Source organism: Myodes glareolus, chromosome 3 (genome assembly GCF_982192425.1).
Source record: "Myodes glareolus chromosome 3, mMyoGla1.1, whole genome shotgun sequence".
NCBI classification, from domain to species: domain Eukaryota; kingdom Metazoa; phylum Chordata; class Mammalia; order Rodentia; family Cricetidae; genus Myodes; species Myodes glareolus.
In genome coordinates this window covers 95,210,504-95,282,592 of record NC_142028.1, presented here as the reverse complement: position 1 = coordinate 95,282,592, position 72,089 = coordinate 95,210,504, and the positions used below count along the sequence as shown (strand labels likewise).

General features: G+C 38.7%; 2 protein-coding genes across 5 annotated transcripts in view; both read right to left on the bottom strand.

Annotated features, from left to right (window-relative positions):
- LOC125412385 (cytochrome P450 2J4-like) overlaps positions 1-504 on the bottom strand; it is a 16,935-nt gene extending 16,431 nt beyond the window's left edge. Inside the window, exon 1 of one of the 2 annotated variants that reach the window (XM_087904831.1) lies at positions 105-504. In XM_087904831.1, the coding sequence (XP_087760957.1) occupies positions 105-314 (210 nt within the window). In that variant the 5' untranslated portion in view covers positions 315-504. The remainder of the gene's footprint in view (positions 1-104) is intronic. The other variant, XM_085686268.2, reaches the window with a different exon arrangement.
- Positions 505-16,351: 15,847 nt separating this feature from the next.
- Positions 16,352-67,894, bottom strand: LOC125412381 (cytochrome P450 2J4-like). 3 transcript variants are annotated; one of them, XR_015737559.1, is made up of 10 exons: positions 67,615-67,894; positions 57,645-57,807; positions 54,870-55,019; positions 54,169-54,329; positions 47,378-47,554; positions 41,239-41,380; positions 27,243-27,430; positions 25,462-25,600; positions 24,269-24,389; positions 16,687-16,819 (listed from the first exon to the last, which is right to left on the bottom strand). XR_015737559.1 is itself a non-coding variant. In XM_087904829.1 (9 exons), the coding sequence occupies exons 1-9, from the start codon at positions 67,822-67,824 to the stop codon at positions 16,641-16,643; spliced, it is 1,509 nt and encodes a 502-aa protein (XP_087760955.1). In that variant the 5' UTR covers positions 67,825-67,892; the 3' UTR covers positions 16,352-16,640. The 3 variants fall into 3 exon arrangements, 2 of the variants coding, with proteins under 2 accessions (XP_087760955.1, XP_087760956.1); XM_087904829.1 differs by lacking the exon at positions 24,269-24,389 and having other exon boundaries at positions 16,352-16,819; positions 67,615-67,892; XM_087904830.1 differs by lacking the exons at positions 24,269-24,389; positions 47,378-47,554 and having other exon boundaries at positions 16,352-16,819.
- Between the last annotated feature and the right edge of the window lie 4,195 nt (positions 67,895-72,089).

The following is a 72,089-nucleotide window of genomic DNA, read 5'->3' as shown; positions in this document are numbered from 1 at the left end:
CCTGCCCACCCCTGCCCCCCCCCCCGGCCCAGTTCCCGGAAGTCGCAGATCCACCAGCTCAGGATTAGTTCAGCTCACTGCTGGACCATCTTGCACCTTCCTACCTGCTGGACCACCAGGTGCGGCTGCTCCATGCCCTTGTGCAGTAAATTGCCCAAGAAGGGCAGGCGTTGCGGCCCTGGCGGAAAGTTCTTGGGGTGCCGTCTTTTGAGGTAGTCAGCCAGGAACAAGAAGGTGATCACAGCCAACAGTAGAGTCCGGATATGGAGCCCTGCCCAGATGGAGGTCACCAGAGAGCCGGCAGCAGCTAGCATGGTTGGTATTCAAGTGAACTCTTCAGAGGAATGAGGTCTGAGCTGAAACTCAGGGCTCCTAATTTTATAGAGCTCTCAAATAATCTATTCCAGTCCTCTTCTGATCACACCCCTCCACATTCCTTGGAGGTTCTAAGACCCAGAGAGCACAGATACCCTGCCCTTATAGGCCCTACCTTCCCTCTGTAAGCAGAGGTCTTAGCCACTCCTTCCAGTTGGATCAGGTCCTACTCCTAATGGTCGGAGTTCTCTGCCCTGCTCTGTTGCCAGCTTAACTAGATAGACCTTTGGAATTGTGTCTTTTTCCTTCAAATGGCAGTTATAATAGGAGGTGAAAAGAATTTGGGATTAATTTGATAATTACAATTTGCACTCACTTATGAACTACTTTGGTACTATGTCCAGGATATAAGAACCCACGAAGCTGTAGACAGTCCATAAATGCACACAGCAGTAACTGAAGGTGAATTCTTTCTTGTAAAATCTGATTTTGTAGCTTTTATTTAGATATGTAAGGTGTCATTTTTAAAGTTACACCATTTGGTTTTATTTTCGAAGCTCTCAGCAATTGCTAAAGCTCTTAAAGGTTTGAACTAATATTAAGCAGAAAACTTGACTTTGAGACACACAGAACTTTGCCTGAAAAGTGATGAGACTTTAGGCAGGTTGAGCAGTCATTGACAGCCTGGTTTTAAAATAATGGTTTTCCTTTAGATTAAATTGAAAGAGATAAGAACTTTGAAATCTATAGGTTTTGAATGTGACTGTTTATTGGGATTCTGTCTCCCTCCCAAAATCATAATCAAGGAAAGAAAATTTAAAATAAGATCTTTGGAATATGTCCTCTTTATGTGTATTATATCTCAGTAAGAGCATTTGTTAGAATTTTTACTTATATGTTAAGAATATCTTTGAAGATAATTTATTTTAATATTTCTAAGATATTGCTAAGAGGTGTCTTGATTAACATAAAGCACTGTATGACATATAATTCTTATAATTTCCTTGACAATTAATTAATTGAAATAAATTTTAATCAATTTTTTTCATTATAGCCTGTTTTGGAAGAACATCCTTATCAAAATCTATGTGCATTAATATTAAATTTTATAGTTCTTAGTTCTTCATTCCAATGAATGGGGTCTTATATAAATAGATGACAGGTTAAGGTTTTTATAAAAAACATAATTGAACCCAAATACTGTTTTAATAAGTTTTAAGATCATTAGCCTACCTGTATAAGGCAGTTCACATTCATCAAGTCTTTAAAAATAATTCAAAACCTCGCATTTATAAATACGCACTTGTGCAGTTTAATTGAGCATCTAACATATATGCGTATATACAGGCTTATAAGTATATGTGTGTGTTTGTGTGTGTGTGAATGTGTGCGTGTGTATCAGTATTAAATTCAAATAAATAAAAAACTGAAATGATCACAGGACTTATCAGTTTTTATGTGGGACAAAAAAATGTGGAAATATTTATTGTAGACTAGACACAATTACATGCAACATCCTTTTCAATTTTTTAGCTAATCATCTGAGGATGACGTGTTATTACAGAAAAAATGGTAGAGTAACCTCAGCATTACTTTAGATTAAACAAATAAGCAAAAAGAACATTTATTTGTTTAATTTGTAGTCAGTTGAACTCCATTTCCCATGCCTGCTTGCATATATATGAAAGAAGTGGAACTAAACAGAAAATAGCATCATAGACCAGCTATCAGCTACATGTTTAGTACCAATCTCACATGTATTTTGTCATCGTCTACATAAAGATGATGTGTCCCATATTTACCTGGTATTGGCTCATCACCAATGCTTAGGTGGCTACTTTTCTGTCTAGATGTCCTGAGTGTTCCCATAGATCAGAAATGATTCCATCCACTGATATTCTGAAGAACATATGCTAGGTTCCCCACCATGATAGCATCCTAATGTTCATCTAGTACAAAGTCTATAGACAGCTAAAGTTTGAACCTCTTAAGAAATCAAAATGCATTGAATCTGATTTCTCCTATCTTGAGTTTAAACGTTCCAAGTCAGCCCCTTCTCAGGAAATCGTGGAGGTGGGGAAGCTGGCATCTCCTTTGTCTAAGCAATTAACCATCCTTAAGACAGAGAAGACATGAAGGGAAGAAAAGGAGCAGAAGTCCCTTGAATAATTTAGGGAAGGCATAATCATTCTAGTGTGATTTAAATTCAGAATGTACTGCATTCTCAAGCAGCCTCCATTGTGTCTCAGGATGCTCTCTTGTAGGAAAGAGAGTTGCATGGGACATTTGGGAGCACAACTTTTCTGAAGATGTCCCCCAGAAAATTCACATATTATTTAATCTACTAAGAATAGGGTTTAGATAATTCTAATTTCTACTTTTAGTTCCAGTGGTATATTTTCAACACTATGTGGAATCCTCAGGTAACTTGTAAGCCATGCTTAGCAAGGCAGATAAGCTGAGTGATGAACAGGCAAACTCATCAACTATCCTTCAAGTTGGAGTCTGGCATGAGCCCCTACAAACCTTAGTTGGGACAGAGACATGGCTGTGCATTGTCATCCACAGCAGCCTGGAGAGTTCCCCTAGACTTTTCAGGACACAGTTCATGGCAAATTAGGATTTTTGGCTTGTGGTATAGTTTAAAAGTCTTTTAATGAAAACTTAATCATAAGAGTTAAGAGAAAGAAAGCTCCTCAAAGAGAGAGTAAGAAATGGAGGCAATAGAGCTTCCCAGTGAGAAGTGATTTTTAAGCATAGCTTGGGATGTCCTCTATTTTGTTTTGATCTTAAACTAGGCCGTAAATGTCACCTTTTATTGGAACAGTGATCTAGCTCCTATTGGAGATAAAGAGTGAAGAGGCCAGGTCAGAGTATGATAGGCAAAATACGAAGCTGAAAATAGCCACATTTCTTTACTGCTGAACAAATCAAGGGAATTTAGAGACAAGGAAAACTTTCACCAAAATCCACATAAGGAAATAATACTGGCAGTTTGGATAGAGGGGATCCATATTGGTGTCTGTCTCATTCAGTAAAAAGTGGATTTTTTTGGGGGGTTTCCACATCTAGGCACCATAACTGCTGGCACAAAACAGAAATTTCACCACAAAAGGTAGGATACAGTTTATTCAAAATATGAGTAACCATGGCCCAGAAACACAAATTCAGTTAACAATAAATTTCATGTTCCCATGTGGTAACAATTTCATGAAGTGTTATGGCAACAAAGGAAGTCAAAAACCATGGGACTCTTAAAACACAATGGGGGACCCTCTCAGAAATATCTGGTAGATATCCAGAGGCTGTTGCTATGTGATGATCAGCGTTTTGGTTGGTTACTAGACTGTTCAATTAATATATCCTCAAATTTTCACTTTGCGTTATATACAAAGGTAGGTTATTAGTGACTATGAAGGGCAGTAAAGTTCATCTGTATCTGGCCCTGGGCCTGAAGCACTTTAACCTCTCCACAATCATTGCACTTCTAATCAGTTAATCAGTCTTGCAGAAGAGTCATAGAGGAAAGTTCTTTACAAAGACACCCATTCACTAGCACATTGAGGAAATCTCTATTGACATTTGTGCAACCATAGAAAGTATGTTTTTCCCTGTCTTGGCACTCCAGAGTTACAGAAGATAAAATCTTGTAAACTCAGTATCAAATTCCTAAAATTGTTTTGGTGAAAACAATCTTCTCCCAGAGTTCCTGAATATCAGACAACACTCTAGCCACCTCATTTCTTTCATTTCTGCATTTATTTTTGAAAATATTGTTAAAATTGCTAATCTTTGCATACCTGATTGAAAGTCAATCTCTCTCTCTCTGTCTCTCTCTCTCTGTCTGTCTCTCTCTCTCTCTCTCTCTCTCTCTCTCTCTCTCTCTCTCTCTGTGTGTGTGTGTGTATGAGTGTGTCTGTGTCTGTATATGAATGCTTTGGAGTCCTTCAGGAGTCCTTTAAGAGACACACCCTTCCTTGACCCTACTTCACGTTTTCTCTCTCAGCTTCCTGTGTGAACATGACATATTGTCTGGTGGCCTTCCCATTCCCAGTGGGTGAGTCTCATTCTCCTGGTGCAATGCCTTCACCATTATAACAAACTCTATCCCCTGGAAGTATCAGGCAAAACAAACCCTTTCCTTCTCTAAGTCAGTGCTTCAGAGGACCAAAATTTTATATCTCAGGAAAATAAATGGAAGGAATGTAATTACTAAAATGCTTTCTGTTTGGCAATCTTAAGTGGTGAATTTGAAAGGTTAATTGTAGAATCAGCCTGTGTGTAGAGCTTTCTTTTTATGAATTTTGCCCTTTTGTCTATATATAGTCATATATCTTGTCTGTATTGACACGTATTTCATCTGTGTTGACATGCGTTTCATCTGTATTACATGAGGTAATTGTGTAATTAATAATATATACTGTCTTTTAAATAAAGTTATGAGTCGATATTTTAACATCTAGCTTGGTGTACCTATCATAATATTACCAAGATAAAACTAGTATCACAAAAGTGCAGTGCTAGGTTTTAGGGTTTCTGTTTCATTGTATCATTAAAAAGAATATTTGTGTTTGCAATAGAAGATGTTCTTATAATATCTGTAGAATTGTATGTGTATATAAACATATAAAATAATCTGTGCAAAATGACAGATGTAGCATGACAAAATTTTGGAAGTTTGTTTACTTTTCAGGTTTCAGATAAGCTTCTACTGAATGCACAATGTCTGTATCTATAAATGCCATTGACTAGTTGTCTGGAATATAGAAAGAATTGATAAGGCTTATAAACAGTAATTCTTCAAAGAAGAGACTTATATATAATTAGGTTGACCAAGCAAAAGTACTGTTTATAAGGAATTTTCTCTGCTTTATATTTAAAACAATTAAACTTAGAATATTGGTTTCCTGTTAATTAGATGGGAAAAGGGTTATCTTTAAAACAGAATTTATACATTAAAAAGTTTGTTCCATGGTAAAGGCAGTTGATGTGGTATTCCCTCTCTATGCTGTGAATATCATTAGTTAATATAGAAACTGTCTTGAGTCCGTAATAGGGAAGAATAGTGCTAGGTGGCGAAAATTAAACTGAATGCTGGAAGAAAGAAGGCAGAGTCAGAGAAAAACCATGGAGCCCTGCTGCAGACTGATATCTGAACTTTATCCTGTAAGCCTCAGCCTCGTGGCAATACACAGATTAATAGGTTTGGTTATATAAATATGTAAGAACTGGCAGATCAGAAGTTAGAGCTAATAGACCAAGCAGCGATTTAATTGATATAGTTTCTGCGTGGTTATTACTGCTCTGAGAAGCCAGGAAGAGCAAGCAGCCTTCCTACAACACTTGCTTCCAACTTTAACAACTTGAATTGGATCCCTGAGACTAAGTGGTAGAAATTATTCATATACATGGCTACACCCCTCGCCCCCCACAAACATAAACACATATTATTCAACAAATTATAAATAAGAAAACTATTGAATTCTCTATGTGTACTATTAGTTTTGTTAGACATTGGACTTATCTAAGTATTAACATATATTAAATTATTGTAAATGACCAGGATTTTAGGTGTTTGAAGAAATATATGAGACATGAAGTAAACCCTCTTAAGCACTTAGAGGATACATTTCAATAATTTGAAATACATTTACATGTTTTATATTGAAAATTCACACAATACACTCTGGTGGTAATTTCCTCTCTCCATCTCTTCCTTGATCCTCCCTACCTCCCACCCATCTGAATCCATGTCTTTTTAAATCCAGGCAAATATAAAAAGAAAAAAGCCAGAACCTTTTTGAAAAATTGAAAAAAACTGAAGAAATACACACAGACTGCATAAAAGCACAAAATCAGAAACCAATATACAAGCAAAACACAAGTAATACAAAAATACCTCAAAAAAGTTTTCTGAGACAAAAAGTTCCAGAAGAACACCCTTGAGCCTATTTTTGTGGTGGCCATCTATTACTGGGTATGGAGCCTGGCCTTAAGAATGATTTATATACCCAGTGAGGCTACATTGAAGAATTGACTTTCCCTTTACAAGTGGTTGAAAAGATGATTAAAAAGCAAGTATTTTTAAGTGATTTGAGGGATGGAGGGTGACTCAGTGGTTAAGAGCACTGATAATTTTTACAAAGGGCCAAACTTTGATTCTGATAGCCCATATCAGGTGGCTCAACCACCTGTACCTCCAGCTGCAAGAGATATTGATGCCTTGGCCTCTGCAGTTCCCTGAAATCATATGAACATGCCAATATACAGATGCATACACATGATTAAAAATAAAAGTTTTAAAAATTGATTCAGTACATTTTATTATCTATGTATCTTCAAATCTCTATAGAAATACGTAGAGCTGTGTGTCTAGGCTTTACATATGATGTAAAAATTACCAGTATAAAGGGCATGTAAGTTTAATATATAAAGCTCAAAAACTAACTGAATATGCTCTAACCATGTTCTTGTTCGTGTTATTTGCAACATTTGTTGGTGAGGTATATTTCACAAGGCTGAATTGTAGAAACCAAGAGTAGGGAAATGGAACTATCCTGCCAGAATGAAGAAATTAAAGAGACATTTGTGACTCTCCATTCATTATTAATCCACTGAGATAATGAATTCTAAGGAATTGAACCTTCTCCAGGAAGGAAAAGAGTAGATGCTAAATGCAAACAGAGAAGGAGTTTGTCTCCCGGGAAGGGATTTCATTTGGTATTGACAACTTTTCAAGCCACCTTAGATAGAGACTGAAGTTAAGACAAATACTATGAGTAGGATCCCATCATTACCTAGCTATGCACATCTCTGGGCCAATATTTAATTCGAACCTAACCCGAAACAAAGATTTGGAGATGGGAACACTGGACCTTTTTGATCCTCCACTCAATGTGTCTACACGGAATAGACCTTTTCTTTCTTTTCCTGGAGTCTTGTTTATATAGTCAACTGAGGAAGAGGGTAGACAAGGTCTTGTTTGGAGTTGCTGGGTACCATCTTATGACTACCACAACTCTGGGACCATTCTGAGCTTTGATTCAGATGGATCATCGAATGTTAAGTTCCATATATTGACTGTCTAGCAGAGATCAGTGTGACCAACCTGACAAGGAACGGTGGCTGAGACAACCTGAATTGAGGGTTGTAAGATGGTATTGACACCTGGATGGTTCATGGGCAAGGCAGAGCCCACTCCCCAGCTTTCTTGACTCCCTTACTACTCAATTCTTGGACTACATGGAGATCAGGAATCGCCAGGGATACTCTGTGTCACCTAATATCTGAAGAAACATGCAGGGCAGAAATATTATCAGAGGATGGCAGGCTGAGAATACTTGGGCATTACTGGTATCTGTGGTGCTTTAGATGAGAACTGTCCCTCATAGGCTTACATAATTGAATACTGCTTGATGGTGGTGATTGGGAAAGTAATGAAATCCTTAGGAGGTAGAAGCTTGCTGAGTGAAGAATGTCTCTGGGAGTGGACTTTGAGTAACTTTTAGCCTTGTCCCAACTTAGTTTGCTCTCTTTGCTTCCTTCATGGTGATGAAACTGTTACTTCTCCATTCCTTGCCCTGGTCCCGGCTGCCATCTCTTTCCTGCAATATTGGAGACTCCCTCTAGAATCATAGCCAAACTAGACTATTTAATGAGTAATTTGTCTTTTGCCACAGAGTTCTGTTACAAGAAGGGAAAGTAACTAATATTGATACTGGAATTGAACTTTTTGATAAGAAGAACATTCATTTCTTTTTGGAGACTTGTGGAAGACATTGGGCCTTGTAACAAGGAAAATGATTCATTTCTATAATTAGAGCTTGAGAAACCATTCTTGTATGAGCCTAGAGGACTGCAGTAGTTGAGTATAATATTGTGTAGGAAGTTCTTCTGTTCATGTGTTGCTTTCATTGGTTAATGGATAAAGGAACTGCTTTGGGTCTGATAGGGCAGAACTTAGGTAGGTGGAGAAGACAGAAGTGAATGCTAGGAAGAATGGATCTTCGGCATGAGATGGATGCTAGTTAGAATCTTGCCAGTAAGCCACAGTCACGTGCCGATACACAGATTAATAGAAATGGGCTAAATTAAGATGTAAGAATGAGCCAATAAGAAACTAGAGCTAATGGGCCAAGAAGTATTTGATTGAATACAGTTTCTGTGTGATGATTACATGTTTAAGCTTGTCTGGTGGCTGGAACAAACAAAGGGCCTCCCCCCACTCTCCCTTGCAACAATGAATTATAGTGGTGGTTTAGCTCATGAGTTCCAAAGGAAAGCAAAGTCTGTAACCTCTACTGGGGTGGAGACCATTTGTCTATTTTGTCAGAGTCTGGCTGCCATCTGTTCGTGTCATAAGAACTTGTGTGAAGCTAAATTTAAAATCAATGGATTCATTACTCTGAAAGAAAAGATTTCAAAACAGTACAATTTTGAGTCTGTGATTATTACTGGTAACTCTTACATAGATCTACCATGAAAAGGATAATGTAGCTCAGAAACAAGTAAAAATCGTATTTTGGAGAGCAAAGAACATTAGGAAGCTTAATGGTAGATTCAATACCTGTACTGATGGAGAGAGAGAGAGAGAGAGAGAGAGAGAGAGAGAGAGAGAGAGAGAAAGAGAGAGAGAGGCTGCAATGGATAAGAAGGTTAGTACTCTTACAGAGAGCCTTGTTGTTCTATAGTTAAATAATGGGAAGTGTGTTAAAGAGCAAGAGACCACCTAGTAAGTGGTCAACCTATGTAAGTAGAAAGCCTAAGAGGTTGTCTGTCCCCGAAAGGAAAATTTTTAACAAGGAATGCTGGAGCTAATTTCGGAAGATAACTCCAACCACACTAACAGAGAAGCAATCAGACATGCCCTTTGGAATAACACAGTCACGGAATGGAGTGAAGTAACTACAAAGGCAGGAAGAAAGAAATTAGAGAAAATACTAGACAGTGGAAAGATCCTTCATGTTCATGAGCTAGAATAGTAAGTGTTTTGAAATTGGTTATATCATAAAAATCAATTTGTGTGATCTCCTTGAAAAATCCAATACCCATATGGATATGTGGAGAAAAAAAATCATAAAATTCTGTCGAAGCAAAAAAAAAAATCTCCAGTAATTCAAACCAATGTCGAATAGAAGAGCACTTGATGAAGGTATCATAGTACAATTATACTACTGAGTCATAGTACCAAAATAAACACGGTATTGCCCCCAAAACCTACATGTAGAACATAGAATAGAATAGAAGACCCAGAACAAAATCTACATTGCTAAAGACAAATGATGACATGTGCACCAACAATGCTAGGGCTGGCTTCATGTCCTGGATAACCAATTAAACAAAGCAATTGACAGTAAAAAGCAAGGTGGGAGTAGTGGCTCATGCTTTTAGTTCCAGCACTTGGGAGGCAGAGGTAGGTTGATCTCTGTGTATTTGATGCCAACCTGGTCTTAAAAGAGAGTTCTAGGACAGTCAAGGCTGTCTAACAGAGAAACTATGTCTGTAAAAATTCAAACCAAAAGCAAATAAAGAATAAAAGCAAAGCAATCAGAAAAAAAGTAAAAATCAGAAAATAGATTTATTTAATTTGATCACAAGTGAGAGACCAGAGTAAAATGATCAAAAGTTCAAGTTTATTATGTGAACTTAAGGCAGCATTCTTTTCAATTTTAGAGCTAATCATCTGAGGATGACGTGTTATTACAGAAAAATCTACCATCCTCAGCATTACTTTAGGTTAAACAAATAAGCAAAAAGAACATTTATTCATTTAATTTGTAGTCAGTTGAACTCCATTTTCCATGCCTGCTTGCATATATATGAAAGAAGTGGAACTAAACAGAAGAGTAGCACCATAGACCAGCTATCAGCTACATGTTTAGTACCAATCTCACATGTATTTTGTCCTTGTCTACATAAAGATGATGAGTCCCATATTTACCTGGTATTGGCTCATCACCAATGCATAGGTGGCTATTTTTCTGTCTAGACGTCCTGAGTGTTCCCATAGATCAGAAATGATTCCATCCACTGATATTCTGAAGAACATATGCTAGGTTCCCCACCATCATAGCATCCTAATGTTCATCTAGTACAAAGTCTATAGACAGCTAAAGTTTGAACCTCTTAAGAAATCAAAATGCATTGAATCTGATTTCTCCTATCTTGAGTTTAAACGTTCCAAGTCAGCCCCTTCTCAGGAAATCGTGGAGGTGGGGAAGCAGGCATCTTTCTTGTCTAAGCAATTAACCTTCCTTAAGACAGAGAAGACATGAAGGAAAGAGAAGGAGCAGAAGTCCCTTGAATAATTTAGGGAAGGCATAACCAATCTAGTGTGATTTAAATTCAGAATGCACTGCTTTCTCAATCAGCCTCCATTGTGTCTCAGGATGCTCTCTTGTAGGGAAGAGAGTTGCGTGGGACATTTGGGAGCACAACCTTTCTGAAGATGTCCCCCAGAAAATTCACATATTATTTAATCTACTAAGAATAGGGTTTAGATAAGTCTAATTTCTACTTTTAGTTCCAGTGGTATATTTTCAACACTATGTGGAAACCTCAGGTAACTTGTAAGCCATGCTTAGCAAGGCAGATAAGCTGAGTGATTAACAGGCAAACTCATCAACTATCCTTCAAGTTGGAGTCTGGCATGAGCCCCTACAAACCTTAGTTGGGACAGAGACATGGCTGTGCATTGTCATCTACAGCAGCCTGGAGAGCTCCCCCTAGACTTTCCAGGACACAGCTCATGGCAAATTAGGATTTTTGGCTTGTGGTATAGTTTAAAAGTCTTTTAATGAAAACTTAATCATAAGAGTTAAGAGAAAGAGAGTTCCTCAAAGAGAGAGTAAGAAATGGAGGCAATAGAGCTTCCCAGTGAGAAGTGATTTTTAAGCATAGCTTGGAATGTCTTCTATTTTATTTTGATTTTAAACTAGGCCGTAAACATCACCTTTTATTGGAACAGTGATCTAGCTCCTATTGGAGATAAAGAGTGAAGAGGCCAGGTCAGAGGGTGATACGCAAAATTCGAAGCTGAAAATTACCACTATTCTTTACTGCTGAACAAATCAAGGGAATTTAGAGACAAGGAAAACTTTCACCAAAATCCACATGAGGAAATAATACTGGCAGTTTGGATAGAGGGGATCCATATTGGTGTCTGTCTCATTCAGTAAAAAGTAGATTTTTGGGGGGGTTTCCACATCTATGCACCATAACTGCTGGCACAAAACAGAAATTTCACCACAAAAGGTAGGGTACAGCTTATTCAAAATATGAATAGCCATGGCCCAGAAACACAAATTCAGTTAACAATAAATTTCATGTTCCTATGTGGTAACAATTTTATGAAGTGTTATGGTAACAAAGGAAGTCATAAACCATGGGATTCTTAAAACACATTGGTGGACCTCCTCAGAAATATCTGGTAGATATCCAGAGGCTGTTGCTATGTGATGATCAGCGTTTTGGTTGGTGTAAGTTACTAGTCTGTTCAATTAATATATCCTCAAATTTTCACTTTACATCATAAACAAAGGTAGGTTATTAGTGACTATGAAGGGCAGTAAAGTTCATCTGTATCTGGCCCTGGGCCGGAAGCACTTTAACCTCTCCGCAATCATTGCAGTTCTAATCAGTTAATCAGCCTTGCAGAAGAGTCATAGAGGAAAGTTCTTTACAAAGACACCCATTCACTAGCACATTGAGGAAATCTCTATTGACATTTGTGCAACCATAGAAAGTATGTTTTTCCCTGTCTTGGCACTCCAGAGTTACAGCAGATAAAATCTTGTAAACTCAGTATAATTCCTAAAATTGTTTTGGTGAAAACAATCTTCTCCCAGAGTTCCTGAATATCAGACAACTCTCTAACCACCTCATTTCTCTCATTTCTGCATTTATTTTTGAAAATATTGTTAAAATTGCTAATCTTTGCATACCTGATTGAAAGTCAATCTCTCTCTCTCTCTCTCTCTCTCTCTCTCTCTCTCTCTCTGTCTCTCTGTCTCTCTCTCTCTCTTTCTCTCTCTGTGTGTGTGTGTGTGTGTGTGTGTGTGTGTTTGTGTGTATGTCTATGAGTGTGTCTGTGTCTGTATATGAATTCTTTGGAATCCTGCAGGAGTCTTTAAGAGACACACCCTTCCTCGACCCTACTTCCTGTTTTCTCTCTCAGCTTTCTGTGTGAACATGACATATGGTCTGGTGGCCTTCCCATTCCCAGTGGGTGAGTCTCATTCTCCTAGTGCAATGCCTTCACCATTATAACAAACTCTGTCCCCTGGAAGTATCAGGCAAAACAAACCCTTTCCTTCTCTAAGTCAGTGCTTCAGAGGACCAAAATTTTATATCTCAGGAAAAAATGGAAGTAAAAATCAGAAAATAGATTTATTTAATTTGGTCTCAGGTGAGAGACAGAGACATCTTTGTAACTCCTACTTTTCATCCATTACTGAGATACTAAACCGAAGCTAATGTTTAAATACAAGGCAAGAGATATGGCTATCTAAGTGTCTAGACCAGATGTGGCTCCACCCATCATTGTCTCTGATTAAAGTTTCTCAGTAAGTTCAACTGACAAGTAGTAAATCTTTCTCCAGGAGATGAGATCATTTTCTGGAAGCTACATTCCTCAGTGGGCCAGATTCTAAAGTTTCAGATTTGTCTTTTCTAGTAGGCAATTCTTGGGTTAATTCTAATGTCTTGGGTTCCGTGGTTTCAATAATATGATATCCAATGACAGAGGCACGAGTGTTTCTTTTGAATATATTTATCCCTGTCAGAAACATTGGTAGAATGTGCAACAAAGAGATAAGTAACCAGTGAAGGAACAGTGTAAGGAAAAAAAAAACATTTGTGTGCTATTCATTTAACAGGGTATTAATGACCAGACTATACAAAGTATTAATAAATAAACAAATGACCCAATAAACTGGACAAATAAACTGAACAGATGTGTCCAAAAGAAGAAATATAAATACTTAATAAATATATGGAAAAGTTTTCAACATGTTTATCCCTAGAAAATACAAATGACAGCTCCACTGAGATTCCATCTTGCCCAAGTCAGAATGTCTACCATCTCTAATATGAAAGCAGCCTATGCTGGTGATGAGCTGTCAGTGGATTTGTTAGCACTGGAATTCTGTCAATTTTAAGGCAAAAGCAGCCTATGCTGGTAATGAACTATTACTAGATTTGTGAGCATTGGAGGCCCAGGCTCTGGTGACGTTAAGACTCTAGCCTTGGTCACCTGTCTTTTATAGGACAATTAAACAGTTATGCAGACAAAGGAGATTCATTCAATATGGGTATACTGGGAAGAATGGTAAACCGGTCTAGTGCTCATCTTTATTCCTAACATCATGTTAAGTTTTAAGGAGAAGACAAGAAGTGATCACTACTAAACAGACCTGGACAAGGTTTAATAAAGATATTATACTATATTTTCCTGAGAAAATGTAGACAAAGACATTACATAATTTTTTATCATGAGATCTAGATGTATACTAAAGATATTATATTATTTTTTCCTGAGAAGATGTAGGCATCTCAGAAAGGACAGCAAAGAATAAACAAAGGATTGCTTTACCGATGCCCAACTTGTCAAATCAGTGTGTTTATTGGGTTTTAAACATTGTAAGGTCAAGAGTATGTGATAGCTGGCACTCTCAATCAAGGAGGAACAAAATGATAGAAGTTGCTTTTATCCAGGTCTAACCCAAGATCATCTCTGACAAGTGTGGGGCTGAGGACCGACTTTTGAAAGTCTAAACCCATAGTCAGCCTATCTGCAAGTAGAGGCACACAATCTGAAACCTTAATGAGTGAGTGTCTTCCCTGATATTTTTTATTAGAGGGCACTGTTTTTCCCCAAGTCTGAGATTAGTCTAGATTCCAGTGCAGAAAAACAGCATGCATTTCCATTTTAAGTTTTGGGTCAAGCTGATACAATCTAGGGGTGTCTTCCTTCCTGTCTCTGTGACTAAGGGAAGATATATTGGAACATTTTCCAAATCTCCTTCTATAATAGACCCGCAAAAATGAAGATAGAGGGTTTTGCCACACTTTGGCTTGGATCGCTTGCATTTGCACATACTTGGCTCCCTAGCTAAACTTTAATCTCCCCACCGGACTCTGAGGATGACTCAGGTAAACTTCTGGATCTTTTTGTTCATCTTTCCAATATGGTCACATTGAGTAAATACCCTTTTTATGTTTCGCACGTTTTATTTAATACATTTTATTGGCTTCTTCTATAGGTAGGGTGCTCAGACCTGACGTGGAGCACAGGTTGTGACCACAAGTTCAATAACACATTGTCTTCCACTCCAGAGAAACCATTGAAGACTTTCAGTCATCCATCCTCCCCTCATGAACAATGGAAAGAAGGCTTTTGGACTAATCCCTCTTATTGATGGAGAACTGAATTCCTTTTTGTTTTTAGACCTCCCTCAGTAGGGAACTTTTCATCTCCAAATTCATGTGTAGAGTAGGGTAGGCATAGAGTAGGTGTATGGACCTTGTCACCAGGTGACAGCCATCCATGTGCTTTGCCACGTCTCCTGAATGCCAAGATTAGGAGCACATAGGGAATTAAAGTTGCATGTTGGAAGAAGTCTGTGAAGTCTGAGAGTAGTGGCTACAGTACTGTTTCCAGAAGTTACTGCACTGTTTTTGGTTGTTTAACAAAGGTCTGAGATGCTTTGAGCATACCATGATAAGATTGTTGTTGGATAATCAGTGTTAATCAGAGCATACAGTGGGGAATTCCACATCACAAGACCTTCTATTTTCATGCACAGTTCATAGGTTGACCCTTCAGGCATGAATGAACTCAAGGAGACAAAGGTTGGCTCCCAGAAAAAGACTTTTCAGCTTCTTAGTTACAGAGTTACCAGATAAGTTGCCTCAAACCTGTGATATCCTAAACCTATGCCTTGTACAACCCACCCATCCATATCCAGGCAGACATATGCTCTTCTTTATTTTAAGACTTTAAGGCCTTGCCTTATTTAAATGTTCACTGTAGCATGGTTGGTCTATGGCACCTTGTATGAGGGTGGTAGTGAGAAGATTCACTTTTGAGACAACATTGAACACTAGAGATCAGGTGGAAGAGAAGATATTGAGTAACTCCAGTATTCAAAAATAAATGAGGAATGATGGTTATATATTATGTTCACAAAATGTTTGTGTAATTGTTGAATGGGAAAGAGAATCTTTATAACAGCCAATGGACTTAGAAAAAGGAAGTGATAATTTATGGGTGGAAATTTCCATCATGAGTCACAGTGAATGTCGTCCCAAAGGTTTTGCATGAAACTTGATCTTGAGTTTCACTGATTTCCTGGGTCATGCTGAGGCCCCCAACATTTTTATATCTATCATATGTAGTGTGTTGTGATTAGGTCGTATTCTGATCTGATACTTCATACCTTGTAAAACAATAATTTTGTTGTTATTTTTGTTGCCTAGAAAGACTTCATTTCACAAGGAGGTTTCACTCAAAACGGATCCAGAATAAACCAATTATTATTTACTTTAAGGGAGCCCTGAAATTTGTACCCAGATCAACAACATCAATGGCCAACACAGAGAGAGAACTCCTAAAAATCCCAATGGCTCAAGTATCTGAAGATAGAAAATATTTACTACTTTCCATTCAAACTTGCTTGTAGGGTTTGCTTCTTGGTAACTATGTATTACCTGGTGCTGGGTCAGAGGTCAAGATCCATCTATTATATATAAGTCATAGAAATTGCCTCTATCCTGCTTATCTCGTTTGTGTGTCTAGTGAGCCATCCCTTTTCACCTGACTTCCAAGAGGACCACTTAGAGGTAGGGCAAGATAAGGTAGCTATAGACCTTCCAAACAGGAGAGTCTTTAAGTCCTATTTGTGTGTGGCTGCCCCATTAGCCCAGTTCTAAATCTTATGCTCTCTTATTACTAATTCCAAATGTCCATTTCTACAGTCCATTAATACTTCCATGTCTACAACAGGAGGAAGGAAGAAACTTGAAGGCACATACACCCTTGTGGTGTGAATTATGACTTAAAGAGCATTTTAATAAATTATTTCATTTCATATATAATTAAAAAATAGAAATAGTCATTATTCCTTCAGAAACCTTTATGAACTCATAAGTACCATAACCCCAACATCAATTTGGGGGTCCAGCAGTTTAGGAATTTAATTTAGTTTCCTTACTCCAACTCTTCCCCTCTTTTCTCAGTTGCTTCAGCCTATCTCCTCTGCTGTGTGGAGTGAGTTTGAGGTGCATTTCGCCCCTTCTTCTTTTCTTTACACTTTCCTTCTCCAGCATCACAATCTGGGGACAGCACAGAGGCGGTGACTGACTGGGGACAGCGTGAGGCCCATTCTGAACTTCAGGCTCAGCTTCTCATTGACTGGGGGCTTGAAGGTAAAGTTTTGCATAAGAACAGTGAAGAAAATGAACAGCTCAGACCTGGCCAATTGTTCTCCTAGGCAGGCTCTCTTTCCTGTGAGACAAAAAGAGAAGTCAGCTGGCTTTGGTGCACCTAAGGACAGGTGTTCCCAGAAATCTACTGTAAATACCGAGCTGACCTTGGGCTTTGTGTCAAGCTTATTCTGTCTAACACCTTCCTGATTTGCCCACTAGAGCCCCATTCAAGGTGGTATTTCCTGACCTTGGCCCAACTATATGTACCAGACTTCTGCTTTAGCTTCCTCAGCCCAGGAAATGTCTATTTTCTCAGGTGTCCTGGTCCCTTGCATTGAATAATTTGTTGACGGTAAGTCCTGAGTTGGTGGCATTCTCAAAACTCTGTAAGCCATTGCTTTAGGTCACCTCACATCACACACATGTCACATGGTGTATATATCTAGGTGTGTGTATGGATATATACATTTCTGTCTACTTATCTACAATCTGTATCTCTCTTGAATATCTGACTTCACATGCCTAATCTCTGTGGATGATCTCTGATGATCCAAGACAACCCTCGCCTACCAAAAAAATTCTCAGAACAGCATTCCGACAAAACTACAATTATTATTTGGACATGTTTTCCACTGCTCTCATGGGGTTTCTAACAAGGACATCATCGCAGAAGTGATAACATATGACACTCTCTGCAGGAGAATGTATAAGGAACTGCGTTGGTTTTTATTGACATTAATAATTCAGAAATTTCTGATGGTCACCTGGTTCCACTGTTACCTGCCTAATACAGGTTGTTGAGGAACTCAAACAAAAGCAGAATTCAAAAGTTGCATAGCAAACATAAATGTGTTATGATGATGTCTTTATCTTATGCAACATCTCTGTTTTTTGCCAACATGTCTCATTCATCTGTGTTCTCCACATGCTCCTCCTGTTGCCTGCCATGAATATCATGGTCAACTGCTCATTAAATCCTCAAGACTCTCCTGTAAGAATCCACATACCATGACATGCAAAACTTCAGACTCAGGGTTACTAACCTGACCTGTCTGCACTTCCCTATGTGACTATGATGAAACCACTCCTTGTCAAGAAGCTAAGCCTTCCTCATGTGGCAGTTTTGTGAAACAGTCTCTTTTTTTCCATCTGTAAATGACTGGGCAGGTGTGAATTAGTTGTTCATCATGGTGCATGTGATTTAAAGCTTGGCGTATGTGATAGATAATCTTGATTACTGTGATGGTTGATTGAGAATGCCCCACATAGACCCATGCATTCGAAAGCTTAGTCACCAGGGAAGGAAACTCTTTTGGGAAGAATTAGGAGGTGTGGTCTTGATGGAGGAGGTGTGTCACTGGAAGTGGGCCTTTAGCTACATCAGTCCAATCTCTTTCTCTCTCTCTCTTTCTCTCTCTCTCTCTCTCTCTCTCTCTCTCTCTCTCTCTCTCTCTCTCTCTCTTCCTGCAGATCAGGACGTAAAGCTCTCAGATACTCCCCCAGGGCCATGCCTGTGTGCTTTTTGCCATGCTGAATATGGACTAATTCTCTAAAACTGTAAGCAAGCTTGTAATTAAGTGCTTTCTTTTGTAAGAGTTGCCTTACTCTGTAGATTAGCTCATGGAAAATCATGAACTCTACACCAGCAGCTGTGGAGCCTACATGGGACCCAAAAAGGTCCTCCGCATGTGGCATACAGTTGTGTAGCTTGGTCTATTTGAGGGTATCCTGGCAGTCAGACCAGAATCTATCCCTGGTACACAAGTCAGCCTCTTGGATCCTATTCACTATGGAGGTATGTCTTGCCCCGCCTTGATGCAGTGGGATGTGGCTTGGTCCTGCCTCAACTTAATGTGCCTGGCTTTTTGACTGTCCATGGGAGCCTTACCCTTAGGGAAGAGTGGATGAAGGGTGGTACTGGGGGAGGTGATGTGGGGAGGAAGAGGTGGAAGGTGTGGGAGGGAGAACTGTGGTTGAAATGTAACATGAATGATAAACAAATAAATAAATATGTGTTGCCTTGATCATGGTGTGTCTTCACAGCAATAGAACAGTAGTAAAGTCAGTGACCATTTTGAATGAGAGATGCCTAGAAAATCCAAGTTTGTCTGTCCTTTCAGAGATGCCTAACATGAGGGTTATTGAAGTGAGAAGAAAGACCTGTCCTGAGCAAGGCTGACAGCATCCAGTTGGTCTGCCTTTGATGCTTGGTAAGTCTGACTCTACCTGAGCCCCTGTGACCGTCTTGCTGTATCTACTCATGACCTTCACACTCCAGTTTTCTCCAGCTCCGCAGGAGACTTTCAGGTTAATCCTTCTTATCTTTAGACTTTCAGGTTTTTTAGACTTGGAAGCCACAAGGTAACGTATTTCTCTTCCTCTCCAAGTTGCCAAGGGCCATTTTGTTATCCTGTACCTGTCACTGTGTAAATAAAGCTAGTAATATTAATACACAGTTGGCAGAGTCTTTCCATGTTGATATTAGAGCTCATGATACTGAAAAAAAAAATCTTCTTCCATTTTTTTTTTTTACCGCTCTCTCTCAATCCTTATTTATCTCTACTAATGGTCTGTAAACTATGGGAAGTTCTACCCTTGAGTACATTATTCTGGTGTGTTATAATAATGCACACTGTGTAAGCCATGGGAACATACCAGTAAGCCTAACCCCTACATGGCCTGTGCTTCAGTTTCTGTCTCCAGGTTTCTGCCTTGAGTTTCTACTTTGTTTTCCTTCAGTGGTGGACTGTGATAAGAAACCCAAGAAAAATAATCCCTTTCCTCCACAAGTTACTTTCAGTTGTGATTTTTATCACTGCAGTAGACAACAGACTAAGACAGGGGATTTCAATGACTGAGGAAGATTGGAATTTTGGAACAATTGGTTGGGAAAACCTACCCCTTTACAGTAACCACCCCAACCTGGGGAGGTTCATAAGCTGAAGCCTTCACTAACAGGTCTCGCATAGTGTCAGCGAAGCATATATCTCTTCAAAGATGCACTGTTCACGCTGATATCTGCCCTTACCCTGGAGATGACATTTAAGCAGCTGGAAAATGTGAATAGTATGACAGCATTCATCTAGGCCATGTAAATTGAATGTATGGAGTTTAGCTTTTGTTCATTTGTTGACAAGGACTTCATCAGCAAGTTTGGTTCCCACCCAAGGCACTATTGGGAAGTGGTAGATAGTTAAGTAGGTGTCTGCCTAAGGTAGGCCATCTGAGCCATGCCCTGAAGGGATATTTGAAATTTGGTTGCTTCCTTTCCTTGCTTCCTGGCCACCATGAGGCAGTCACTTTCTGCAGACACACACTTCCAAAAGATGCTCTGTCACAACTTGGGTGCAGGTCAATTGGCCACCGACTGAGACCTTTGAAACTGTGAGTCAAACCAAGCTTCCTCTTAAGAAGTTGTTCATCTTAGATACTGCTTCAGTGAGGGCAGACTGACAGTCTGAGCTAAAGGCTACTGATACACTTTCCCTTTCACCAAAAAAAAGAAAAACCCAAACAAAAAAATGACCTATTAAGTGAAAAAAGAGGGTTGACCTTGAGTATCACAAGTGGACTTCATTAACCCTGCCTTTATGTTCTATGACACCCCTTCTAAATTACTAATTTAATAGTATAAACTTGTAAATACTATATTAATATTACTTATATCAATATAATTATATAAATTGACATTAATTATATTAATGAATAAAAGATATCTATTAATCTGTTGACTCTAACAGAGGAGAGCATAAATCAGGAGAATATGGGAATGTATGAAATAATTTTCTATCATTTGTTATAACAGTAATAATTGTACAATTGATTATGTTTTCCAAAAGAAGAGAATCTAATATCTACAGGGGTGTTGTCTTTGATTTCTAGAGATTCTGAAGAAAAGCAGTTACATGCCAAAAATAGGTTTGTGGTAGACAATCCAGACTGTTGTTTTGTCAATCCAGAGGGTGCTTCAGATCTACCTCTTCTGGTCCTTAGATGGCATCTCCAGGTTACTGAATTTCATTCACCTCTATCAGAAACATTGAAAGCAAAACATTTGGCTTTCTTCTTTCCTTAGATTCTTGTTATTTTTAGTGGGACCTCACAGCTATTCCAAAGACTGTAGGACTTTTACCACTCTTCTAAATGGGGCTTGTCTATTGGTTTTAGAGTTCACTAGAGTCATGTGGCAACAGTCCTAGCGCATCGTGCCAATTTCATGTGCTTCAATTCTGTTTCTTGGGATCTTAAGCAACACCCAGGTTAATGTGTATGGCAGGTTAAGAAAGATTAGTTAAGTCACTGATCTGACCTAGGAAACTTCTGAGGACAATATGCTTCTTTTTTATTTATTTTTATTGATATTTATTGAGCTCTACATTTTTCTCTGCTTCCCTCCCTGCCTCTCCCCTCTCCCCTTCAATCATCACCCAAGGTCCTCATGCTTCCAATTTACCCAAGAGATGTCGTCTTTTTATTCTTTCTACTTCCCATGTAGATTATATCTATGTAAGTCTCTCTTAGTGTCTGCATTGTTGTCTAAGTTCTCTGCGATTGTGAGCTTAGGCTGTCTTTCTTTGCCTTATGTTTAAAAACCACCTATGAGTAAATACATGTGATAATTGTTTCTCTGTGTCTGGGTTACCTCACTCAAAATAATGCTTTTTTGCCTCCATCCATTTTCCTGCAAAATTCAAGCTGTTGTTATTTTTCTGCTATGTAGTACTCCATTGTGTAAATTACCACATTTTTCTTATCCATTCTTCTATCAAGGGGAATTTAGGTTGTTTCCAGATACTGGTTGTGACAAACAAAGCTGTGATGAACATAGTTGAGTTCATGTCCTTGTGGCATGATTGGGCATCCTTTGGATATATACCCAAAAGTGGTATTATTGAGTCTTTCTTGAGGAAAGTTGTTTTTCTTTTTTTTTTTTTTAGAAATCGCCACACTTACATCCAAAGGGGTTGTACCAGCTTGCATTCCCACCAGCAATGCAGAAGTGTTCCCTTTTCCCCACAATCTCTGCAGCATAAGTTGTCATCAGTGTTTTTGATCTTGGCCATTCTGACAGGTGTAAGATGGAATCTCAGAGTTTGATTTGCATTTCTCTGATGACTAAGGATGTTAAACATTTTCTTAAGTGTCTTTCAGCCATCTTAGATTCCTCTGTTGAGAGTTCTCTGTTTAGGTCTGTACTCAATTTCCTTTTTATTGTATTATATGATCTTTTGTTGTCCAATTTCTTGAGTTCTTTGTATATTTTGTAGATCAGACCTCTGTCTGATGTGGGGTTAGTGAAGTTATTTTTCCATTCTGTAGACTGTCATTTTGTGTTTAATAATGATATGATAGTTTACATAAGAGATCCCAAAAATTCTACCAAGAAACTCCTACAACTCATAAACACTTTCAGCAATGTAGCATGATACAAAATTAACTCAAAAAATCAGTAGCCCTCCTGTACACAGATGATAAAAGGGCTGGGGAAGAAATCCGAGAATCAACACTCTTCACAATAGCCATAAATAGCATAAAATATCTCAGAGTAACTCTAACCAAACAAGTGGAAAACTTGTATGTCAAGAACTTTAAATCCTTGAAGAAAGAAACTGAAGAAGACACCGGAAAGCAGAAAGACCTCTTATGCTCTTGGGTAGGCAGAACTAATATAGCAAAAATGGCAACCTTAGCGACAGCAATCTACAGATTCAATTCAATGCCCATCAAAATCCCAGCAAAAGTCTTCAAAGACCTTGAAAGAATGATTCTCAACTTCATTTGAAAAAGCAAAAACCCAGGATAGCCAAAATAATCCTGTGTAATAAAAGAACTTCTGGAGGCATCACAATCCCTAATTTCAAGCACTACTACAGAGCTACAGTACTGAAAACAACCTCATATTGGCATAAAAACAGACAGGAGGACCATTGGAACCAAATAGAAGACCCAGATATTAATCCACACATCTTTGAACACCTGATCTTTGATATCAAAGATCAAAGAAAAAAAATCAAATGGAAAAAAGAAAGCATATTTAACAAGTGATGCTGGTGTAAGTGGAGATTAGCATGTAGAAAAATGAAAATAAACCTATATCTATCTCCATACACAAACTCAAGTCCAAATGGATCAAAGACCTCAACGTAAAGCCAGCCACACTGAACCTTATAGAAGAGTGTAGAAGGAGCAGGCGGCCATTTCCCACCGCCCACCCGGCCAGCTTTACCGGAAATAATTACAAGGAAACTGTATTTATTTAAACACTGCTTGGCCCATTAGTTTCAGCCTCTTATTGGCTAACTCGAACATCTTGATTATTCTATTTCTAATAATCTATGTAGCACCACGAGGTGGTGGCTTACCGGGAGGATTCTAACCTGCCGCTGTCTCGGAGAGGAGAGTCATGGTGACTGCCTTCTTCTGCTTTCTTTCTCCCACAATTCTGTTCTGTCTACTCCACCCACCTAAGGGCTGGCCTGTCAAAATGCCAAAGCAGTTTCTTTATCAACCAATGAAAGTAACACAGAAAGTTAACCCTCCTCCATCAGAAGAGAAAATGGGAAGTACACTTGAATGTATTGGCACAGGGAACCACTTCCTAAATAGAACCCCAGCAGCACAGACACTGAGAGAAACAATTAATAAATGGGACCTCCTGAATCTGTAAAGCTTCTATAAAGCAAAGATAATGTTTTGTATTAGTAATATAGTTTTGGATGTTTATTTTACAGCAAGATTCTCACTAATACATAGGCCATGAACTCAGGGAATCCTAAAGTGGAAGGGCCTATAACTGGGAGGTCAGTTACCATGAGTATGTGATAGGGAAAGAACTAAAATAGGAGTGACAACTTAAACCTGACCTCTTCTGCCAGTTCCTTGTGCACAGGTTAAATAAGAAAAAGCTCTCCTCTTCATTGAAGTTTGCTTATCTGATTAAATAGACGCTAATGTCCTTTTCCTATTGGATTACTAACAACCATGCTACCTTGGTGATTGTCTGTGATAATTTGTCTGCTAATGAACCCTTTAATAAGTAAAACAATTTTTAATACAGAGTCTCTGTGTGTTTCTGTTTTTATTTCACAGCTGCTGTGGACTAGAGAATATTTTTGATGTTGTTGTTGTTTTGGTTTTTGTTTTTTGAGACAGGGTTTCTCTGTAGCTTTGGAGGCTGTCCTAGAACTAGCTCTTTTAGACCAGGTTAGCCTCAAACTCACAGAGATCTGCCTGTTTCTGCCTCCCAAGTGCTGGGATTAAAGGCGTGTGCCACCAACATTTTAAACTGAATATAAACTGACATATGGGGGAAAGATTTTGCAATACAAAGAGAATGCATATATGCAGCCTTCATTTGGCCTAGTGGATCATCTCCCTATGAAATTGTGGGGATCGACCAACAATCCTTTCACTTTAGTCCTACGAATCAGCACATAACGCACTTACATAGACTGTATAAAGAGTTTTTTCCAGGCTTTCAGGACCTGATTTAATAACTAAGAATAAGCAGAATATATAAAACACATACTTGAGATGTTGAGCCGTAATTCATATCTTTGTAATGTTTGGTGATCAGGAAGACAGGACAGATTTCCGCTATTTTGTCAGCTTCCCTACTACAGCAAAATGTGAAGGTCAACAAAGCTGACCTAGAAGCACAGGGAAAAGGAAAGAGAACAAGCTGGACACCATCAGTGAAGTTCACAATTCCGTAGTGTGACTTCGGTGAGGCATTTATCACCTTCTGCAGACAATGTTAGGAAAACAATAGGTTCCATGTAAGGAAACCTGGTGGACACTGAGCTCTAGGAGGATCACATTCGTCTAGGTCTGCGTCCTTTTCTCTGCAGGGCTCAAGGATTCCAGCTTGAAGGCTGCAGTGGGACGCATGCTCCAAGGGGCAGCTCTGTTTCATCTTCCCCACTACTTTCATGATCTTAGGTATGTGTTGGAAAAAGTACTATATACTTGGTACATATTTTTGGAACTAAGAAACTGCAGAATTATTTGAAAATGCATGTGCAATGCATAGAAACCAACAACTGTAATATACTAGGGCATTTTGTTGTAGATTCAACAACTGTAAGGCTACAACATTCATTCATAATTGGCTGGGTAGAAAACACAAGAGAGGATCATCATTACATCCTTTCCCTGATCATCATGTTGAACAACATAAATATATCTAACTAGAATTTTAAAGTATGCTTAATATCTTAAAAGACTAAAGATTTACTTGTTTAAGGAGTTCTTCTTTTGGTTAGAACCTAATCCATTTATGTAAATGACAGTTAAAATTGTTTGATATTTTCATTGTCGTGAGTAGGTAGCCACCCTCCGTGCCTCCTCCTCTTCTCATTACAAGTCTGATATATTAACCTTTGAGAGCCTATCACTTAAAAATAATATGGACATTAAACTTTGAAAAGACATCATATATTAGCTTTCTTTGTGAAGAGAAAGCAGGGTTTGGGTCTCTAGTGCTATGGAAAACCAACCAAGAGAAGTCAAAATTTTAGTCAGAGGCAAGGGTGAGTTTGAGTGACAGGAGTGGCCAGAAGCTGTGCTGTCTGAGAACACTGGCCTGCAAGCAACAGCACCTTACAGCTGATCTGAGTGTGACTTATGGAGATATTCAAATGACAGTGGAGGTCTCTTGGGAGAAGAGAAAGGAAGGAATGAGGTAGGATTCTGACCTGTTTCCTCCCCATTATCACTCACCCATTGAGAAAGGCAGAAAGGATTCTCTCTTCTTAAATTCTCCATTCTCCAAAAAATGCTCTGGGTTGAAGGTGTCTGGGGTAGCCCACTCTTTGGGGTCCATGTGCAGAGCAGTCAAATTGGTCAGGACCATGTTCCCCTAAAGAAGACAGCAAACAGTCAAGACTTGATTCGTGGAAGAGACCCAGACAAGGGATGGGATTCCCAAGCTCCCATTACTTTTCACACTGACAGTTCCATGAAAAATTCTGTCTTTAGTCCATATTCATGATGGGTTGTGTGTCCTTCGGCTGTTCCAGGCCTATCAGTCTGTTCTTTATTATAGAATACAGAACCGTGGGAACAGGTTAGCATGTGCCTAGGGAGACAGCATGTACCATTCATGGAAGGATAACTGGACATGGTCTGAACAATCATCAACCTCGCTCCTTCCTACAGGGACATGTAAAGAGGTAACCTGTCTCTGGGGTTAAATGAATGAATTGTATCTGTGTTTACAGATTAGACTGTTCTTGATCCAGCTCTGAAAACTTTTCAGGGGAACAATCCTTTCTGAGGCACTAAGACAAAGTGTTACAGATCCACAGAGGCCTTCTCTGGCAGACATTCTTGATTCCGGATCCTGGCAATTAATAATTGTCTAGGCGATTACAAAAGATTACCACTGAGACCAGCCAGCCATGAGGCCATTTCTAGAGATCATTAACTAATGGCAGGGACTTTCCCTGACTATGTGTTACTATCCCCCATGCTCAAGTATTGCGTGGAATAAACGGGGTAGGGGTTAGCTTCTTGCAGGTTTTTTTTTTCTTTTCCTGACTCTCATCATGAGGACTGATCTGCTGAGCCACTTCCTTGTTGTCATGCTGAACTGAAACCTTGGGCATTTATTTTGTCACTGCCAAGAAGTGTCTGACCTTAGTTCATTAAACAGTGAGCAGAAAAAATATAAAGGATTGTGCCTTGAATAGAAGGAGTGTAATAATCAGGAACGCAAGAGGGATCCATGGAGAAAAGTATAAGAGAGATCTTTTAATGACTAAGGTAGCAAGTCCTGGGCAGTGCAAATAATCGAAGTAGTTCTGGATCTAAGATCTTCTGAGGTTGGATATTTTACTGGAGAGATCTAGGTAATCTTAATTCCCAGAGTCTCAACCATCTAGTGTTCAGAGTAGGGACCAAATCGCTATGAAAAGGGGATAATAAGCACCCTCAGCTCATGTATGTTTGGCAAACATCTGTTCTTATCTCTTCCTTTCTTATAGTTAATGCTTCTTTTTTGACTGCTCAACAATGGGAGAGTATGCAAAAGCTGGAAAACACCTGTGAGCACAGATGTGGCAAAGAATTACCACATTCTTGTGAGGTCACATTAGCGTTGGAGTATGTTAGGATAGCCTTCAGCTACTAAAGCCAACTTTATGTTATTTGCTAAAATCTAAGTAGATTCCACCAAGAAACCTTCCTTTCTCTGCTCTTTATGCACACAAACAGCATTTAGACACATTAGAGGGATGCTTCTTCTTCTCTTCTTCTTCTTCTTCTTCTTCTTCTTCTTCTTCTTCTTCTTCTTCTTCTTCTTCTTCTTCTTCTTCTTCTTCTTCTTCTCCTTCTCCTTCTCCTTCTCCTTCTCCTTCTCCTTCTTCTTCTTCATCTTCTTCTTCTTAAAGGAACAATATCATTCTCTGTTTAATTGTTTTTTGGGTGCAGAAATACATGTTTATGTTTTAGATAATGTGAAGGACGGACAGGAGCATTGGAACCCAGGAGTGTAAAGTTACCTTACACAGATGAAAACCAGCCAGTGTGCTATCAGCTGTCACTTCCCTGGGAACATTTAAGGGGATGATGTTGCCCATCCTCTGAACCTCATGGATGACAGCATTGGTGTAGGGCATGGACTCTCGGTCAGTTGTGCTTGGCTGCCTCCCATGGCCAATCACTCTGTCAATCTCAGTGTGTACTTTTTCTGGAAAACAAAACAAAACAACAACAACAACAACAAAAAAAGCAGGGTGTGAGTGTGGTGGGGGGGGCTCTGCTGTTTTCAAAGTTTAATGCTTTCTTCTGAAGGCAGAGTATTTGTCTCTAAGCTGTTATCTCCTGACATTTCACCTAGTGTTTTGTCTACAAAGAGACACCATGTTCCCCAACTTCTCAAAGGACTGTGTTGGAAAACTGTCAACTCTAACTTTCCTTGTTCTTACAACATAGCCATAGCTTTCCAGTGACCTTCAACTGAATAGCTGTTATCATTGTGGCTAAGCTCACAACAATATCCATGCAGACAGGTTTCTGAAAATTGTTTTCTTTCACCTAGTGGTTTATAAAAAATAAAACCTTAGTTTTCAGAGTTGGATAGTATGGAAACTCACAATTAAGGCATCAGGATATTTCCTGTCTAAAAAGAATGAAGTTTCTGTCTCATGGACTGCAAAGCTTTACTGGATTCTAGTATCATAAAGAGGAGGGAATCTCTTTGGTGCTCATTTTACAAAGTAAAATTAGAAAGTATTCTATGATTTTTATTTGTGTGTGCCTGCACGTTTCCAAGTGCAAGAGTGAAGTCCATAGCAAAGCTTATAGGAGTCGATTCTCTTCTGTGCTCTCTGCATGCTGGGGATTAAACTCAGATAGTCAGGCTTGCAAAAAATACTTTTAGCAGATGAACCATCTCTCTGGCCTGTCTGGTATCTTTTTTAAAGGCACTAATGCAGTTCACCTCCTAACCCCACTCCACTAGTAATTAAGTTTCAAGAAAAACTTTGTAGTTGATACAAGCTTTCACTCACTGAATATCTGTAGACTGTATTTTCTTAAGGAAGTGTATCAGAGTGGAAGGTACATTGCAAGCTATTATGACCTTTGTTGCTGCTGTAGCTTCACACATTCTTCCAGGTTCAGTTTCCTTATCTGTCTACTAAGAATAAACAGGCTTTAGTTTAAGAATGTTTTGATAATTACTTGAAATTATATTAACATCAGAAATAATTGAACCTGCTAGCTGTCCCCATATAGTTTCCTATATTTGTAATAATAGTGATTGCAAATAGTGATATCCAGGAAAAATTTAATTTCCTGGATTCCTTTTGGAATAAATGTGAGAATGCGAGTATGTTCTGGCCAGGAAAATGCAAATAGACATGATATTTTACTTGGGAACAAGGTCTGTACAGATAGCTCTCCTCTTCCTTCTGCTTCTTTCCTGAGGATACAAAGGTTGTCCTCAAGGGAGCCACTTAGACAGTGTTGTTCCTTACTCCAGTTCAGCTCAGGAACACGTTAAAAGGAATTTGGAATGGAATAATATGCCTGTTCCAGGGTCTAGCATAGACTTTTCTTCTTTAAGACATACAAATGTCTGTCTCTGCAGTACCATTTGTAAATACTTCATTCAGCATATGCATGAAACAAAATTTTCATAGCAGGCAGCTTTTGTTTTTGAGATATGATCTTCCCTGTAGCCAAATAACCCCAACCCTGTACTTCTCCTGACTCAGACACTAAAACATTATGAGTAATTTTGTGTTCCATCAGCCTCAAACCTTCATAACAACTTTTAGGTGTGTAAAGCAATAACTATTAAGTATGATCTCTTCATATTGTTGTAGATGTAATTGCTGAGGGATTTTCTTCTGACACTGAAACTGAATGTCTGTCAAATTCACTCAGGCTCCCATCCCCAATTCAACATTTTGTTTCTAAGAAATTTACTATTCAAGATAACTAATTTGCATTGCATACATTAATTTGTGAATTTTTTCAATTAGTTATTTAACTTAGCACTGTGTCCAGAAACCTCATCTATGCTAGGGTAGTTATCAAAACTTCTTTTCCTCATGACAAAATTGCCTCTCTAGCTCATTTGTGTCAAGCTTTATCTATTCATGGTCCATCAATTCTCTGATTAGTTTTATCTCTTGACTACTATTTAGACTTAAATGAAAATATGTGTAACAACTTTCATGTAAGTCTATTGTTATTCAGAAGCTTCTGCTGCAGAAATCAAAGGATATGAGATTCCCCTCTGTATGTTTTAAATGTGTTTTATTACCATTAGTTATTAAAGAAGCTGCTTTGACCTGTGGCAGGGCAGAATAAAAGTAGGCAGGGAAACTAACCTGAATACAGAGAGAAAGAAGGCAGGGTAAGGGAGACACCTTGTAGCTGTTAAAGGAGAAAGATGCTGGAACCTCATGGTAGGTCACAGCCTCATGGGGATAAATAGATTAATAGAAATGAGTTAATTTGAGATGTAGGAGCTAGCTAGAAGTATGCCTGACCCATTAGCCAAATGTTGTTGTAATTAATATAGTCTCTGTGTAATTATTCAGATCTGGGTGCCAGAAAATGAAAGAACAGTCTCTGCTTACAGATGGTGCCCACTGTTTGGCATGAATTCACATGAGATCTAAAATAGTTTTTTTTTTAAAAGATGGTTTCTAGACCCACAAAAATGGGAGCCAAGCACAGCCTCTTAGTAGCCACATATTTTTTTTTTTCAGATAGGCTCTGTTCACTGGTTGCAAACAGAGTTGAGCATTCTTTAAGAGAAGGCTTCTTGGTTCCTGCTGGCATCAGGAATGGCTCTGGCTCTTTGCCGAGGTCCCTTCACAGCACATTTCAATGGGGATTGTGAGCAGCATGTTACAAATTGCTAAATGGCGACAAAGACCTGCTGTGTCTCTAGTGCTGAGGTAGTGAGCATGGCTTGCAGAGGCAATGAACATTCTTCTGCCATATTGGACTGGGTGGAGTCAACAGGCAAAACCTCAGTGTTAATCCTAGCCAACCTGCTTAGCATTTCAAAAATATAAGTACTCTCCTGGTCAGAAAATGATTACATATGCACACTAAGGCAGACTGATTTGAAAAAGATGTCTGAATATGTCACAGTATTGGATAAATGTACATGTGCTTTAAAGAAAAAAAAGAAAAATTAAGACAGTCATAGATTAAAGTAGTAAAGATAATAAAAAATTAAAAAGTAATAGAATGAAAAGATTCCTTGTAAAGATGGAAAATACACAAAGAGACTGGATAATATATGTTATTGTGTTTTTTGTTAGTTTTTTGACTGTAAATGAGCTAAGTACAGAGAGACATTTCAGTGAATTGACTGCTAAACTAAACCAACATGTATATTTTAAGAGTATCTTGACTTCAAAATTTGGGTCTAAGGAAATGATATTTTGGAAAAGAAATTCTGCTTCTGTTTTCACAGAAGATGAGAAACTGTGGATCCTTCCAGGCTAATGTGGTTTGATGGACCAAGACCCCACAAAAAGTCTTCATGGACCTTAAAAATAGTCCATTCAAGAAAGAACAGGAAAGAGTTTGGAGAAAACAATGCCCAAATTCCCAAAATGATTATTTATATATGTTTGTTTTAATTTATAGAGGGGCATAATATAAAGATGAATACTTTGCACTGGTATGGATCTTGGTCTATTGATACAAAGTTAAGGTCTATTGATACAAATATTTTGTACCTTAATTTGATACAAAATATATATACACAGTATATATATATTTCTGCTCTTGTTTAAGGTATTGTGTTTGTGTAGGTCATTTGAAAATGTAATATATAATCAAAATTACAGATTAATATATAATCATCTATAATAATCAAACTGTAGTCATGTTAGTTAGGTTTCCAAGATTTACAGAGATATATTTCAGATGGATAGGTATTCTTCAAATTTCTTCAAAGACTTACAGAATATGGCATTTAAAATGTTTTAAGAACTCAATCTTTTCTTGACAGTAAGACATATCTGCTTCTGGTAGCACAAATTACTTCAGAGAAGTTGATGGGTATTGAAGAAACTCATTATGGAATTTGCCTTCAAGGTAACAAAGGTAGCCATTTCTCTCTGCTTCCTTTATGTACTTTATATGTGATTTTTTTCTTCTTCTTTTTAGTTCTTTACTCTGTATATCTGTTGCCATGCCTCCCTGAGACTTACGGAATCTCTTCTTGGAATTATAAACCAAAGAAACTCTTCCTTCTATAAGTTGCCTTTGATCATGGAATTTGATCTAGTCATAGAAGAATAACTAATACACAGATTGGTACAAAAAAATGGGGCTGCTGCTGGGATGAATCTGAGCATAATAGACTTTATTTTATTTGTTTTTGAATGTGACAGATACTGCAACACTAGCTTATAGTGATTCTCTGCTGTTAGCAGAGCTTAAGGGGCCATTATATTAGCAGCCTGAAGCATAGTAGTGTAGACAAAAATCATGAGGCTTCAGAAGAAAGTAAGGACTTCATTAGCAACTGAGTTGTAGGCCACTCATGTGACATTTTAATGTAGAATCTGGTGTCCTTCTGCCCTTCCTCTAAGAATTTTCAGAAGGCTGAATTGAAAAGCAATGGACTAATATCTTTGGCAGAGAAAATTTTTAAAAAGCATAAGATCTCCCGCCTCCCATCACAGCTCTCATCCAGGTAAACCTTCCTCTATTCTTCCCTTCCACCTACGGCCAAAAAATTTCCCCAACTCAGCTGCCTTGCATGCTGGGCCTGGGCGGTAAGCGCAACCTGGCAGGAGGCAGTTCCTGTGTTTCAATAGCCTGCCTGAGGAAAGGTAGGCCTTCTGTCACTGAAGTCCCTGCCCAAAAAGGGAACCTGACCCGAAATCAGAAGATCCAATAGAGAATATTTGAAGGAAGAGATGTGCAGATGCAAAGGCAAGAACTCCTCCAACTATCTGAAAAACAACATGAAAACAACTTAATCCAGAAGAAGTGGAAAAAAGTGCCATTATGAAAGCAATTGAGTCCCTTAAAAAGGATATGAATAACTCCCTCAAAGATTTGGATGAGAAGTATAACAAAAAGTTTAAAGAAATGAGTAAGGAAATGGATGAGAATACAAGAGATAGAAGAACGAATCTCAGATTCTGAAGACACCATAGAGAAAATAAACGCTCTGATCAAAGAAAATGGCAAATCCAACAAATTCTCATCACAAAACATTCAAGAAATCTGGGACACAATAAAAAAATCTAAGAATAATAGGGATTGAAGAAGGAGAAGAATTGCAGATCAATGGCCCAGAAAATATAGTCAACAAAATTATAGAAGAAAACTTTCCCAACGTAAAGTACGATATTCCTATGAAGGTTCAAGAAGCATACAGAACACCGAATAGACTTGATCAAAAAAAAAAAAAATCCCCTCGCCATATAAAAATCAAAACACAAAATGTTCAGATTAAAGAAAGAATATTAAGAACTGCAAAGAAAAAAGGTCAAGTAACTTATAAAGGTAAACCTATCAGACTTACACCGGACTTCTCTATGGAAACATTGAAAGCCAGAAGGTCCTGGATAGAGGTACTGCAGAAACTAAGAGACCATGGATGCAAACCCATACTACTATCCCCAGCCAAGCTATTGTTCACTATCAATGGAGAAAACAAAATATTCCAGGATAAAAATAAATTTAAACTATTCGTAGCCACAAATCCAGCCTTACAAAAAGTAATAGAAGGAAAATCGCAACCCAAGGAATCCAACATTGCCAACACTGCCTACAATAACTCAGACATATAGCGACCCTTCACAGCCACAACTCAAAGAAGGGAAATACACAAACTCTACTACACACAAAAAATAAAAAATAAAAAAAATAATAACTGGAGTCAATAACCACTGGTCATTAATATCACTTATTATTAATGGACTCAACTCACCTATAAAAAGGCACAGACTAAGAGAATGGATACGAAAACAGTATCCAACATTCTGCTGTTTACAAGAAACACACCTCAACCACAAAGATAGACATCTACTCAGAGTAAAGGGCTGGGAAAAGGTTTTCCAAGCAAACGGACCAAAGAAACAAGCTGGTGTGGCCATTCTAATTTCCACCAAAATTGACTTCAAACTAAAATCAGTCAGAAGAGATGGAGATGGACATTTTATACTCATAACAGGAACAATTCATCAGGATGAAGTCTCAATCCTGAATATCTATGCCCCTAATATAAAAGCACCCACTTATGTAAAAGAAAAACTTTTAGAACTCAAGGCAGTCATCAAACCACACACACCAATAGTAGGAGGCTTCAACACACCTCTCTCATCAATGGACAGGACAATCAGACAGAAACACAACAGAGAAATAGAGAATTACTAGAGGTAATGAATCAAATGGACTTAACAGATATCTATAGAACATTCCACCCAAATAGGAAAGAATATATATTCTTCTCTGCAGCTCATGGAACGTTCTCGAAAATTGACCACATACTCGGTAACAAAGCAAACTTCCACAGATACAAAAAAATATTAGTAACCACCTGTGTCTTGTCGGATCACCACGGAATAAAGTTAGAATTCAATAACAATTCTAACACCAGAAAGCCTACAAACTCATGGAAACTGAACAGTCAACTACTGAATCACCCCAGGTCAAGGAAGAAATAAAGAAAGAAAGTAAAGTCTTCCTTGAATTTAACGAAAATAAAGACACAGCATACTCAATCCTATGGGACACAATGAAAGCAGTGCTAAGAGGAAAGTTTATAGCACTAATTGCCCAATTAAAGAAAATGGAGAAAGCACACATTGGAGACATAATGGAGACACATGAAAGCTCTAGAAAAAAAAGAAGCAGACTCGCCAAGGTAGGGGTAGAAGACTGGAAGTAATCAAACTGAGGGCTGAAATCAACAAAATAGAAATACAGAAAACAATCCAAAGAATCAACGAAACAAAAAGTTAGTTCTTGGAGAAAATCAACAAGATTGACAGACCCCTAGCCAAACTAATCAAATAGCAGAGAGAGAACACTCAAATTAATAAGACCAGAAATGAAAAGGGGGACATAACAACAGGCACAGAGGAAATTCAGAGAATCATTAGATCTTACAACGAAAGTTTATATGCCACAAAGTTGGAAAATGTAGAAGAAATGGACAGGTTTTTCGATAAGTACCATTTACCAAAGTTAAATCAAGACCAGGTGAACAATCTAAATAGACCTGTTAGTCACGAAGAATTAGAAGCTGTTATCAAAAACCTCCTGACCAAAAAAAGCCCAGGACCAGATAGTTTCAATGCAGAATTCTACCAGAACTTCCAAGAAGTGCTAATACCTATACTCCTTAATGTATTCCACAATATAGAAACAGAAGAGTCATTGCCAAATTCTTTTTATGAAGCTACAGTTACCCTGATACCAAAACCACATAAAGACACAATCAAGAAAGAGAATTACAGGCCAATCTCACTCATGAACATTGACACAAAAATTCTCAAGAAAATCCTGGCAAACCAAATCCAAGAACACATTAGAAAAATTATCCATTATATTCAAGTAGGCTTCATCCCAGAGATGCAGGGCTGGTTCAACATACGCAAATCTATCAATGTAATTCATCATATAAATAAACTGAAAGAAAAAAACCATATGATCATTTCATTAGATGCTGAAAAAGCATTTGACAAAATCCAACATCCTTTTATGATAAAGGTGTTGAAGGGATTGGGGATACAAGGATCATACCTAAATATAATAAAAGCTATTTACAGCAAACCGACAGCTAACATCAAACTGAATGGACAGAAACTCAAAGCCATTCCATTGAAATCAGGAACACGACAAGGTTGTCCACTCTCCCCCTACCTCTTCAATATAGTGCTTGAAGTTCTAGCAATAGCAATAAGACAACATAAGGGGATCAAGAGGAATCGAACTGGAAAGGAAGAAGTTAAACTCTCGTTATTTGCAGATGATATGATAGTGTACATAAGCGACCCCAAAAACTCTACCAAAGAACACCTACAGCTGATAAACACCTTTAGTAATATGGCAGGGTACAAGATCAACTCCAAAAAATCAGTTGCCCTCCTATACACAAAGGATAAAGAAGCAGGGATGGAAATCAGAGAAACGTCACCTTTCATGATAGCCACAAATAGCATAAAATATCTTGGGATAACTCTAACCAAGGAAGTGAAATACCTATTTGACAAGAACTTTAAGTCTTTGAAGAAAGAAATTGAAGAGGATACCAGAAAATGGAAAGATCTCCCTTGCTCTTGGATTGGGAGGAACAACATAGTTAAAATGGCAATTCTTCCAAAAGCAATCTATAGATTCAATGCAATCCCCATCAAAATCCCATCATACTTCTTCACAGACCTTGAGAAAACAATAATCAAGTTTATATGGAAAAACAAAAAAACCAAGGATAGCCAAAACAATCTTATATAATAAAGGAACTTCTGGAGGTATAACCATCCCTGACTTCAAACTCTATTACATAGCTACAGTATTGAAAACAGCTTGGTATTGTAATAAAAACAGAGAAGTCGACCTATGGAATCGAATAGAAGACCCAGATATTAACCCACAAACTTATGAACACTTGATTTTCGACAAGGGAGCTAAAGGTATGCAATGGAAGAAGGAAAGCATCTTTAACAAATGGTGCTGGCATAACTGGATGTCAAGCTGTAGAAGAATGAAAGTAGATCCATATCTATCACCATGCACAAAACTCAAGTCCAATGGATTAAAGACATCAACATTAATCTGACCACTTTGAGCCTGATAGAAGAGAAAGTGGGAAGTAGTCTACAAGACATAGGCACAGGAGACCACTTCCTAGGTAGAACCCCAGTAGCACAGACAATAAGAGAATCAATGAATAAATGGGACCTCCTGAAACTGAGAAGCTTCTATAAAGCAAAGGACACTGTTAGTAAGACAAAAAGGCTACCTTCCGACTGGGAGAAGATCTTCACTAACCCCTCATCACACAAAGGTCTGATCTTCAAAATATACAAAGAACTCAAGAAACTAGATACTAAAACTCTAATTAACCCAATTAAAAATGGGGAACTGATCTGAACAGAGAATTCCAAACAGAAGAACTTCGAATGGCCAAAAGACACTTAAGGTCATGCTCAACATCCTTAGCGATCAGGGAAATACAAATCAAAACAACTATGAGATATCATTTTACACCGGTCAGATTAGCTAAAGTCAAAAACACCAATGATAGCCTATCCTGGGAGGATGCGGAGTGAGGGGAACACTCATCCATTGTGGGTGGGAATGTAAACTTGTGCAGTCACTGTGGAAATCAGTGTGGTGGTTTCTCAGGAAACTGGGAGTCAACCTCCCTCAGAACCCAGCAATTCCAGTCCTGGGAATATACCCAAGAGATGCCCTATCATACTACAAAAGCATTTGTTCAACTATGTTCATAGCTGCGCTATTTGTAATAGCCAGAACCTGGAAACAACCTAGGTGCCCTTCAATAGAAGAATGGTTAAAGAAGGTGTGGAACATATACACATTAGTGTTTTACTCAGCGGTAAAAACCAATGACATCTTGAATTTTGCATGCAAATGGATGGTCATAGAAAACGCTTTACTGAGTGAGGTAACCCAGACCCAAAAAGAGGAATATGGTATGTGTTCACTCATAAGTGGATTCTAGCCTTAATTAAAGGTCTTTGAGCCTATTATTCGTGATCCTAGAGAAGCTAAATAAGAAGGTGAACCTGAAGAAAGTTATGTAGTTATTCTCCTGGATATTGGAAGTAGACAAGAGTTCCAGGCAACCTTGGGTGCACGGGGGGGGGGGGGGTGGACGGAAGGGGATAGGGTTAGAGAGAAGGGAGTATGGGAGGATTGGGGAAAGCTTGGGGGATTTCAATGAGGGGGAGGGAAGAAAGGGGGAGGGAAGAAGGATGGATATGTGAGCAGGGAAGTATATATCTCAACTAAGGGAGCCATTTTAAGGTTTACAAGAGACTTGATTCTAGAGGGGTTCCCAGGTCCAAGGAGAGATCCCCAGATTGTTCCCTGGACAGCAGAGGAGAGGTTGCCTGAACTGGCCTTGGCCCATAATCATACTGATGAATATTTTGCATATCACCTTAGAACCTTCATCTGGCGATGGATGGAGATAGAGAAAGAGACCCATGTTGGAACACTGGATTAACTCCCTAGATCCAAATGAGAAGCAGAAGGAGGGAGAACGTGAGCAAGGAAGGCAGGATCAGAGGGAACCCTTATGCGACGATAGACGGAGATTGAGACAGAGACCCACATTGGAGCACTGGACTGAGCCCCCAAGGTCCAAATGAGGAGCAAAAGGAGGGAGAACATGAACACGAAAGACAGGACCATGAGGAGTGCGTTCACCCACTGATACAAGGGGACTGATCTAATAAGAGTTCACTCAGGCCAGCTGGACTGGGACTGAACGAGCAAGTCATCCAACCAGATTCTCTGAATGTGACCGGATTCTCTGAATGTGGCTGGCACGGGGACTGTCTGAGAAGCCATTGATAATGGCACTGGGACTCTTTTCCCTCTGCATGTACTGAATTTTTGGGATCCTAGTCTGTTTGGATGCTCACCTTACTAGACCTGGAGGGAGGGGGGAGGAACTTGAACTTCCCACAGGGCAGGAAACCCTGAGTACTCTTAGGGCTGGAGAGGGAGGAGGAGAGGGAGTGGAGGGAGTGGGAGGGTGTTGGGAGGAGGGGCGGAAGTGGAAACTTTTATAAATTAATAAAAAAGAAAAGAAAAAAAAGCATAACATTGACGCTGTGGCATGGCAATTACTCCTTACCATTACTTCTAAAACTAAAAATATCAAATATGTAGAATAAAATTAAAAACATATACTTTGGAAAGAAAAAGAGAAATAAAAAGCTTACTGTTTTCCCCTAAGCCCATAGTGGACAAATGCCAGTCATGGTTAAAGCATTTACTGAAATTAAGGAGAGGCCTATTGTTCTCTGAAAAATGGAAAAGATCCCCTAACATGAAGACCCCACCCAGATAAGCTTCTAATTTGTGGAAAGAGAAGGTCCACAGAGACAAATCTCCTGCCTTTGAAAAACAAAAGCCATTGCATATGTGATTGAAAGGGGCCAAAGGTCATCACAATATGGTAGCTGAACTTTCCAGTGCCATCCTCATGCTCTGGGGATATGGGAGATGCAACAGTGAAAGGGGGCGTGATGATTCTTTCTTTGGAGATTCAAAGAGCTACTGAGCCAAGGTAAATTCTAGCCGTAGAGTTTTCATTAGAAGGCTATAAAACCCATTGCAGAAATTTTTTGAAGTGGAGACTGGGTTGAAATAGAATACCCAAGACGTTGGAGAAGGAGACCCCTGCAAAGGAGGCTGCATATAAAAAGTCCTAGGGAAAGATTTATGTTGCAGGCAGCAAAGGTACAGGGTTGGAACCCTTTTAGTCCATGAAAATAAATTTCTAGACATGAGCCAAAGGCTTACAGGATTTGGTATTTGATTTTTTAGGTTTCAGCCTTTCTTTGCTTCTATTTCCTTGCTATACCTCCATTCTTCACTGCTGGAATAAATGGGAATATATATTATCTGCCACTGTATGCTAGACCTATATAAATTTGGGGGGATCTTAGTGAGCCAAAGTTAAGAGATTGCCTGGAACCTCAGAAGACACTGGATTTTTGAACAGTATTGAGACTGCTGAAGACTCTAGGGACTTCCAAACTTATACCAAATGTATTTTGCATCATAGCATAGCCATGCACCTAAAGGAGCTAAAGGTGCAAATGAGGAAGATTAAATGTGCTGCAAAAGCTCTAGGTTTTAAACACTTATTCCTAGATGGTGGTGTAATTTAGGAAGTCATTGAACTTTTCTGAGACAGAGCCTCACTGGAGGAAGAATGTCACAGGGGATGAATTTGAGGGTTTTTCTCATGGCTCTGCGTCTGGTTTTCCTTTGCTTTCGTTTGCAGTTGAGATGTGATGTCTCAGTTCCTGCTCAGGCTTCCCACTGCCATACTTCCTGCATAGTCATAGACACTATTGGTCAAAATAAACTCTACCATATATAAGAGTAGAAATGTAGGAAATATACCTATGAATAAATATAGAAAAATAATCTACATTTTGTATATGAAAAAATTTGATTAGGAAGAAGTCTCAGTGAATTGATAGCCATACTAACATAAGGGTCTGAGTTTGATTCTCAGAATTCAGGAAAAATATTTGGATATAGTGACATGCACTTCTAATCCTAGAGTATGGAGGTGGCAGAGACAGATTGATTTCTGTGCCTACTGACCTGACAGTCTTGTATACATGGTGAGTTCAAGGACAGAGAATGATCCCATCTAAAAGAAGTGTAGGGAGCCCAAGAAATGACCAATTTTTCTTCACTACATGAAAACAATTTTATCACTACCCTTCACCTTTGGCCAAAAATAGTTGTCTTGAATGTGCTACAGTGACTGCATTTTTCACCCATAAACTCTTATCACATTTTAAAAATGTTTCATGACGTGAAAACATTCTTTTTTTAAGGGAAAAAATATTTATTTCAGCTCGAGTTCAGAAGTTTCAGGATTTTGGTACTTCTGTGTCTGGCCTATGACAAGGCAGAACATTACTCAGGGAGAGCAACACTGGAGTGCAGCCAGGACCCAGATGGAAAATAAACTGGGGACAAGTATATTCTTCAAAGACACTTCAGTGACCTACCTCTTCCAACTTGAACCCACCCTCCAATAAAATCCATCCATGGACTAACCTCCTGCTAATGTTAGAGGTTTTTTGTTGTTGATTTTTATTGCGCTCTACATTTTTCTCTGCTCCCCTCCCTGCTTCTCCCCTCCCCTTTCAACCCTCTCCCAAGGTCCCCATATCTTAATTTACTCAGGAGATCTTGTCTTTTTGTACTTCCCATGTAGATTAGATTTATATATGTCTCTTTTAGAGTCCTCATAAATGCTGAAAATGGATAAGGAAAAATGGCTAAAGAAAATGTGGTACATTTACACAATGGAGTGCTACACAGCAGAAAAAAATAACAGCATCTTGAAATTTGTAGGCAAACGAATGGAACTAGAAGACATCATTTTGAGTGAGATAACCCAGACCCAGAAAGAAAATTATCATATGTACTCATTCATAAGTGGTTTTTTAAACATAAAGCAAGGAAATCAGTCCACAAATCACAATCCTAGAGAACCTACACAATAATGAAGACATTCTTATATCATACCTGATGAACTAACTCTTCTATAATCTGGAGGAATAAAAATGATGGGATGGGCCACTATTTCTGAAGGGATGAACATCTTTGGTGAGTTATAAACATGCAAAACCCTTTAATGGGGGCATAGTCATCTCTTAATGGAGTGAAAGGTGGCAATTTGCCAGGCAGTCAATTCTTAGTAGAATATAAACAATTTAAAGAGGTATTGTCTGAGAACATTCTTCTGAAAGCTCAAAAACTGAGATAGTTCACTTTTGTTAGGGAGAAAGTCCATCACCCTGCTTATAGGCAAAAACAAGAACAATGCCAATGGAGAAAATGTAATGCAGAGAGACACCATGCAGTGTGTGTGGTTCAGTCTGGACAGACAGAGATAACATCAACAGGACATCAGGTATCCGACATCTAGATGGTATTCAGGACAAAATAGGAAGACACTGCTGAAAAGGAAGGAGGAACTAAGTGGATTTTTATCAGACAGTGTTGCTTCTTGCTGAAACCTACCTCATTGACTGATCACTTATCTATTTTCAACTAGAACTGAAGAGTCTTCAAGGCATAGACTCTAAAGTCTATCCCTGTGAATTATCATAATCCTGAAAAATGTATAAAGATCCTTTCCCAAGAACACCTCTCTTCACAGCTGTTCCATGTGTTCATTCCAGGATTCTAGCTTCCTGCCTAGCTAAGCAACAGCTTCCAGAAGCAACATTGTGCCTTGCCCAGGTACATTGAGTGTATGCTCACCTTGCACAACTGAGTCTACAGCCATGTAGAGCAGAGCCCAGCGCAGGGTCGTGGATGTTGTCTCTGTTCCAGCAAAGAAGAGGTCCAGAGTGCTGCAGATGAGGTTTTCTTCATTGAAACTTGTAGTAGTCTTGTCTTGGCACTAGAAAAATCAGTGTGTATCTTTTTTTTAGTTAGGGGATTTGTGATTATCTGAAGAACAGAGTCATGAAACTAGGAAACAAATTTGAAAGGAATCTTTCAGAATGATATTCCCTTACACCTCATTGGGTTGTACTGTTGTCCTTCCAATGAGAACAGTCTATCAAAAACATTTGAGTGGATAAAAACCAAGACAATAGTTTTTTAATGACTACCCTTTTGAAAAAAAACTTTTAGTAAAATGTTAGATAGTTGGAAATAAAGGAGCATTTGGATTCATGTATCAGGTACATGACCAAGTCATGACATGGACGAGAATGTTCTTTATATTACTTTACATTTCTCTGCTTCAGTTTCATGACATGAGACTAACACTTGTGATGGTTATTCTTGGGGTCAGCCTGACTACATCTGGAATTAGCTAAAACCCAAGTGACTGGGTGCCCCTGTGAGGAATCTATAATTCAATCTTTTAAAGTGGAAAGACCCCCATTTAGCCAGCTATTTTGAGGTGGGAAGGTCCACCTTAAATCAGCAACCCGTTCTGGTGGCAGCCTATATAGAGGGCAAAGAAAAAGGAAGTGTTTCCCGTTCACTTGCTTGTCCTTAAACTCGCTGGAAAGTCAATGCTTTCACTGGCCTTAGAGCCTTCTTCTTTGGGATTCTGGCATATCCTGATGATCCGCTGAGAATCCAGTCTTGTGAACAGAACTACTGTAAGAAACTCATACTTTCTGTTGGTAAACAGCCATTGTTGGACTTGCTAGACCACACACTTTAAGTCACTCTAATAAGTCACACACACACACACACACACACACACACACACACACACACACGCATACACACATAAACATACATATATATGTGTGTGTATATATATATGTATATATGTGTGTGTGTGTGCATGCATGTGATAACACACACACATATTTGAATATCTTACAGGCTGTGGTATACTTACTTAAACAATGTCTGTATATTAAGAGAAAACTGCCTACCGGTTTTTTTCCTTTAGAAAATCCTGAATAATGCAAAACACATTTTAATCATGATAAAGTATGGGAAATGAAATGGGAATATAGCAACAAATACTTTTAATCACTGCAGAAATAATAAAATAAACTCTCCATGTTCATTGGTTGTGCTTTTCCTCCTTTAATCTTTCATTGTCAAAATCTCTCAGGTCCTATCAGTTGTCCTTCAGAATGCCATATTTTCTATACTAACTTTCTCTGGAAGCTTCAGTTTGTTAATATTGTTCTTAATGCTGATGGTCTCACACCTGCACTCCATATGGTAAATAATTTTTCTCCTTATCTAGGGTTATATTGTTGTTTCTATTGATATTATGCCAGGAAGATGAATTAAAAGAGAAGGTAGGAAGCCATTTACCATTGTACACTTGGTCAGAGGAAGAAACTGGAATCCATTGAGTCAAAGATTCTATGGCGTATGCAGTGATTTGTACTAGCCAGAGGCCTACTGAGATTATAGCTGTACAGTTAATGTTATGGTCTGAATGTAAATCATCCCCTAAGGGCTCATGCTTTGAATGCTTGGTTCCTAGTTGTTATGATTAATTTTGAGGTTCAAGGGAATTAAGAGGTAGGGTCCATCACTGGGGACAGAATCAAGGTTTTAACAAGGCCCTGCACTCTGCCCTTGTTTCTGCTTCCTGGTAGATAATGATGTGCAGACTCCCCCACACTCCTTTGCCACCATGAGCTAAGTTGCTCTGGCATTCCTTCTTTGTAATAATGGTCAAAAGCCTTTGAAATTGTAAAACTGAATAAATCTTTACTCTCTTAAGTTGTTTCTGTATTTTCACAGTGATGCAGAAGCAACTCATACATGCAAGCAGCTGCTTTCTAGATTTCTGTGTGATTGGAGTCTTGAAATGGGATCAGAAGAAGATAGAGGCCCCACCCAGACTTTGAAGTTGAACTCTGGTATTCAGTTAAACTTTGCCTGTGTTCTGCAGTGGAGACTGAGATGGAGTGGATGACTGGCTGTAGACCAGCTCATCAAAAACTGGAGCTATGAAGTTTAATTGAAACTTTTATTATTTATTATCTAAGGGCAAAGGCCAAGGAGGTGCATAAAGGGCCAATATCTGCCATTTTCAGGGTTTCATGCCAAACAGCAGTGGATTCCTTATTTGCTTTTTATTAAAATTTTATTTCTTCTTCTTCCATATATTATATCCCGACTGAAGTTTCTGCTCCCTTCTTCCTTTCCAGAAACTCTCCCACGTCCTATCCTATTCACCCCTCTTCCTCCCCCTAAAGGAGTGGACAGGCCTCAAAGGGATATCAGCCAAAAATGGCATATAAAGTTGTTAACAAGGGTATGCACCTCTCTTCATATTAAAACTGCACAAGGCAACCCAGTAAGAGGAAAGGGTTCAACAAGTAGGCAAAAAGTCAGAGACAGTTCCTGCTCCCACTGCTAGGTGTCCCACAAGAAGACTGAGCTACATGAAACATAACATATATGCAGAGGACCTGGTCACACCCCAATAGGCTCCCTGTTATTTGGTCTCTCTGGGGTCTTCTGAGGCCACATTAGTTGATTATGTGGGTTCTCTTTTGGTGTCTTTAGGTCCTTTGGAAGCTTCCTCTACATCTCCAACAAGATTTCCTGAGCTCCACCTAATCTTTGCATGTGAGTCCTGCATCTATTTCCATCAGTTGCTGGATGAAGCCTCTCTGATGATGATTTTGCTAGGCTCTTATCTTCGAATATAGCAGAAGACCATTAGAAATCACTTCATTGATATTTTTTCTGGTTTTGATTTTTTTTGGTGTTTGATTCTATTCTGTGTTTTTGATTTATCCAGCCTCTTGTCCCTGGCCCTCCAGGCAGTGTCATGTGTGGGTTCCGTCTCTGACCAGTCACTGGTTAGTCACACCCACAATTTTTGTACCACTTTTACTCAGCACATCTTGCAGGTAGGACAAATTGTAGGTCTAGGATTTTGTGTTGAGGGTTGGTGTCTCAATCCAACCACTGGAAGTCTTGTCTGGTTACATGAGATGGCCCATTCAAGATACTTATCTCTCATTGCTAGGAGTCTTTGGTATGGCACCCTCAAAAATTCCTGGAAGTTTCCATTGTAGTAGGTTTCTATCTCATCCCTGAAATGCCTCCCAGTTCCAGTTGTCTTTCCCAGCACTCTCTCCATCCTCCCCACACCAATCCCTCTTTTTCCCATCCCCACCTGTCACCAGTCTACCTGTGACACATATTCTATTTCCCCTCCTCAGAAAGATCCATGCTTCCCCTTGGGCTCTCCTTATTGCTTAACCTCTCAGGGTCTGTGGATTGCAAAATTCTTTACAGTGAATATCCACTTATGAGTGAATACATACCATGTTTCTCTTTTTGGGTCTAGGTTTCCTCACTCAGAATGAGTTTTTCTAGTTCCATCCATTTATCTTCAGATTTCATGATGTTATTTATTTTAATAACTGAGTAATACTTCATTGTGTAAATGTACCACATTTTCTTTCTCCATTCTTTGGTTGAAGGGTATCTTGTTGTTTCCAGTTTCTGGCTTTTACAAATAAAACTGCTATGCTATGAACATAGTTGAACAAGTGTCCTTTTGATAGGATAGAGCATCCTTTTGGTATATACCAGAGAGTAGTATAGTTGGTTCTTGAGGTAAGACAATTCTAAATTTCTGAGAAACTACTATATTGATTTCCAAAGTGGCTGCACAAGTTTGCACTCCCACCATTAAGGGAGGAGTATTTCTCTTTCTCTACATCCTCTCCTGCATGAACTGTCACTTATATTTTTGATCCTAGCCATTCTGATAGTTATAAGATAGAATCTTAGTGGTGTAGGAGGATCTTCTTTCTATGTGTTGCTTTCATTGGTCAAATAAAGAAACTGCCTTGGCTTTTTGATAGGGCAGAATTTAGATAGGTTGAGTAGACTGAACAGAATGCCGGGAGAAAGAAAGCAGAGTCAGGAAGACGCCATGGCTCTACTCTTCGAGACAGACACTGGTTAGACTCACACGGGTAAGCCATAATCAAGTGGAGATACAGATTATTTAAAATGGGTTAAATCAATATGTGAGAGTTATCCAATAAGAGGCTAAAACTAATGGGCCAGGCAGTGTCTAAATGAATACAGTTTCCATGTAATTATTTCAGGTAAAGCTAGCTGAGAGCCAGGAGGTGGGAAGTGGCTCATCACTCCTTTTACAATATCTTAGAGTCATTTTGATTAAGATTTCCCTGATGACTAAGGATGTCGAACATTTCCTTAAATGATTCTTGGCCATTTGAGATTCTTATGTTGAGAATTTTCTGTTTAGATCTGCACCCAATTTTAAAGATTGGATTATTTGATTGTTGACATTTAGTTTTTAAGTTCTTTATATATTTTTGGAAATTAGCCCTTTGTCATATGAAGAATTGATGAACACCTTTCTCCATTCTGTAGGCTGTCATTTTGTCCTATTGAGGGTGTCATTTGCCTTACATAAACTTTTCAGTTTCATGGGCTCCCATTTATTAATTGTTGACCTTAGTGTCTGCACTTTTGGTTCAGAAGAGTTGTCAGTGAGTTCAAGATTATTCCCTATTTTCTCTTCTATTAGGTTCAGTGATTTATATGTTGAGGTCTTTGATTCACTTGTACTTGAATTTTATGCAGGGTAATAGAATTGGATCTATTTGCATTCTTCTACATGCTGATATTCACTTAGAGCAGCACCATTTATGGATCATGCTTTCTTTTTTCCATTGTATAATTCTGCCTTCTTTGTAAAAAAAAAATTAGGTGTCCATGGGTGTGTGGATTTATGTCTGGCTCTTCAATTTGACTTCATTGTTTAACCTGTCTTTTTATATCAATATTGTGTAATTTTTATTACTATAGTTCTATAGTAGAGCTTGAAATCAGAAATAGTGATACTTCTAAATGTTCTTTTATTCTGCAGAATTGTTTTAGCTTTCTTGAATTTTTTGTTTTTCCATATAAAGCTGAGTATGGTTCTTCAAAAGTCTGTAAAGAATTGTGTTGGGATTTTGATGGGAATTGCATTGAATCTGTAGATTTGCTAGCATGACAGTCATTTTTACTATGTTGATCCTACCAATCTGTGAACATGGGAGATCTTTCCATCTTCTGATATCTTCTTCAATTTTTTTCAAAGACTTGAAGTTCTTGTCATACAGGTTTTTTTTTTACTTGCTTTGTTAGAGTTACCCCAGATAGTTTGTATTATTTGTAGCTATTTTTCCATGACTTCTTTCTCAGACAACTTTTCATTTGTATATCAAAAGGGCTACTGATTTTCTTGGGTTTATTTTCTATCCATCAACTTCACTGTAGGTGTTTAACATCTGTATGAGTTTCCTAGTAGGATTTGTGAAACTGTGCCAGATCCCTGCTATAATGGTTAACCCTCTGGACTTTGAAATTTTTATTTCTAATAATATTCCTGGCATAATGCTCTCATGAATTTCTAAAATACTATTCATAATTTATATTCATACGGCATGCTAATTATTGACCTACAAAGATGCCCAGATCTTCATTTTATAACATGTATATGGTACTTGATAAGCTAAGATAGGCTTTGCAGATGTGATCAATTTGAGAGAGGCATAATAGACTGAATCATCCTTTTTAAAGGAGGGTTGAGCATAAGAACCAGAGAAAGGAGATGTAAAGATGGAAACAGACAATAAGAGAGGAAAGATGCTACAAGCTTGACACTGAAAATGGAGAAAGGAGGGATCCACAGCAAGGGATATCAGTGCCCTCTGAGACTTTGATACTGGAGTCTCTCTGGTGTTGGAGTCTCTGTAATCCTCAGAAGAAGATCACCAGGCTATTAGGAATAGGGATTCATTTAGTACCGAGTCAGTACAATGTTATACCCTTAATCATATGGCAACACGACACAAGATCAAATAGAAACTACTAAACCACCATATTTTTTCTAAGAAGACCCAGGCAGCATTTTCCTCACCTTTGACATTTCTGTGAGAAAAGCATCAATGAAGTCTCTTGGTTCAGCAGGATTCCAATCTTTCTGGTGACTGTGCATCATGTGGGACACAAACAGTTTCAGTTTTTCCCAGTTTCTGAAAACTGTTTGATGTGATCCAGGAAGATATTTCATTATGGATGGAAAGACATTGTAGAGCTTATAAAGAAAAATAAGAAAATCTTAGAGACAGAGTAGAGTAATTTTTCTATATTTCTGAACAATCTTGTCCTTCTCTCTATTTCTTTTAGTGGAACTTTGGGACCATCTTGGTTTCTGGTTTTCCTGTTCCCACTGCACATACAGGTGTTTCTCTGTGATGTGGAAAATATATGAAGAACCAGGCCAGTTTTCACCAGTCCAGCTCCTTGCTCCCTGGTCTACACTATCATCTCTCCTATATTAATTCTGGCATGTTATTCATTTTTTTATTCTACTATTTATGCTTTCTCATATCATTTTGCAAATAGATCCCAAAGAGAACATTTACCAATTTTATCACATGACTTCACTCCTTGTGAAACCATCCACTGCACTCATATTTGGACATTGTGTATTGTACCTGTAAGCCCTACAGAGATGGAACCCTTCAAGCCTTCATCATTATCCATGTTTCTCTACACCCTCCAATCATATCTTTTCCAGGTCTAAGCAGTTGGTATTCATGGTGACTAGAATGTATCTCTGAATCGAACATGATCCCTGTTCTTCATTTCATGAAAGTAATGCTGAAATGTCACATCCTTGGAGCTCTGATACTTGATTACAGACTTAGGCTTCTTTGTAAACCTTTTTCAGGATTTATTTTTCTCAGGAAGATTACTGCTAATGTGTACTCTGTGGGTTGCTGTGTATGCGGGTGTCTCCAATGTAGTTTAATTTCCATATGGTGAGATAGAAATTTTTACTGAAGTAAAGTGGATGATGAATAAAGTTTCAATAATATTTAGTGGGAAACAGTGTAATATCAACAACACTTAAAATGAGGCAAATGTCTAGTTGCTACTTCTGCTACCTTTTGGTTTGATAATAGTTTTAATAATTTTAATAAATTTAATATTTTAATAATATTCAAGTATTCCAATATTTAATGCTACTAGCAATATTACTGATAATGATAAAACATATATGTATTTAATATTATTCATATTATTAAATTATATTAGTGTTTAATATTATTAAGTAATATTAACTTTGTACTCTTTACCAGTGCAATGTCACTCTCTCTGCACACCAAATGGAATGACATAAAAAGCACAGCACAGAGGTCTGGTGAATTGCTGTCTACATTTACTTCAATAATTTTGTATCAGGTTTCAGACATCATGTTTCATTATTTTATATGTAGGGGCCATTGTGAAAATTAATGGACATGTGTTTGTAGTGACTATCAAAGTGTATCACTTAATTTTTTATGTCAAGAATATTTATTATCACTCTTTACTGCCTCTCTATTCTTTCTAATATTTCCCCTGCCTGCTACATAATCTATAAGTTGATTGGGAACTTGCTGAATTTTATTGACTTTCTAGGTTCTGCTTACTAGGAGGAAAGCAAAGTAGTTACTGGACTTATAACTACCACAATTAAGAGTTAAAACAAGGAGCATAAAATACAATTAAGTGCAACAGATTAAATTCTTTGTGCTCTTTTTGTCTATGAAATATGGTAATCAATTCATCAAATTTTAATGAGAGTTTCTCTGAACTTGAAGAGAAAGTGCTGTGGAAAAAGGATAAGTGAGAAAAAATCCAGTTTGGGTCCATTACAGAGATTTGGATTATAGAAACAGAAGGTCGCAAAAGGAAAGGGAACTTCTGAAGGAGTAGTAATTGTGCTTCAGATACATTCTCTCTGGAACCTTTTTGTACCCTAGTACACTAAACCAGCAAGGAGAAGGTGATTGAAACAGTATTATACACAGAAGAGGATCAAGAGAAATGTAAATCATGCGGACAAAGGACAGACTGAAGTACATAGAGTGGCTGAATTAGTGAGAACTCTGCAGGAATCTGTTTTGATTAAGAGAATTAACAAGTCAAATTGTAACAGTAACAGAGATGAAAACAAAGAATAAATACAAATTTAACCGACCAGAAAAACACTGTCAAAATTATACGAATTGGTGTGGATTGTTTAATATCAGTTTTTAATGTCAATGGCTCCAACATACACACTTACACACACACACACACACACACACACACACACACACACACACACACAGAGAGAGAGAGAGAGAGAGAGAGAGAGACAGAGACAAAGACAGAGACAGACAGAGAGAGGGAGGGAGAGAAAGGGAGAGGGGAGAGGAAGAGAAAGAAGGAGAGAGGGAGAGAGAGAGAGAGAGAGAGAGAGAGAGAGAGAGAGAGAGAGAGAGAGAGGACATAGACTAGATGAAGAAACATAGACTAAAGTATAGTTTCTAAGAGATATACCTTACAGACAAGGGCACCCACAGACTGAGAGTTGTTGGAGAGAAAATAAGCAACCTTCAAGCAAAATTAAATTAAAAACAAACAGGTTTAACTACCCTGGTACCTGAAAAAGTAGATTTCAAGTCCAAAATAGTTGAAAGTAACTTTAAAAAAGTAATTGTAAATTAATAAAGAGAACAACCACTCAATTAGGACAATTGTATCTAAATATGACTCAGACCAATTTCAGGCCTTCTAATTTCACGTAATCAACAATAATAAAGATAAAATGTCAAAGGAGTTTTTCAGGTAATACAGGGTGATTTAAGTAAGTGGCTGACATCGCTAGAAAGCTCCTTCACAGTGAAAATCAAAAGAAAAGAAAGAATAAAATTACACTGTAGATAAAACTGTCTTAAGAGATAGCTAGAGGGTATTTCTTCCAACAGAAACACACACATAGAACCTTATCTAAAATGGAATACGGTCTATACCACAAATGAGCTCTTACCAGATACAAAAGAAATAAAAGTTATTTCTGAGCTGAGAAAGGACAATGGCAATAGACATACTGAAGAGACACCAACCCTACACAAAGAACCATAGGCAACGAAGGAACACGGAGAATAAGAGAAAACATCTTCCCAAAGAAGAGCCGAACAATTGGCTATACAACACCAGATGATTATCATTCTTGAAAACATACATATAAGCAACTTTATAAAGACTAAGCCCTTTGTCTTATATATTTAGGGATATATATATGGTACAACATATGCATATGAATCAATAATTCATGAAAAATTGAGGCTGTGAACGTGATAAAGGGCAACGGGGGTACTTTAAAGTATTTGGAGAAAAAAGAATAAAGTATTTGGAGAAAGAAAAGGGAAGAAAGAGATCATATAATTATGTTATAATCTTAAACATATAATAAATAACTTTTAAAAATTTCACACTAAAAATGATCCAAATGAATGGATGTGTTCACTTGAACATTGGCATCATAATATTCATGAATATTATTAATATATTAAGAATATATTATTCTTAATACCCCATACCTAGGAACAGCTTAACTACTTAACCACAGAAAAAATGACAACACATTCAAATACAACACTGACTACAAAGAGGAATCTTTTTTTTTAGAGTGCTAAAGATTTCAATTCTTTTTTTTTCAAAGTTTATTAAATTATAATAGTTTCCATTTCCTCCCCTCCTCCCAATACCCTCCCACTCCCCCCACTCCCTCTCCTCCTCCTTCTCCATCCCTAAGAGCAGTCAGGGTCTTCCCTGTGGGAAGTTCAAATCCTCCCCCCTCCCTCCAGGTCCAGGAAGGTGAGTATCCAAACAGAGTGGGTCCCAAAAATCCAGTATATGCAGAGGAAACAAGTCCCAGTGTCATTGTCAATGGCTTTTCAGAAAGACTCCGGGCCAGCCACATTCAGAGAATCTGGCCACATTCAGAGAATCTGGTTGGATCACGTGCTCATTCAATCCCAGTCCAACTGGCCTTGGTGAACTCTCATTAGATCAGTCCCCTTGTATCGCAAACCTCGCGGTCCTGATTTCCTTTTTCATGTTCTTCCTCCTTCTGCTCCTCATTTGGACCTTGTGGGGGGGTCAGACCAATGCTCCAATGTGGGTCTCCGTCTGTATCGTCATCCATCGTCGGATGAAGGTTCCCTCTGGTCTTGCCTTCTTTGCTCAAGTTCTCTTTCCTTCTGCTTCTCGTTTGGACATAGGGAGTTAAGTCCAGTGTTCCAATGTGGGTCTCTGTCTCTATCTCCATCCATCGCCAGATGAAGGTTCTGGCACTCTTGTCTATTTCCAATCTCCAAGAGGATAACTACATGATTTTCTTCAGGTTCACCTTCTTATTTAGCTTCTCTAGGATCATGAATAATAGGCTCAAAGACCTTTAATTATGGCTAGAATCCACTTATGAGTGAATACATACCATATTCCTCTTTTTGGGTCTGGCTAACCTCACTCAGTAAGCGTTTTCTATGACCATCCATTTGCATGCAAAATTCAAGATGTCATTGTTTTTTACTGCTGAGTAAAACTCTAATGTATATATGTTCCACACCTTCTTTAACCATTCTTCTATTGAGGGGCACCTAGGTTGTTTCCAGGTTCTGGCTACTACAAATAGTGCTGCTATGACCATAGTTGAACAAATGCTTTTGTGGTATGATAGGGCATCTCTTGGGTATATTCCCAAGAGTGGAATTGCTGGGTCTTGAGGGAGGTTGACTCCCAGTTTCCTGAGAAACCGCCACACTGATTTCCACAGTGGCTGCACAAGTTTGCATTCCCACCAACAATGGATGAGAGTTCCCCTCTCTCCACATCCTCTCCAGCATAGGCTATCATTGGTGTTTTTGACTTTAGCTAATCTGAACGGTGTAAAATGGTATCTCATAGTTGTTTTGATTTGCATTTCCCTGATCGCTAAGGATGTTGAGCATGACCTTGAGTGTCTTTTGGCCATTCGAAGTTCTTCTGTTGAGTATTCTCTGTTCAGATCAGCACCCCATTTTTAAATTGGGTTAATTAGAGTTTTAGTATCTAGTTTCTTGAGTTCTTTGTAGATTTTGGAGATCAGGCCTTTGTCTGATGAGGGGTTGGTGAAGATCTTCTCCCAGTCAGAAGGTAGCCTTTTTGTCTTACTGACGGTGTCCTTTGCTTTACAGAAGCTTCTCAGTTTCAGGAGGTCCCATTTATTCATTGATTCTCTTATTGTCTGTGCTACTGGGGTTCTACCTAGGAAGTGGTCTCCTGTGCCTATGTCTTGTAGACTACTTCCCACTTTCTCTTCTCTCTGGTTCAATGTGGTCAGATTAATGTTGATGTCTTTAATCCATTTGGACTTGATTTTTGTGCATGGTGATAGATATGGATCTACTTTCATTCTTCTACAGGTTGACATCCAGTTATGCCAGCACCATTTGTTAAAGATGCTTTCCTTCTTCCATTGCATACCTTTAGCCCCCTTGTCGAAAATCAAGTGTTCATAGGTTTGTGGGTTAATATCTGGGTCTTCTATTCGATTCCATAGGTCGACTTCTCTGTTCTTATGCCAGTACCAAGCTGTTTTCAATACTGTCAATGTGTAATAGAGTTTGAAGTCAGGGATGGTTATACCTCCAGAAGTTCCTTTATTATATAAGATTGTTTTGGCTCTCCTGGGTTTTTTGTTTTTCCATATAAAATTAATTATTATTCTCTCAAGGTCTGTGAAGAAGTTTGATGGGATTTTGATGGGGATTGCATTGAATTTATAGATTGCTCTTGCTAGAATTGCCATTTTTACTATGTTGATCCTCCCAATCCAAGAGCAAGGGAGATCTTTCCATTTTCTGGTATCCTCCTCAATTTCTTTCTTCAAACGCTTAAAGTTCTTGTCAAATAGGTCTTTCACTTCCTTGGTCAGAGTTATCCCAAGATATTTTATGCTATTTGTGGCTATCGTGAAAGGTGAAGTTTCTCTGATTTCCCTCCCTGCTTCTTTATCTTTTGTGTATAGGAAGGCAACTGATTTTTTGGAGTTGATCTTGTATCCTGCCACATTACTAAAGGTGTTTATCAGCTGTAGGAGTTCTTTCGTATAGTTTTTGGGGTCGCTCATTTATACTATCATATCGTCTGCAAATAACGAGAGTTTAACTTCTTCCTTTTCCAATTCGCATCCCCTTGATCCCCTTATGTTGTCGTATTGCTATTGCTAGAACTTCTAGCACTATACTGAAGAGGTATGGGGAGAGTGGACAGCCTTGTCTTGTTCCTGATTTCAATGGAATGGCTTTGAGTTTCTCTCCGTTCAGTTTGATGTTAGCTGTCGGCATGTTGTAAATAGCTTTTATTATATTTAGGTTTGATCCTTGTATCCCCAATCTCTTCAACACCTTTATCATAAAGGGATGTTGAAGTTTGAAGAAATAAGTAAATCCGTGAATTATACCCTGAGAAACCAAGAAAAAACAATCATACAAAGAGGAATCTTAAAACAATTTGATGGGCTCAAAAGTGACTCTGAGGTAGGAAGAGAGAGGCCCAGAAGGAGACAATCATAGTCAGTGATAAGATTGCTACTTGTTTTTTAGAAAGGGAATTTCCAAATACTTGTATATGTGCCAATGTAAATATTAAAATAGTTCATACAAATGTTAGAAATGTTTTTAAATGCTAAGTTCTTATATTACCGATAGGTTTGCATCAATTTCAACTTTTAAGACTTCTTATATATTAGCTTCCAAAAGTCTCCAAAACAAAAATAAAAATCTATCTGTTTTTTAATCAGTCACAATTCAATATTGTTTCCAAAATATGCGAAGGCAAAAAACTTACCAGGCACATCATTGATGCCTCCAAACATGTGACCTCATCTAATAACCTCAGCAGCTCCTGAAACCGACTGTCATGATATTCAAAGCGCTCCCCAAAGGTGATGGAGCAAATGATATTGGAAACTGCATTGTTGATCTTGAAGTGAGGGTCAAAAGGCTGTCCTGGAGGTGGGAAGAAGGCATGTGTCTTTCAAAGCTATTGGGTAGTTTCTGTTCCTTCTAACCGCCGCCCCCACTCTCTCTGTCTCCCTTCCTTCCTTTCTTCCTTCCTTCCTTCCTTCCTTTATTCCTTCCTTCCTTCTTTCCTTCCTTTCTTCTTCTTCCCTCCTTTTGTTCTTTCTTTTTCTTCTTTCTTTATTTTTTTACAAAGATTCCACACTGAATGACATAAAGTATGCACAGTCGAGTATAATATGAAAAGCTCCAGCCCCAGCCCTCTGCAGGAGACCTGAAACAATTCAAGGACCTTGTCAACATCTGTGAAGTCACATAGAAAACCAGACCGTAAGTGTTACAATTTGTTTAATGACCCATTTGTGTGCTTAGCGGTAGAACTCCTTGGGCAAGCGGATTACTAAATGTTCACCGCTCAGTACTCAGTGCCTAGCACACTGCAGATCAAGGACTAAAATTTATGCAATAAGAATCTATTCCATGAATGAAAGAGCCACAACCTTCTGCACTGCCCTGTGACATGCCCACCTTTCTCCTCTCCTATGGTCTCCACAAGATAGCTGGCCTCCTCCTGTATGCGCTGCTCTAAGCTCTTCTTTCCCAATCCAAAGTTCTTGAGTGTCATTAGTGCAAACCTTCTTTGCTCTTTCCATGTCTGGCCATTGGACATGATCAATCCTGGAAAAAATACATTCAGCATTATGGCATTGTGATTTGGGCTTAAAAGTACCAGAAAAACTGTATTAGACATGAATACAGAGGAAAAGAAAGCCCAGTATGGGAACTGATAGCTGTCTAGAGACAATCTCAATGAAAGTGGCTAACACGTTCTGGTGATTTGTAACAGCTCATGGTTTATTAAGTACTTCTTATGTAGTATATAATTTTGTACTGATAGAAACTATGGAGGTTTATTACCAGCTAGCAAATGTCCATTTCAGTTGGTAAAACACCTAAGTATGATAATAAATTCTAAAGTAATTTTTGAACATCCACAAGTTGATGAACATCCAGGTGTTCAAGTTTCCCTGGTTCTAAAGCCCCAAATTGATGAGTAGAAATATGTCTATTTATGTCACAATGCATTCCAGGAGTGCACTCATGGATAAGACAAGGCACACATTACTCATGAAGCAACAAAGGCACTATAGGAGAGGTTCTATCAATGACAGGCTTGAAAGATGACAAAATGACTCAAGAAGTTAAGAAGGATGAATATCACACATACACACACACACACACAGAGAGAGAGACAGAGACAGAGACAGAGAAAAAAGGGGTGCGAGAGAGGAGGGACATGTTGCTGGGGTTAGCATCCACCATGTCTCAGCACACACACAATGCCACACTCCTGTCTATATCTTACCTTTCAGAGCAGTGTTCAACTCTTTAACATTTACCATCCTGGTTTCCATTTCCACGTGTTCTTTCATCAAGTCAGTCATTTATTTTCTGAAATTTCCCCTTCTATGCTGGGCCATTCAGCTACAGATTTTCTTCTCAATTCTTTGACAGAAACTTCCTATGACTTTTGTTGTATTTTAACAATCGAATCTCAAAACATTGGAATTTTTAAGAAGAATTCTAATAACACCCTTCTACACCAAATTTTGTCTCAGAAAATCCAGTTGACTCTTATAATTTAAATAACCTCTTCTGATTGTCAATCTGTAGTTTTATCCCAGGAGGAAAATAAAATATTCCTGGATCATGCATGTTACTATACACGTTACCAGCTACAGAAATTTACACTCAGTACATGTATGACAGACGTCATTATTACACTTCTGACATTCCCAAATAGAAGTCACCACCACTAGTCACCTTGTCTCTTGCGATTGTTCTCCCTACATCACTCACAGCTCCTGCAGTCTCCTGAGAACCCATTTCCCTGCAGCTAAGACATATGCCATGATGGTTTCTTTCTTGAATGAATTCAGTCTGTATGGCTTTAATGCCACCATCCCAGTCTAACCTGCTGTCATATTTTGTCATATTGACTGTTCTAGCTCCTTTTATAATTACAGTGATGATTTCTTTGCTATCATCTTCTGTTCTCTACCTGGTATTCTAAATATGTGCCTCAAGACGTTCAATATTTGATCTTTTTCTCCTAACCAAAACCATTTAAGAGCTTGTCCTGCTGTTATGGTGAAAACCAAGAGCTGGGCTCTTTCCTATCAACCTCAATAGTTTTATGTCCACTTAAACATATCCTTCAGATACTATACTTGTCACACTGGATCCTTGCAGTTTTTCAAGATTGCAGCTTTATTGTGCCTTCAAAGATAGTTCATCTCTTTGAGTACTTCTTTCATACTATTCAATGAATACCACTATTTCAAAAGCTTTTCCTGAATCCTAGGACAACTTGGATGTCTTTGATAAATGTTTTATTGTTGTAGCATGACAGGATTTTAATCAGTATAGTTAAGTGATTCAGACTTTCTTGTTAGATGAATTATGTGTTTTACAAGAATGATTTTTATCTAATATGATCAGCATTAATCAATTAGACTGATAACTCTGCTTCTCCTCGCAGACAATGTAGTCGAAGTCATACCATTAATGGTTGATCTTTTCAAGGAGCAATTTGAAATGGCTAAGGCAGAGCTTTTATAGGTTAATAGAGATGAAGTCTGTTTTCAACTTTCAAACATATAACTCGATTTAATGATCACTTTGTATACTTATGCTAGGTTATTCTCACACTGTCTCGAACGCTAGAGATGCCTGTGAGGCATAACTTCAGTGATGCAGTTTAAGGAGTCATAAGCAAGAAGAGCAGCAACAGGAGGAAGCTCACTCACACCCCATTTTCCTAGAACAGAGGATTGGAGTGGAAAAGGGGAAGTGAGGGCCCAGTATATCTGTCTGTGGAAGGAGCTGCCCTTACCTATGCACACATCTAGAGTTAGTCTGCAGGACACGTGGTTTCTCCAAGTCTCTTTTACAGGGGTACAGTGCAAGTCCTCTGACGGTTGCTTTCATGTAGGATATAATGCATCGAGGTGACTTTGAAGATAACATTTCATGAAGGGTTTGGCTTATAGGAATGTTGTAAAATAAAAGACATGAAGGTACCTTTATCACATAAAACACCTTATACTGTACTAGAAAAAATACTATATGCACTTTTTAAAAATATTCATACATGTGCAATACGGATTGATCATATCCCTTTTCCACTCTTTCTAAAACTCTTTCAGGAACCTCTCTTGATATGTATCCTATCCTTTATCAAAATTAATGTGTTTTTTAAAAATACCCTCTACAGTTAAGAGTGTTGCCAGGTAAACTTACCATTGTCATTAAAGACACGTTTTCTGAGAGGTGTAATGGGGCGTTTCAAAAAGTTTTGTTCCATGTGAGTGAAAGCTTCTTTGATTAAGGGCAGTCCAGTTATGACCACTGAAGGGATGTTACCAAAATCCAGGCTAATTAGGTTTCCATACTTCTTCACAAACTGAAAAACATTTCAATAGTCATGGTCAAGTGTGTCTGTGTCAGGTGTTAAGGGATGGCAGATGTGTGTGTCTCATGGGACTCATGTTGAGAGGCCTCTATGTGACTGTGAATGAAGGGGTGCACCTTGTTCTTTGGTTTCTGAAAAGGTTTTCTCCTCCTCTGAACTAAATTCAAATTCAATTAAAACTGGAACTTACTCTATGAAAATCTTTGATAGAGGACATTATGAATTGAGTGAGCATCTATAATGTACTACTAAAGAAATGCAAAAGGATGGACGTGCCAAAAATTATGCAAGGTCTTGACTCTGTCCCCAAACCTTCCTATTCCCCTTCCCGCTTCAACCTCAGTGGAACTCTGAAACATAGGCTGCAAATTCACAGAAAGGACCAAAAGGTGAGAGACTACCCACCTAGTGGAACACCTCCCTTTCTAGGCCCTCCATATCACGGCAAAACCCCAGAGCCCTTCCCCACTCACTTCAGCTTCTCTATCCAGCCAGCAGGCAAGCTTCCTTCAGGTAGGTTGCTCCAATAACCCCATCCCATCGATGAGACCCTGTAAGCTACAAGTTCTACTCTGCCCCCAAACCTCCCTATCCTATGCGACCTCAGTGGAACTCAGAAACACGAACTACAGCTATCACAGAGGACCAAGAGAGTAAACCAAGAGAACAGACAAAGAGAGCGGGTCAAGAGAAAGGCCAAGAGAAACTTCAGTGGTTCCCTGAGACACAAGGAACAGCGGTACAGAGCATATCAATAACAGTTCCTAAAGACACAGACAGCCACTACAAGGATTGGATCAAGAGACAAAGACACTGCCTGTACCAACTGGAAGAAGAGATAAGTAGACACTAATGCAAGAATTCATTCAACATCCTAAAAAGCAACATGGTACCCGGTAGTCATAAGACAGGAAGACTTGACGATCCTAACCCAAAAGAAGCAGAAAAAAAGATTTTAAAAATCACTTTATGAGGATGAGGGAGACCTTTAAAGAAGAAATGAAATATTCCCTTAAAGAAATGAAGGAAAAGGAAAAGGCAAAAAAAAAACTCTCAAAAAAACCCAAGAAAACCAAGAAAAAAAAACCAATTAAGCTGATGAAGCAAATTCAGTTCAGTTCAACACTTGAAGACTGAAATAGAGTCAATAAAGAAAACACAAACTGAAGGTATTTTGGATATGGAAAATCTGGGTAAACAAACAGCAACTATAGAGGCAAGCATAATCAACAGAATGCAAGAGATAGACGAGAGAATCTCGGGTGTTGAAGATACTCTAGAGGAAATAGATTCATTAGTCAAAGAAAACAATAAATTCAACAAATTCTTAATAAAAAACATCCAGGAAATCTGGGACACCATGAAAAGACCAACCCTTAGAATAATAAGGATAGAAGAAGGAGAGTACCTCCAGCTCAAAGGTGCAGAAAATATATTCAACAAAATCATAGAAAAATCTTTCCTAACCTAAAAAAAGATATCCCAATGAAGGAACAAGAAGCTTACAGAACACCAAATAGACTGGACCAAAAAAAAAAAAAACAGTTCCTTCACCATATAATAATGAAAATGAAAAACATACAGAATAAAGAAAGAATATTAAGAGCTGCAAAGGAAAAATGTTAAATAACATATAAAGTCAGACCTATCAGAATTACACCCGACTTCTCAAAAGAAACCATGGAAGTCAGAAGGTGTTGGACAGATGTGACGCAGACACTAAGAGACCGAGGATACCAGCACAGACTACTATACCCAGCAAAGCTCTCAATTACCATTGACAGAGAAAACAAGATATTCCATGACAAAAATCAGATTTAAACAATACCTACCCACAAATCCAGCCTTACAGAAAGTACTAGGAGGAAAACTCCAACTCAAGGAAGTTAACTACACCCAAAAAACACAGGCAGCACATAACATCATACCAGCAAACCCCATAAGGGAAACACACAAACACTACCACCAAAAACCCAATAGAAATTAATAATCACTGGAAATTAATATCTCTAAATATCAATGGACTCAATTCACCTTTAAAAAACACAGACTAAGAGAATGGATATGAAAGCATGAGTTATTCTTCTGCTGTATACAGGAAGCACACCTCAACCACAAAAACAGACATTACCTCAGAATAAATGGTTGGGAAATGATTTTTTTCAATCTAATCGACCTAAAAAGCAAGCAGGTGTAGCTATCCTAATACTAACAAAATAGACTCCACACTAAAATCAATCAGAAGAGATGGAGAAGGACCCTTTACTCTCATAACAGAAATAATTCATCAAGACAAAGTCTCAATTTTGAACATCTGTGACCCAAATACAAGAGCACCCACATATGTAAAAGAAATATTACTAAAGCTTAAATCACACGTCAAACCTCATACATTAATAGTAGGAGATTTTAACACCCTACTCTTCACAATGGACAGGTCAACCAGACAGAAACTTAACAGAGAAAGAACTAACAGATGCTTTGACTCAAATGAACTTAACAAACATCTGCAGAATATTCCACCCAAACACTAAGCAATATAGTTTCTTCTCAGGATTTCATGGAACCTTCTCTAAAATTTCCCACATATTCAGTAACAAAGCAAACCTTAACAGATACAAAAAAGCAGGAATAACACCGGTTTAAATTTAATATTTAACAATAACACTAATTGCTGAAAGCCTACAAACTCATGGAAATTGAACAGTGTTCAGTTGAACCAACCTTGGGTCAAAGAAGAAATAAAGGAAGAATTTAAAGCTTTCCTAGAATTGAACAAAAATGAAGGCACAACGTACCCACTTTGGAACATTATGAATGCAGTCCTAAGAGGAAAACTCAAAGCAAAAAAGTGCCTACATAAAGAAAGTGGAGAAATCTCACAGTAGTGACTCAACAGCACATCTGAAAGCTCTGGAACAAAAAGAAGCAGACTCACGCTGGAGGAGTAAACAACAGGAAATAATCAATTTGAGGGCTGAAATCAATAAGATAGAAACAAAGAAAACAATATAAAGAATCAATGAAACAAAGAGCTGTTTCTTTGTGAAAATCAACAAGATAGACAAACCCTTATCCAAACTAATCAAAAGGCAGAGAGAGAACATCAAAATTAACAAAATCAGAAATGAAAAGGGGGACGTAACAACAGACACTGAGGAGATCCAAAGAATCATTAGGTTATACTATAAATACCTGTACTCCACAAAATTAGAAAATGTTAAAGAAATGGACAATTTTATGGATAGGTACCACATACCAAAATTAAATCAAGGTCGGGTGAATAATTTAAATAGATCTATAAATTGCAAGAAAATAGAAGCTGTCATCAAAAGTCTCATAAAAAAAGCCCAGGACCAAAATGGTTTCAGTGCATAATTCTGCTAGAACATCAAAGGAGAGCTAATACCTATACTCCTCAAAGGATTTCTTATAATATAAAGAGAAGGGACATTGACAAACTCTTTTCACGTAGCTGCAGTTACCCTGATATCAAAACCATACAAAGACTCAACCAAGAAAGAGAATTGCAGAACAATCCAACTCATAAAAATAGATGCAAAAATAAATCATTACCCATGATCAATTTGGCTTCATCCCAGAGATGCTGGGATGGTTCACCATATGAAAATGTATCATTGTAATCCATCATATAAATAAACTGAAATGAAAAAGCACATAATCATCTCATTAGATGCTGAAAAAGCATTTGACGAAATACAGCACCCATTTATGAAAATGGTATTTGAGAGTTCAGTGATACAAGGAACATATCTGAAAATAATAAAAACAACATACAGCAAGCCAAGAGTCAACACCAAATTAAATGGAAAAAATGCAAAGCGATTCCACTAAAATCAGAAACAAGATAAGGCTGTCCACTTTCTCCATATCTATTCAACCTAGTTCTTGACATTCCAGGTAGAACAATAAGACAACAAAAGGAAATGAGGGGGTTCAAATTGGAAAGGAACAAGTCAAATTTTCATTATTTGCAGATGATATGATAGTATACATAAGTGACCCCTAAAACTCTACCAGGGATCTCCTAAAGCTGATAAATACTTTTGGTAACGTAGCACAATTCAAGATCAACTCAAAATAAAAAAAATCAGTAGTCCTCCTATATACAAATAATAAAGAAGCTGAGAAAGAAATCAGAGAAACATCACCCTTCACAATAGCCACAGATAACCTAAAAGATCTTGGGGTAACACTAAACAAAGAAGAAAAAGACCTGTTTGACAAGAATTTTAAGTCTTTGAAGAAAGGAATTGAAGAAGATACCAGAAAATGGTAAGATCTCCATTTTACTATGCTCTTGGATAGGTAGGATCAACATAATAAAAATGAAAATCCTACCAAAAGTAATCTGTAGATTTAATGCACTCACCATCAAAATACTAATATAATTCTTCACAGAATCTGAAAGAATAATACTCAACTCCATATAGAAAAACAAAAAACCCAGGACAGTCAAAACAATCCTGTACAATAAAGGAACTTCTGGAAGCATCCACATCCATTCTATTCCAGAGCTACTGTAATGAAACAGCTTGGTATTGGCATAAGAACAGACAGGTTGACCAATGGAACCCAATCAAAGACCTGGATACTAATCTACATATCTATGAACACCTGATTTTTGACAAAGAAGCTAAAATTATACAATGGAAAAAAAGAAAGCATATTCAACAAATTGAACTGGCATAACTGTATGTCAACATGCAGAAGAATGCAAATATAAACTTATCTATCCACATTTACAAAACTCAAGTCCAAATGAATTAAAGACCTCAATATAAATCAGACTACAGTGAACATGATAGAAAAGAAAGGGGGAAGTAGCCTTCAATGCATGGGCACAGGAGACCACGTCATAAATATAACACCTGTAGCACAGACACTGAGAGCAACAATAAATAAATGAGACCCCCTGAAACTGTGAAGCTTCTGTAAAGCAAAGAAAGCAGTAAACAAGACAAAAACGAAGCCTATTGGAAAATCTCTTTACCAACTACACATAAGACAGAGGACTGATCTCCAAAATATATAAAGAAGTCAAGAAATTTGACATCAAAATTCCAAATAATCCAATTAAAAATGGGGTACAGAACTAAACAGAGAATTTTCAACAACAACAACAACAACAAAAAACTCAAATGACTGAAAGGCACTTAAGGAAATGTTCAACATCCTTAGCCTTCAGGGAAATGCAAATCAAAATGACTCTGAGATACCATCTTATACCTGTCAGAATGGTTAAGATTAAAAGCACTAATGATAGCTAATGCTGGAGAAAACGAGGAGTAAGGAGAACACCCCTCCATTGCTGGTGGGAATGCACACTTGTTCAACCTCTCTGTAAATTAGTATGGTGATTTATCAGAAAGTTGGGAATCATCCTACCTCAGGACCCACCAATACTACTCATGGGCCTATACCCAAAGAATGCTCAGTCATACTAAAGAAAATTTAACCATGTTCATAGCAGCATTATCTGGAATAGAAACAACCTAGATGCCCCTCAACTGAAGAATGGATAAAAAAAACCTTAAGGTATATTTACAAGATGGAGTATTACTCAGAGGTAATAAAACAATGACATCTTGAAATTTGCATGTAAATGGAACTAGAAAAAAATCCAGAGTGAGATAACCCAGACCCAGAAGCATGAACATGGTATGTACTCACTCATAAGTGGATACTAGCTATAAACCTAAGGATAATGAGCCTATAGACTACTACCCTAGAGAAGCTAAGTAACAAGGTGAACCCTAAGAAGAACATATATAGAGCCCCCTGGAAATTTGAAATAGACAAAATCATCTGACAAAATTGGGAGTTTGGGGGAAAGGGAGGACAGAAAGGGAAAAGGAGGGGAAAGAGGGAGGGAGGAAGAGAACTTGAGGGAATGGGATAGTTGAGATGAGAGAAGGACAGAGATGAGAGCAAGGAAAGAGATATTTTATATTGAAGGAGCCATTATGGGGTTAGCAAGAAACCTAACTCTAGAGAAGTTACCAGAAATCCACAACAATGACCCCAGCCAAGACCCTAAGCCACAGATGAGAGAGTACCCTAACTGGTCTTGCCCTGTAATCAGACTGGTGAATATCTTAAATATCATTATAGAACCTTAATCCATATACTGATATAAACAGAGGCAGAGACCCACAGTGGAGCATTGGGCTGAGCTGCCAAGGTCCAGTTGAAGAATGGGAAGAATAAGAATATGAGGAAAGAGGCCAAGATCATAATGGATACACCCACTGAAACGGTCTACCTGAGCTAACCAGGTAGCTACCAGGAACACCAGCTGGACAGGGATGGCACAATCATAGGACTAAATTAGTCCCTCTGAATGTGACTGATAGTTTCATGGCTGGGGCAGATTGAGGGGCCACTGGCAGTGGCACCAGGATTTATTCTTACTGCTTGTACTGACTTTTTGGGAATCTATTCTCTTTGGATGGATACCTTGCTCAGCCTAGATATCTAGGAAGGACCTTGGACCTTCCCCAAAGCAATGTGCCTCACTCTCTCTGAGGACGGTGGGGGGGGGATGAGATGAGGAGGGGAAGTAGAGGGAATGGGAGGAGGGAGGGAGTGGGAACTTGAATAGGTATGTATAATGGAAAAGGTAGTTTGTTTTCTTTTTTAAAAAATAAAAGGCTCAGGTGACCAGAAAAGGCCTGAGGAAAGTCTGTCCATGTTTTTAATAGTTTTCTTGGACTTCTTAGAAAACCAAATGTTTTTTATCTAGATGATAATGTCATCTTCACAACATCTGCCAGACATGAGATGCATGTATGTAAATAATGAGACTAACACTGAGGGCAGTCCATGCACCTGTGTGTGGAAAAGGCACCTTGATGTAAAAGGAATGTTTCAGCACTTTCTTCTTTATCTTCACTTCACCAAACTCCAATTCACTTCTGAGTTGGAAATATCTTCTTATACTTTCATTCATACATTCACCAATATGCACTGAGTGGGCATCAGTGTTTCTCTGGAAGTGTTTTTAAAACAGCAAGGTCTCTAACCTGGAATCTAGTGAAGGCAGGAAATTCAAGTCATTGCTCCTCAGAGTTCAAGTTGTCTATGTAAAAGTCTGTTGCAGGAAGCATGGAAGTCTGAGTGAAAATTACAGTATCAGTGTAGGGAAGGGAATATTCTCTGTTTAATCATTAGTTGAAATGAAAAATTCAATAAAGGGTGAAGGCTAGGAGTGGAGACATCTCTGCAAATCTGGAGTGATGAAAGCATGTAGGCTCTATGGTTAACTGACTTTGGGTTCCTGGGGCAAGTGCTCTCTTCCAAGTCTCAGAACTCCCAGTTATGAAAGAGTGAAAAAACATCCCTACTCAAAGAGTTCTGTGGGATATAGTTGAGAGTTGCACTATGAGAAGCATTGTTTAGCTCCAGGCACCCAGCCACCCACTGCATCTCTGACAAATGAATGAGCTCTGTGTTCAAAGGTTTGGAGATACAAAGGCATGATAAGAGTCAGGACAAGAACCTACCGGTCCCAGACAGCCACACAAACTGAGTGGGGATTCAGTATGCTTTGTGCTTTACCTGGTTATGGATAACTGTTCTACTGTAGCTAGGATTTTCTTCACCACTCTGAAAAGGCAAATAAATTGTAAACAGAGTAATCTCAGTATATCAGATTGAAGGCAAATGTAGTAATGTAGAGATGTCCATAGGACCTTAGAGTTTAGTGGAAGGTAACTTGGAGAACAGCCGTGCGAACAAGGAGGTCTTTAGGAGGTAAGGAGAGTGCCTATGACATGCCTAATGTAGAAAACATCGTTTGGTTTGAATGACGCTATGCGATCAACATCAATGTTCCTTCCTCTTGTGTTCTCAAGAGTCAAAACTACATAGATTCAAGCTCTAACTCTTGTCTAGCTGCAAAAGTAGTGTTAAACAGAAGGGTTAAATTCCTTCAGGTATTTGTGGTCTTCCACCCCATCTCTATGCACTGTCACCCTACCCTTAACTTTGAGACCAAGCCCTGAACCCATGGAAACAGAGTCAAAACATATGTCATGATTTGGGCTCATCTGAGAATATTACACCCACATTGAAGACAACCTAGACTAGGTCTTCCCTTTGTTATTTATCCATAGGCCTTAATAATTTCATTTAGCCTCAGTCAGTCTGCACTATCTTAGTCATAAGTACAGTACCAATAAGTGAATATATTTCACTTTAAGAGCTATCAGTATTGGATGCATGGCTACACAGTAAATTTCTAATTTCATTTTGAATTCCCAATGAAGGAGTTCTGGAAACAACTGAAAATTTGGTTTAAGCTAAAATACTGCTCTCTGGCAATGTGTACTACCTAGATTTTGTACTTGAAATTGAACTTGAGAAGGATCCAGAGGCTAAGTTCTGAGGTAAATGACTTTTTTATTTTTTCTTTTTCTTTCTTTTCTTTTTTACTTTTTTGGTATTTCAAGACAGGGTTTCTCTGTGTAACAGCTCTAGCTATACTGGAACTAGTTCTGTAGATGAGACTGGCCTTGAACTCACAGAGATCTGTCTTCTGAGTGCTTGGATTAAAGGTGTGTGCTACCACTGCCTGGTGCCTTTTTCCATTTTTATCAGCACTTTGATTATGTATAATTCTCGTTCAGTAGAATTATAGCAATAAGTTTTATGTTGGTACCAACCAAGAGAAGATCAGCAAGTCAATCGGCCTCTGAATTTCTAGCCTTATGATTCTCAAATGTGTCAGTTTTGTCTTCAACTGTTTCATGTGGATTAAATGAGTCAGGTGATGTTTCAAGTAATTTTAAAAGAGTATAAAAGAAAGATAGGGCATGGCTGGAGTGACGGATCAGTGGCAAGGGCTCCATTCCCAGCACCCATACGACTGCTCACAATGGCCTGTAACTCCCATTTCAGGGGATCAAACACATCTTCTGGCCTCTGTGGGTACCAGGCACGTATGCACTGTACATGAGAGTAAATTATTCATATACATAATTTCTAAAATATAAGCTAGTCCAGAAGGCTAAAACAGGATTAAAAATGGGACTAATAATAAAAATTAAAACAATGGGTTAAAATATGAGATATAATATTCAAGGAGAGCAATAGGACCGGACCTCAATAGAAGGAATGAGATCTGTAAATATAGTGTAAAGAAAGAAGGATCATCAGAGGGAATGTTTAGAAGAAAAAGAAATTTCATTCCAAAGATTAGTGAGACAAGACACTGAGCAATGAAGAGAATCTTGAGAAAGATTCCACTATATCAAAGTTCTTAGACTTAAGAAAGAACAAAACAGTGTCACCCAGAAAGAAAATGAATTAACTTCCCCATAAGGAGTAAATAAGAAGGTTATTAGCCTGAATTTTTAAAACATTGAGCAGTGAGGTGTGTGTGTGTGTGTGTGTGTGTGTGTGTGTGTGTGTGTGTGTGTGTTCCTAATGGGCACAATAAACCGAAATCTCTGTTTATTTTTCAAGGTGAGCTATTCTGTCATCCATCTACTTAACAAACTTAAGAGACATGAAATTATACATACTGTGTTTCTCAGATCATAATGGGATAACAACGGAGATCTTTCATACCAAGATATTAAAATCAACTTTTTGGCAACAAAACATCATGTGTCAAAAGTGAGGGCACAGATTAGAAACTAGCTCTACTGGCTGGGTTAGCCTGCAGCCAGCATCAGCTCACAGCCAGGTCCTCACGCCCCCAGTTCCCGGATCCCTGTTCCTGCAGCTCTGGATTGGGTCTTGGCACAGCCAGACACCCTCACCCTTTCTCACCTGCTGAACTGCCAGATGCGACTGTTCCAAATCCAACTGGAGCAAGTTTCCCACAAAAGGCAGGCGCCAGGGCCCTGGAGGGCAGTTCTTGGGGCGCCTGTTTATTAGGTAGTTGGTCAGGAGCAGGAAAGGGACAGCAGCCAGCAGCAGAGTCCTAGGATGGAGCGCTGCCCAGATGGCAGCCACCAGGGAGCCCTCAGTGACAAACATGACAAGAGTTGGGGCCGGTTCCCTGGGTCTCTGCCTGGTGCTGAGAAAGTAGAGACAGTCCCTCTGCTAAGTTCCACCCTGCTCCTTGCAAACCACGCCCTCTCAGTCCTACCAGAGCCCTGCCCTGTGCACTGTTCCTGCCATCTCCACTGGCCCCGCCCCATTTCTCTGTTCTGCCTGGGAGCCAATACTCTGCTCATTAGTACTGGTTAATGCTGCAGGCTTCCACAGAGCCCTTGAAACTCTGCACTTTTACCTAGTCCACGCCCTCCTAATCCTTGCTGTGTCTCTCTTTCCTTTGCGCCATCCCCCAAGTCCTGTTTACCTGCAGGTACTCAGTCTCCACCCCTAGGTGCCAGGCACTGTATTCCCAGCACTGGTCCCCAATGGGAATTCAAAGGGCTGCCTAAGAGTGGTTGCTATTTCAGAAATTTGTATTTCTGAAGCCTTTGTGTGGCTCTGGGAATAGTGATTTACATCCCTGCAGACTCCTGGTTTATAAAGGAGCGTTCTCCAGGGTTGGCAACCTTCCCGAGAGTAAGGCTCCTATAGATAGTGCCCGTGACAGCTCCTATAGATAGTGCCCCTGACAGCATGCCCGAGGCCTCTTATCACTGAGCTCTCAAGCTCCCTCTTTTCTTCCTTCGGTCCTTTCTGTACATACTTTTCACACATTTAAAATGTCTTAGCTTATTTGAGAATTCCAGACAATATATTTCAATCATATGCTTTTTCCTCCCCCAACTCCTCCCTGATTTCACCTACCTCCCTACCTGAACTTCTTGTGCTCTCTCTTTAAAACAAAACATAAATTTTAAAACAAAATGGTGTGTGTGTGTGTGTGTGTGTGTGTGTGTGTGTGTTAGATGTTAGACACCTGGAGGAAAGGTGGCAGCTTTGGGAGAGTCCCTGACACTCACTGTTCTGCAGGTGAGAGCTTTGTAGAATTATCTGTGTCACTGACAGCATGGCAAGGTTCTGAAGGGAGCAGTAAGTACTCACCAGCAAAGAGAGTCCATTCTTTATTATTATTACTACTACTATTATTATTATTGCTTTTATTGAGTTATACATTTTTTTTCTGCTCCCCTCCCTTCTTCGCCCCTTCCCTTCAACCCTCTCTCATGGTCCCCATGCTCCCAGTTTACTCAGGAGAGCTCATCTTTTTGCCATGTAGATTAGATCCATGTATGTCTTCCTTAGGGTACTCAATGTTGTCTAGGTCCTCTGAGATTGTGAATTGTAGACTGGCTTTTCTTTGCTTTATGTCTAAAAGCCACTTATAAGTGAGTTCATATGAAAATTGTTTTTCTGAGTCTGGGTCTTAAAGGTTCTGAAGAGAGCAGACAGTACCTTCCAACAAAGAGCAGTCCATTCTCAAAGGCTTTGAGGGGCTTGGAGGTTCCACACCAAGAGGCAAAATAGTTAAAAAGTAATCTATGTCCCATGCCTCTGGCCACTTACACAATTTGGCCATTCGTGAGAGCTATGAGGAGAGAAAGGCTGTTTCAGTAAGTGATCCAACATTTCTATTTACTTACTTACTTACTTACTTACTTACTTACTTACTTACTTACTTACTTACTTACTTACTTTGAGACAGGGCTTCACTAACTAGTGATGGTTGCCCTGAAACTACGATGTTGGCCAGGCTCCTCTCAAACTCACAGAGATCCACCTGTCTTTTGCCTTTCCAGTGCACCACACATCAGGCTGCTGGTCTCACCTTTAAGCAGCATCTTATCAGAGGAAAGAGGTTATGTGTGTGTGTGGGGTGGGTGGGTGGGTGGTCAGAGTCCTCAGACTGCAGCAGCTGTCACATAGCAGAGAGAGGTCACTGTTGAGAAGATTCACAAACAATTCCCTCCCCATGAACTGTGCTGTACAGTTATGAAGGTGAGGTAAAGTGTTTATTTAGATCTGTATGGGTTTTTTAAATCTTGTTTTCATAATCATTCTCAAGTTGGAAACACTAATGCCAATTTATTTGTATGTTTGTAATCCTTTTGCCCAATACCACGAAGACTCGAATATATATTCTAAAAGAAGACCCTGCAACTTCTCATATTCACCACTGATACCTGACACATAATTAATTATTGATAAATACTAACAAAAATTGAATATAATGTCATGATTGTTGATTTCAAAGTCCAGTTGCTTCCACCCTTACCAAGTAGAAGAAATGATTCCTATTATTTGGCTTATGTGGGAGTACATATAGGGGTTAGGAAAGCAATATAATTTTACCAAATAAGAGACTACTACCAATTTCAGTCCACAGGAAGGGAAGACATTTTTACCAACTCCCATCTGAAAGAGGGCTAATATTCAAAATACATCAATAACTCAAGAAACCTGATAGATACTTTGCTGAGCCTTGATGTAGGGAAAGGGGCTTGGTCCTGCCTCATCTTGGTATGCTAGACTTTGTTGATTCCCCAAGGGAGATCTTACACCCTCTGAGGAGTAGATGGGGGGTGGGATGGGGAAGAAGTGGTGGGTAGAAGAAGGAGAGGAAGAGGGAACTGGGGTTGGTATGTAAAATGAAAAAAATAGTTAAAAAACCCGAAAACTCAGTTAAAAAAATGAGGTTCATATCTAAACAGAGATGTCTCAATGGAGGACACTCAAGTGGCTAAGAAAGGCCTAAAGAGTTGTTCAGCAACCTTAGCCATCAGTGAAATGCAAATCAGAACTACTTTGAGATTCCTTCTTATACCTTTCAGAATAGTTAAGGTCAGTAACATCTCTCTCTCTCTCTTAAAATATTTTTAGATTTTTTTCATGTATATGAGTGTCTTACTGGCACATATGTCTGTGTACCATATGTATACCTTGTGCCCTCTGAGTTCAGAAGAGGTCTGCTTAAACTAGAGTTAAGAACAGTTGTGAACTGTCCTGTGGGTGCTGGGAATTGAACCCACGTTGTCAAGAACAGGTGCTCTTAAATGCTGAGTCATATCTCCAAGTCAAGCCATTTCTCCAAGTGCCCCTCCCATCTCTTTAGAACAGGGATATGAATCTCCTTCATTAGGTAAAATGTACTGTTCAGACTTCAGAATGCCAAGTTTTACTGGAAAACCGATTTCAATCTGTAAGTGTGGTACTGGTGGCAGAGGGGGGCCTCACCCCAGAATGCACTGTACTGCCCTCCATTGTATTAGAAGGATGTGGGTTCAGGCAATACATGACGGTCTCAACAGGGCAACTCCTAGAAGATTAATACGGCCTAAAGGGGCAGAAAAACTGCAGACTCCCTGGAGTAGGAGCAGGGCTGGTAGCAAAATCAAAGGGCTGAGTAGATCAAGAGCAATGCTGATGGCAGAGCAGGTAGGACAGGTAGTATTAGGGAGATGTTACAAGGAAGGATGTCTGCATAGGAATAAGAGTGCAGAAGCCATGCCCAACCCACCCGAAAAACAGTCAGCATGACAGCTGGACTGAGCCATAGGAACCGCCTTATGGAATCATGCAGTCGTTAGCCTACTATACTGCAAGCCACCATGATCAATTGAGTGGTGAGAAGGAACACCAAGAACCTTTGTGGTAAATGACTACAAAATGCATTGTATTGTAATAAAATGACTGCAGTTCTGGCGAGCTCTCCATAGAGACACACACACACACACACAAAAGTGAGCCCAGGTGTTTGGAGCGAGGTGGTGATGCTGTGTAGCATTTCGCTCCAGGATGACAGGACCATTTCAGTGACAAAACAGAGCAGCTGTTATCACCTGCTTGACCTCTTTGAAGCATGAAACCGACTGACATTGCCTCATGGAGAGATAAGAAAGGTTCATGAGGTTGGTAAGGCCCCTTGCAAAGGTTACGTGGGTGGTGGACAATTATTAGTTTGTGGGATGGGGAGGAGACTGTTTATTTGTTCAGCTGCCTGAGAATCAGTAAGAAATTGGTTGTTGAGAACCTGCCCATGGTCTTGTAAGTGCCACCAAGAAGTTTATTGGTTCATCAACCTGTATCCATTTTCTGTGACCTATTGATACCCTCTGAGCTGAATAGACATAGTTTCTTATGGCTCCCCAGAAACTTCAGGAGACAGGCGTAGTAGGAATGCGTCAACCTTTGTTTAACTCTTTACTGAGTCCTATGTCCTCAAACGTATTACAGGGGCAACATTTCATGCTTCTGAATCTAATTCACTCCATTATATTGTACAATTTCTGCTCTCACACTCTACTTTGGAGGAGAGAGACAGAAGCTTACAGATTTGAACATCTTCTTGAAATCACATAACCCATGCG

Coding starts and splice junctions, on each gene's coding strand:
- LOC125412381 (XM_087904829.1), bottom strand. CDS start 67,824: ATGTTTGTCACTGAGGGCTCCCTGGTGGCTGCCATCTGGGCAGCGCTC. Junction 55,020..57,644: donor ACGTGTCTTTAATGACAATG/GTAAGTTTACCT, acceptor TATTTTTTCCAG/GATTGATCATGTCCAATGGC. Junction 16,820..25,461: donor CTTTCTGCCTTTCTCAATGG/GTGAGTGATAAT, acceptor TTTGTCTCACAG/GAAAGAGAGCCTGCCTAGGA.